This window comes from Sabethes cyaneus, chromosome 3 (genome assembly GCF_943734655.1).
Source record: "Sabethes cyaneus chromosome 3, idSabCyanKW18_F2, whole genome shotgun sequence".
NCBI classification, from domain to species: domain Eukaryota; kingdom Metazoa; phylum Arthropoda; class Insecta; order Diptera; family Culicidae; genus Sabethes; species Sabethes cyaneus.
In genome coordinates this window covers 43496893-43568981 of record NC_071355.1, presented here as the reverse complement: position 1 = coordinate 43568981, position 72089 = coordinate 43496893, and the positions used below count along the sequence as shown (strand labels likewise).

At 37.8% G+C, this 72089-nt stretch overlaps 2 protein-coding genes across 2 annotated transcripts; one reads left to right on the top strand and one right to left on the bottom strand.

The window, feature by feature from the left end:
* The first annotated feature begins 31492 nt into the window (after positions 1–31492).
* LOC128739515 (neuropeptide CCHamide-2 receptor-like) lies at positions 31493–60631 on the top strand. The gene is made up of 6 exons (XM_053835009.1): positions 31493–31520; positions 35887–36271; positions 59275–59494; positions 59604–59773; positions 59880–60194; positions 60397–60631. The coding sequence occupies exons 1-6, from the start codon at positions 31493–31495 to the stop codon at positions 60629–60631; spliced, it is 1353 nt and encodes a 450-aa protein (XP_053690984.1).
* A 9130-nt stretch (positions 60632–69761) lies between these two features.
* Positions 69762–70307, bottom strand: LOC128739514 (uncharacterized). The gene has a single exon (XM_053835008.1). The coding sequence runs from the start codon at positions 70305–70307 to the stop codon at positions 69762–69764; it is 546 nt and encodes a 181-aa protein (XP_053690983.1).
* Positions 70308–72089: the final 1782 nt, after the last annotated feature.

The following is a 72089-nucleotide window of genomic DNA, read 5'->3' as shown; positions in this document are numbered from 1 at the left end:
AGAGTAGAGTAGAGTAGAGTAGAGTAGAGTAGAGTGGAGTAGAGTAGAGTAGAGTAGAGTAGAGTAGAGTAGAGTAGAGTAGAGTAGAGTAGAGTAGAGTAGAGTAGAGTAGAGTAGAGTAGAGTAGAGTAGAGTAGAGTAGAGTAGAGTAGAGTAGAGTAGAGTAGAGTAGAGTAGAGTAGAGTAGAGTAGAGTAGAGTAGAGTAGAGTAGAGTAGAGTAGAGTAGAGTAGAGTAGAGTAGAGTAGAGTAGAGTAGAGTAGAGTAGAGTAGAGTAGAGTAGAGTAGAGTAGAGTAGAGTAGAGTAGAGTAGAGTAGAGTAGAGTAGAGTAGAGTAGAGTAGAGTAGAGTAGAGTAGAGTAGAGTAGAGTAGAGTAGAGTAGAGTAGAGTAGAGTAGAGTAGAGTAGAGTAGAGTAGAGTAGAGTAGAGTAGAGTAGAGTAGAGTAGAGTAGAGTAGAGTAGAGTAGAGTAGAGTAGAGTAGAGTAGAGTAGAGTAGAGTAGAGTAGAGTAGAGTAGAGTAGAGTAGAGTAGAGTAGAGTAGAGTAGAGTAGAGTAGAGTAGAGTAGAGTAGAGTAGAGTAGAGTAGAGTAGAGTAGAGTAGAGTAGAGTAGAGTAGAGTAGAGTAGAGTAGAGTAGAGTAGAGTAGAGTAGAGTAGAGTAGAGTAGAGTAGAGTAGAGTAGAGTAGAGTAGAGTAGAGTAGAGTAGAGTAGAGTAGAGTAGAGTAGAGTAGAGTAGAGTAGAGTAGAGTAGAGTAGAGTAGAGTAGAGTAGAGTAGAGTAGAGTAGAGTAGAGTAGAGTAGAGTAGAGTAGAGTAGAGTAGAGTAGAGTAGAGTAGAGTAGAGTAGAGTAGAGTAGAGTAGAGTAGAGTAGAGTAGAGTAGAGTAGAGTAGAGTAGAGTAGAGTAGAGTAGAGTAGAGTAGAGTAGAGTAGAGTAGAGTAGAGTAGAGTAGAGTAGAGTAGAGTAGAGTAGAGTAGAGTAGAGTAGAGTAGAGTAGAGTAGAGTAGAGTAGAGTAGAGTAGAGTAGAGTAGAGTAGAGTAGAGTAGAGTAGAGTAGAGTAGAGTAGAGTAGAGTAGAGTAGAGTAGAGTAGAGTAGAGTAGAGTAGAGTAGAGTAGAGTAGAGTAGAGTAGAGTAGAGTAGAGTAGAGTAGAGTAGAGTAGAGTAGAGTAGAGTAGAGTAGAGTAGAGTAGAGTAGAGTAGAGTAGAGTAGAGTAGAGTAGAGTAGAGTAGAGTAGAGTAGAGTAGAGTAGAGTAGAGTAGAGTAGAGTAGAGTAGAGTAGAGTAGAGTAGAGTAGAGTAGAGTAGAGTAGAGTAGAGTAGAGTAGAGTAGAGTAGAGTAGAGTAGAGTAGAGTAGAGTAGAGTAGAGTAGAGTAGAGTAGAGTAGAGTAGAGTAGAGTAGAGTAGAGTAGAGTAGAGTAGAGTAGAGTAGAGTAGAGTAGAGTAGAGTAGAGTAGAGTAGAGTAGAGTAGAGTAGAGTAGAGTAGAGTAGAGTAGAGTAGAGTAGAGTAGAGTAGAGTAGAGTAGAGTAGAGTAGAGTAGAGTAGAGTAGAGTAGAGTAGAGTAGAGTAGAGTAGAGTAGAGTAGAGTAGAGTAGAGTAGAGTAGAGTAGAGTAGAGTAGAGTAGAGTAGAGTAGAGTAGAGTAGAGTAGAGTAGAGTAGAGTAGAGTAGAGTAGAGTAGAGTAGAGTAGAGTAGAGTAGAGTAGAGTAGAGTAGAGTAGAGTAGAGTAGAGTAGAGTAGAGTAGAGTAGAGTAGAGTAGAGTAGAGTAGAGTAGAGTAGAGTAGAGTAGAGTAGAGTAGAGTAGAGTAGAGTAGAGTAGAGTAGAGTAGAGTAGAGTAGAGTAGAGTAGAGTAGAGTAGAGTAGAGTAGAGTAGAGTAGAGTAGAGTAGAGTAGAGTAGAGTAGAGTAGAGTAGTGTACAGTTTAGTATAATAAATTTGAAATGGGTCGTGAAAACACTGAGTATAATAGTAAGTAGTTAAGTAGTTAAGTATAGTACATTAAAACCCACAACTACCGTCTTTGTTGAATTGCTGAAAGTACCAAATTTGCTGGTTTCGCTTTTCTACCAGTCCAAAAATAAAGGAAAAAATTTGTCTGTGTTGCCATGGTTGAAAAGCCACGATAAGTTTTAAATATGAGAGCAAACTTAAAATGCGAACATACCGTACCATCGATCGAAACCCGTATAGAGTCGATTTTAAAGGATGTATTCAACACAGGACATCCTGTTATCAGTTCACCCCGCTGGTTTCTCAGCTTGCGGTACACGTTGGCTAGACATATTGGTTGCCAGGTATGGCAGCGCTGTACCGTCCTGTAATGAGACCCCTTTAAAGAGTATGAAAGAGTGTACAAAGTTAAGAGTTTTTCTGTCTACTGTAGCCGGTTATCCGTAAAATGATTTGCAAAACAAAGTGAATTTCGCTTTTTGGTGAAGTGTAAAATGTAAAGGTATATGTTAGGTATCTACCTTTCACTGCCACAACAATTTTTTTCTATATGATAAAATCGAGAAGACCGTTTTCACTTTTACTGTATTGTCCATTTGTCCATCTGTTTTCAACTATGGGAGAAAAAAAACCACAATCTGTTCCCGTTGGCTTTTTAATACCAGTAGTCACTCGAGTGTTGCTCAATCAAACATGGGTCCGACCACCTGAAATCAATTCCGTCACAAAAAAACCATGCCTATTTGCTGCCCAATTTTGCACGGTCATTTAGTCATTTGAAACGAACCCACCAACCAACCGAAACCGTGCCGTAGTTGGTCGATGTGCCGGGCAGCAAAACCAATAAATATCGAAATCGTTTGTCAATGTCTGCGAAACTGTCACCCGGATATGATACGAGACGACACGAGGACGAACACAGCGGAAAAGGCTTGCAAATGGTTATGTAACGGCATTTGCCGGATGCGCGTCACAATAAACACTTCTCGCCACTGTACAGCACAGCTCGGGTGAACTCGTGCGGACGAAACTCATCATCGACTTTTGTTGTTGCTGTCTCCGTTTTGGGCCATTGCGTTGAGTTGGGTTATGCCCGGTTGAGCTAATATTATGATGGCGAGGACGACGTCGACGACGATGATGATGATGATGAGGATGCCAATGGGTTATTATGTAAGCTGTTTAGTATTATGATAGGGCGTTAGCGCCTTCAAATTTGGACATCGAATCAGAAGGAAGAATAAATCAGATTCGATGTTTAATGGGAAACATGCCAAAAGTCACAAATTTACAGGATCATTCTACATTATTTATAAGAACCACATAGTTCCCACGTATTATGAACGTTCGAAGCTACTCTCATATCAAGGCGTTACGCACAGAGAACAGACGTTGTAATATGTAGCAATGGTATCGTAAAGTGCGTGAAAAGCTTTCACCCTCTATCTTGAGATAGAGTAGAATCAGCGTATATGAACCTTCTGTTTTCACAAATTCCGTATTAATAAAACATGAACGCCAAAAACCTATTACCCGCAGTGGTTGAAGAGGATGACATTTCTGTAACATAGTGAGTCATGATTATGATGATTAGGCATTACTATATGCGTGGGATGTTGACACTGTCGTAGCAAATTACCAGGATCGGTCACAACTTGTCACGAAATTCCGTGGGATTGAGCTTGAGCTCGAACGTATTTCTAATGAATCGGTGATTTTTGCACCATCCTTATTTAGAATTGTTTTGGTTGAGTTAGGTACGTCCATTGCATACATCATAAAATCAGTATTTATGTACTTCCATTTATCAAGTCGCCAATGACAGAAGCAAAGATAATAAAAATCAAAGGTATCATAAAAATCCTATCACCAAACTATAAACGTCATAAAAGTTTCATAATCACGTCATAGGTTTCATTTTTCATTGTAACCTAGATTAATGCGATTAAAGTTGTACCCTCCCCTTCCCATCATAGTAATCGAATCACCAGTAGTAGCGAACATTTAATCGTCACACATACACACAGAGGGAAAACAAACAGACCCTTTGAATGACATTTCCTCTGCAAACACGCAGAGCAAAGCAAGCTTGACGTGTGTCTTTTTTCTTTCTCTCCCTCGAGCAGTAATGGCTTGTAATTCCAATCAATTGCCTTTTACCGGGATTGCCGGAATACGCATTCTCCTTGGCCTGCTTGGTTTGCGAGTCAATCGGAACTGGCCGGTGTCGGATTTCACGGTCGATCAGATCGCTCATACGCTCGAGAAGCCAAACCCCCGGTAGGAAAATGACCGACTGACTGTTGACTAGTGTGAACGGAAATCCGTCCGGCAGTGTGTCCCTTCCGTCCGTCCAACTGCCAACTGCTGTTTGCACTCCGGAGGAGGGGGTTAGCTGCTGCTGTTTAATATCAAGTGGATAACTGCCAGGCATATCGAGACCGTTCGGTTGGGTCCAGTTTCCGGAGAAGTCATGAAATTTTAACGAGCGGCAATGTGTTGTTTTGATGGATGGTTTCGGGGGGAAGAGAGGCGTAGGGATAAATTGCTTATGACCGGGGCGCTTGGGTGCGTGCGTATTACCAGAGGAATTTTCATAATGACCTTGCCATTTGTTCGTGATCGGACTTACACGGTCTGGTCCATAAAGTCCCGGCCTGGTTTGCTTGTTTCTGGTCGACTTTTTGTTTTTCCACTCCAACAACAGTTGTCCTGAAACGAAAGTAGGTATGCTGTAGACGGTAGTACTTAGTATTCAAAACATGACCATGCGACTCCATTGGAGCGTGAAAAGTTCTTCATAATCAACGGATATTCGACAAGGGGGAACAATTTTCGGAATGTAAACACCACCCTCGGCAGCTTATCGTTGAGATCTGTCGCCGTCTGACGGCTTTGCAACGGGTACCGTCAATTGGGGTGATTGACAGCAGCTTCCAAGTTTCACGTGGTGTTTACTGAAGCAGACAGTCCTTTTCGGCGAAAATTAGTGCGTATTTGTAAAGTTGTATGAAAAGCTCAGGTAGTCAAAATAATCCACAGAATATACCCAAATAAGTCTAATAGTGCAGTAAAGGTTCTTAATTTAGACTTTGTTTTCCGCCATTTTACTTATTGACTGTTACAAATCACACAATTTCTTCAACTATTGTCATTCAACTGTTAAAGACAGAAAATAAACCCCAGTTGACGGTAACCGTCAACGTTGAATCCAGCGTTGGACAAGAGACCAAGCAACAATGTCATCTGGCTGGTTGGTTGGTCGGGTGTCAGTAGCTGTTAGGTTTGGTTCAAACCGGATAAGAAATAAATATAGATTTCTTTTTATAGACAGCAAACAGACTGGTAAACACGTGCTGGTGTAAAATAGCTATCAGCTTAGACCGGAGCAGTCTGTTGGAATTTCAATGATAATAAATTTATTTTTATACGTAACATATAGCCAGTTGATCCCAACAATTCTCTTGAACGAGGATTCAGGCCTCCTCGTAATATCTATTGTGCGAGGGATTAAATGTTCCTCAACAACGATAGTCGGTAACGTTTATTTGATAGCCCATTCTTGTTCAATAGTAAAATTAAATCTTTCCATAAAAATAAATATTAAAATGCTATTATTCTGAAAAATCTTTTTCCATTTGGCTGGAACCTCATCCATTTATTCACTGTGGTAAAACATATTATTTCAAAAGAAATGGTTGCACAATTACAGTTGACAGTGAGTATGATTTAGGTGCATATCATATTCCTTTGTTTTACATTCTGCCTTTACTCACGGTATCTAAACTAAACAGGTCTGCAATAAAAGATGTTGCAAATAGTTTTCAAATCAAAAAAATATGTGTGTTGGAATAAAAGGTCGGTCATTTTCAAATTAACTATTTTTATGACTTACTACTACGGGAGAGGGGTCATAATTCATCATAGAAAAAATTCATGCCTCCAAAAACACCCACATGCCATATTTTGTTCCATTTGCTTGATTAGTTTTCGAGTTATGAGGAAATTTGTATTTCATGTGTATGGAAGCCTCCCTCTTAAAAGGGAGAGGGGTTATTATTCCCCTCCTAAAGAGGGGAGGGGTCTCAATTCCCCATAGAAAAAAAATGCCTACAAAAACATCCACATGCTAAATTTAGTTCCATTTGCTTGATTAGTTCTCGAGTTATAAGGAAATTTGTATTTCATTTGTATGGGAGCCACCCCTCCTAAAGTGGGGAGAGGTCTCAATTCACCATAGAAAAAATTCTTGTCTCCAAAAAGACCCACATGTAAAATTTTGTTTCATTTGCTTGATCAATTCTCGAGTTATGCAGAAATTTGTGTTTCATTTATATGGGAGCCCCCCTCTTAGTGGGAGGAGGAGTCTCTAACCATTCTGAGAACCTTCCCTGGCCCCAAAAACCTCTATATGCAAAATTTCACGCCGATCGGTTCAGTAGTTTTCGATTCTATAAGGAACATTCGGTCAGACAGACAGAAATCCATTTTTAAAGGTATAGATTTGTATCGGAGCCCCCCCCCCCTCTTAACGGGGGATCTCTAACCATCATAAGAACCTTCCCTGGCTCCAAAAACCCCTATATGCAAATTTTCACTCCGATCGGTTCAATAGTTTTCGATTCTATAAGGAACATAGAGCAGACAGAAATCCATTTTTATAGGCATAGATTTGTATGGGAGCCCTCCTCTTAGTGGGGGGAGGGGTCTTTTGCCATCGAGAGAATCTTCCGTAGCCCCAAAAACCCCTACATGCAAATTTTCACGTCGATCGGTTCAGTAGTTTTCGATTCTAAAAGGAACATAGGGACAGACAGACAGTCAGACAGACAGACAGACAGACAGACAGACAGACAGACAGACAGACAGAAATTCTTTTTTATAGGTATAGACACAGACAAACAGACGAGACACTCGTGTTAATTCCATCATCCATTCAAAAACCACTCATTTTTCAAAAAAGCATGTTTCGCAACATGGCCACACCGCGGCGCTCGAGTGTTGCTTCGAGTTTCCAGTATAAAACCATACAAATGTAAAAAACCTGCAGTCTAAAACCCTGCAAATGTAAAAAAACCTTCAGTATAAAACCCTGCAAATGCAAGATACTCCGCAATATGCATAACAGAGGGCGCTAGTGTGCAAGCAAAAAGTGTAGGACGATGGTTTTTGAAGAATTTTCTTCTATGTGTCATGTCAGTTCGTCAGTGGTATAGATATTACAAAATAATGAAATGTTGAGTACTCAAAACTTGCACTTTAAAGGAAAAAACAAAAATAAACAAATTATTTCGATATGGTTTTGATGAAATCTCGAACTTTTCTTCAAATGCCACTCATATTTTGGACGCTCTGTTGGCTGACCTGAGCGGCCATTTTGTTCCACCATCTCTTCATCTCTGTCGCATCCGGAATCACCTTTCCACTCTTCCTCTACTTCTGTTCGACAATTGCCCAATATTCCTCAATTGGGCAGAATTAATGGCAGTTGGATGGATGATATCCTTTATGAAGAAATCCACCCCGTTGCACTATGGGCAAAAACGCGCTCGTAATCTCAAGAATTAGAAGCCGCTGGTTTGGAATCTTACAAGATACCTATTTCTATACTAGGTGGACCTGTCGTGGCTAACCACGATACCAAAACCTTTGAAAATGTAATATGGTTTACAATTAAAGAGCACTTGTTAAAATTATTAATGAAACAGCTTTAGAATTGGCAACCTTCTATTAATTGAGCTGTTCCGATTTATAGTGGCCATTGACCATTTTTATCAAAATTTAGATTTTTACATAAATCGTATCTTTTTGCATAGATGTACTATGCAAACAATAAAAATTACAAAAAGTTAGGTTTCTAACCTGCTTTTTCATGTTGAATTTTTGGTTTGGAACAGAATGACCATTCTGTTCCACATTATTGTGGTCTATACTCTATAATATATACTTGCGACTTATTAATAATCGATATTCGACTATTTTTGATTTTAAAACTTCTGCCTTTTAAACCCTTTCATCTGAGACCCATATTAGGGGCCATCCATAAAGTACGTCACACTTATAGGGGGGAGGGGGGGTTGAACTAATCGTGACGTTATGAAGTTATTTGACGTCACATGAAAAAATTTCTAATGGAAAATTTATTCGGGGAATTATAATTTAGCTTTCATTTTAAGATACCACTATTGAAGGCTTCTCGTAAAATAACGTACTGATGGATTTTAAAACAAATAGTTAAATTTTTTGAATTGCAGCTTTTCATTTTCAACATATATGTGTGAACAGCACTCATTTATTCTTCTAGTATGAACTCTTCATTAAGGCTTTACAGAATATGTTGTACAACACGTCCTCCTAAAAGATTTTTACCACCGCCGATAGCAGTCGCCCTGAGAAGCTACGAAAGACCAAGGTTTCCCCTCGATATTCGTGCTGAATTTAATCGATGAACATAAAATTATATCGAAGTCCAAGACTGGTTTTAAGGTTCTTCCATATAATCTATACTATCTCTCATTCAAAAATTCCATGAAAGATAGAGTTCGTGTCCCTTGCGGACTATATTTCGCATCCCAGGTAATGTTGAATGATGGCAGAAAATACACAAAATGACGAAATCCGTCAGAAAAGACGTCAGCAGGAAGTCTTGATTCTACCAACCGACTCAGATGAATTTGAATGGATGGATGAAAATGACGTGGATATGCCCGAAACATTAATTGACGACACAACAGCGACTACCTACTGAAGCGTACCCGATCGTAGCAATCGTATAGATCATCTTCAAAATCCGGAGATCGATGACGAATAAGCTCAAAAATCTTCCTTTTTATTTTTGTTATACTACATAACAAAGGTTTTTTATTTGTTGTAGTTCATTTTTGTTATTTCATGAATTGAATCAAATTGAATTGATAACTTGAAATAAAAAGTTTGGTGAGTCGGTATATTTAAATTTTTTGTTGTGAAGGGGGGGGGTCCATGACGTGACGTAGTTTTTTAGGGGGGTTCATGAAAGTGTGACAAAATGTGACAAAGGGGGGAGGGGGGGGGGTTTGATTTTGGACAAAATTTGCGTGACGTACTAAATGGATGTCGCCTTATGAGGATTTTGCAATATTTCCAGTCATGTGCGGTCATTTTCAGAAAACCGGTAGTCGCCATCTTTAATTCCAAAATGGCGTCAGAACACGATGGAATTTCGTGTTCCAGTCGTCTTACTCTTTCACCAACACCCATTTTATGGGGGTTTTGGTATTTACAAATCCCATGGAGACCACAATGTTGCGGAATGTTTTGGAGATTCCAGCTAAATTATACATATGAAATTATAGTAGTCTATGTACATTGGTATGAATAAATCGCATATTTCAACAAAGGTTGGGATTTTTATGTATTCTCTTGTTGAGTCCCTTTTTACTCTTACCATCAGAACAGTTGGTTTGGTGAAAATAATTGAATGGAATTTTTTGTAGAGTTTTTTAGACAATTGCGTGTCTTGTAAAATTTGCTAAACGGTCAATAGGCCACTATAATTCGGAACAACTCAATTAAAACACGTGTAAACTGCAAACGGGGCAAATAGGGCTTAGATAAAAGGGCAAAAACCTACCGATTGTGAGAACCATGCTGCGAGGGAGAACATTTCGAAAAAGTACTCAATTTCAGAACCAAAGCAAAATTTAGATTCGGTTTCGCCAAAATTATGATTGCAGAAAATATTAATCGCATTATACTGGGCAGACGCTTGCTGTCTAATCCGCTACCACTCGTTGGACCACAACTACAAAAACACCCTTCGTTTTAATAAATCAGACAAACTCTTGGATTAGTTATTTGCTTCAGATCGAGTCAACGCAACACAAAGTCATGGATATTGGAGATTTAAACGGCTTTTTTGCAAACCAGTCCATTAAAAAATTAAAATATTAAAATACTTTGCAGTACAGTGAATATCTAAAGCTACTTCTACAAAACTCTTAAAGTTAGAACTTAAATTTGCAGACTTCAATACTTATGTTACTTTATATTGCTATATTTCAGGGCGCGTTTGTATATCAGCTTTGCAACTAAATCATGGAACAACACGTTTCACATAAACCACATTTTGATGAATTCTAGTTTTTTTACAACCAAAGTTTGAATGCGTCCTTGATAAATCATCTGATTGTTTTAGAAAACACGCTACATCACTTCTGTGTGATTAAGATATCATCCCACACCTGACTCGGGAAGGGTTTTAGCTACCATTCTTGTAAGGAACTACGGAAGAAGCAAACTTAGTTATAAATATACTCAACGGGATATGCGCCTTCGCGGTTTATATTGAATATGCGCTACTTTGGCAACTTCTGATTATCAATTATAGCTTGATTAAATCGCAGGCTATCCTTATTATCACATATGCCAAATCACACCTTAAGAATGCTTCATCACTCTCAAATGGTTGACGTTTGCTTCAATTATTGTTTTAAAATCAAATTCTTTTATTCCCCCGTAGGACTTCTTGAAATCAGTATCGCATTATGTGGCATCCCATCAAATTGCCGATTTCGCCTACCCACCCATTGCTGAAATCGTTGTTACCTTCACGGCGTGTGTTAGAGTCCAGAATTTTTTTTAACAGCTTGCTTGGATCTAATGTTACAGTCAGACATAAGAAAACTATATATATTAATAAAAAAACGAATCAATCCACCTAGTGGCGTGACCTAGCCCTTCTACTGCCACAATTATCTTTTCGTTATTCCTCAAAATCCTTATTTACCGGCAAAATGGACTATACCTGCATTTCGCACAATATGGAATGGATGGGATTTGATTCTTCTGTTGTTTTGACAACATTTGGAAGCTTCGTTTCACGGGTGGCAAATAAGTTATTATACTGTTTAATTAGCTTTTTAAATGATTTTTGGGGAAAATAGGGCAAAATGGACCACTTCCCGAAGTTTGCGCAGGATGAAACTATCACCAATAGATTTCCTGCATTTTTTTACATAATAATAGGTATCTTGTAAGATTCCAAACCAGCGGCTTCTAATTCTTGGGATTACGAGCTCGTTTTTGCCCATTGTGCGTTGTCTCGAAACCACGGTAGTACTTTTCCGCTGTAGTGATAGCTTGTTAAATCAGGCCAAAACTTTACATGTCCATTGTGAGCTTTCATGCACGGAAGAGTATGTTTTTGCAGGCACTCCTGCTGGTACATTTTGGAATCGATAGTCTTCTTTGCCACGAAACCCTGTTTTTTATATCCGCAGATGCATTGTACAACTTTTGAGCACGTGTTTTGGCCACTAGATTCTGCTTCAGTGTCCTGTTTGGTTACTTACTGGCCCGAAAAGATCGAAATCTCTCTCGTAGACAAATCCTTCTGACGGTGTTTTGGCTGGCATTGAATTTTTTGGTGATTTATCATAATCCGACGGGCTTGGGTTTGCCCTAATCATTCTCAACACCTTCAAATGTAGCTTCCGATTCTTAGTTCTGCCATTTTAGAACCTAACCTCATCGAATTTTCGAAGTGGGTGTCCAAATCAAGTTTCGCTTCGCGGCTTCTATCAAAGATGACACTGAAAGAGAAAACTTAACTTCAGAGGGGTTAGTCCCGGCGTAGTGGTTAGCATTCACACCTCTCACGACGAGGACCCGGGTTCAAATCCCAACCCCGCAGAAGTCAAGAATGACCCAAAACTGGTTAAAGTGACTATAATCTAAACAAAAAAAACAAAAAACTTCAGTCCAAACTCGTGTTTTTAGTCTTTGACCTTGAAAGACGGTCATAACCGGATTTGAACCCACAAGACCCGCCAAAGCATGTGTCTCGCTGGTACCCGTGTACCTTCGCTCCTGCGGTTCATAGGTCCCGCTCTTTCCCCTTCACTTCAAAAAATTTTCATTACTTTCCCTACCCTCCATCAATTGTAGAACCACCGTTTCAAATAGTATTAACTTCAATCAAAACATTCCAGTTCCGACCGAAACAGTGCGTCCAGATATTAAATGACACGCCCAGCTAGCATTTTCATATGTATAAAAAAGGTGAAAATCAGCATTACGTGCAGATATACATGCTAAATAAATCGTATTTCATGCGCAAAATTGGCATATCCGTACTATTTTGGAGGCGATATACGTGATTACGAATAATTTTGAGCGTTACGACTATATAAGTATTTATATACGATAATATCCGATTAAACGCGAGTCGCTCCGTACTGCTCTACGATTTTGTGCTGAAAATCGTATGTATGTCAGTCATTATCATTATATACGACAGAAAATCAACTTGATCCCACTTTATCCAATTTTAGTTACGATTTCGAGTTTGTTAGGAGATATTTACGATAGTTTTCGTACATTGATATACGAGTTGGTGCTAGCTGGGCGAGTTTTATATCTCAAATTCCAATGCAGCTCGATCAATCTTAATACCACGCTACGCCCCTCACGGTCTACTGCAGTTCTGGCTCTCTGAACACGTCTTCTGATGCCACGACATCTAGCGGGAAGGTTGCTAATTGTCTCGTTCTTCATCGAAACTGGGTGCTGGGTGTTTCTCGGCATGGTAACATCACATGCCCTCACCAAGATATTCATCAACTCGTTCGTAGTCGGGATCGGTATTTTACTGCACACTCGGACTGCCTAGGTATAGAGATCTTTGTCGAAGGCCGTCGTCGCCCGCTTCCACTCGTTCTAGCTCTAGCTCTTTATATCATCACCTGATTTCGCCTACCAATGCTATACCCGATCGCTGATGATCACTATGGGTATTACCTGTGGATTTTGACAATCACGAAACCTTCATACAAGCTCGAGACTACTTCCTCAATGGGAAACTTATCCATTACGTGTAATTTTCTTATTGTCTTATTTATTAATTACATCAACAGACTTACTGGTCCCAATGATGGTTTAACTTCTTAAAACTTGTGGTCAAGTGTTTAAATAGTAATAAATTCACATAAATCTAAATAAAAACGGGTAAATAAATTATTTGGATCGGATGAAGAAGCAGTTGAATCGCTCACGTTGGGTTTGGCGCAATAGATGGAAATCGAATATGGATGCTACTTTGTCGAACGTCATCTGGAGACCGCTGAGGGCCCGTACTTATTTGCTGTAGTTTGTACAGTGGTGTGACATCCTCGGCATAGCAGTATTTCGAAGGCATATAGGCTGCACATTAAAGTCGTTTCACTCTAGAATTTGAGGGCAATCTGTGTATTTTTCCTCGCAGAGTATCGGCGACTAGCAGGGCTTAGATGTATCCCTCCGTGTGGAGAGAGTATCCAGGTTGATCGGCAGACGTCGATTTTCGTAGCTCGGCAAGTGATACGGATTTCGCCAGGGCAACCGACGAAGAGCAAAACGCAAAAAGCGGCGCTCGACGGATTCGATATGTTCAGAGCCGTTGTGGTAATTCGGGTTTCAGACCGCAAAACAGTACTCCAGAGTCGATCTGACCAGAGAGTAGTTTAATGCTTTTAAGTAGTAAAAGTCTGTGAAACTTTTGGCGATCCTAAAAATGAATCCCAGAGTCCGGGAGAATTTGTTAACGTTATACGATACATGCTGTCTGAATGTTGGCTTTGTATCGAATATTTCACCTAGATCTTTGATATAATCGATCTGCTCGCAGTGCTCGATAGCAGCGTGTAGTTGAAAATAACAGCATCTTTTTTACGCGAGAAGGATATTACAGAGCACTTTGAGGGATTTACAACCATTCTGTTTGAGGTACACCAATTAGCGAAGACATCCAGCTGTCGTTGGAGAGCGAGGTAGTCTTCAGTTGAGCGGATACGCGAGAATTTTTTTAAATCATCGGCCTATGAAAACCTTGGTCCTTCAAGTACGAGGCTCACGTCGTTGAAATAGAGCAGGAATATGGGCGTTCTGAGGTGGCACAGAATGTACTGGATCTACAATCACCGATGGCAACCATCAGCTGACCATCTGTTAGATAAGAACGGAACCATCGCAGGAGAGTTCCGCCTATCCCAACCCTTTCGAGTTTAGCGACTACGATTACGTGACTGAGCTTACTAAAGGCAGCTGACAGGTCAGTATAAGTGCCAAGTGTTCTTTAGTACGTGTTTCTAGATTTCTTCTAGTCTGGCCGATGCACAGTGGTCAAATTGTTAAAAAACGCGGACATCAGCAATTGGGTAAAAAATACATATTTATTTTGAAACGATGATTCTACAATTGATGAAGGGACGGTGAGGGAAAGTAATGAAGAAGGATTTTTTTCGGGAATGAAGGGGAAGGGTGGAAAGGAAGGGGGGGGGGGGTAATAGGTAGCTATGGTTAACAAGTTGTCGTTGTGACTCCTATCTTTTGTCCAATGCTGGAAGGTGCATGGGTCGAACCAAGCATTGGACAAAAGATAGGAGTCATAACGACAACTTGTTAACCATAGCTACCTATTACCCCCCCCCTTCCTTTCCACCCTTCCCCTTTATTCCCGAAAAAAATCCTTCTTCATTACTTTCCCTCACCGTCCCTTCATCAATTGTAGAATCATCGTTTCAAAATAAATATTTATATATGCCTGACCGCATTTCAAGGTCATGACTAAAGTCACGAGTTTGGTCAAAAATACATAATTTTTGCAATATTCAAATTATTTTTTGACAATTTCGGTTCCATTAGGTGAAAGCACTATATTTTATCTATAAAAAAAAATATTTCCATTAAGAGCACTCCGAAGGAGCCTCATAAAAAAATAATTGAAAAATGTGATATTTTTTAAAAGAATTATTATAGCTCGTTAAGGAAAAGAGATAGAGAGTTACTGTATTTAGCAAAGTTGCTTATTTTATTGTGTTCTACAGGCTTGGCATACACTTTTCGCTTCGATTTTGCTCTTTTGATTACTGCATCTCAGCCAAGCAAAATTTGAAAAAGTGATGTATGGGGCGTTTGTAGAATTTGTTATTATCTACAATATTTCTGAAGTAAGCATTACTGTGCGTTTTGTATTTATGGTAACAGCGCCGTAAATACTAAAGATAAAACTTCACTTTCTTCAGCAATATTATAGTTAATTACTAGCTCTACAAATGCCCCACAGACCACTTTTTCAAATTCTGCTTGGCTGAGGAGCAGTAATCAAAAGAGCAAAATCAAAGCGAAAAGTGTGTGCCAAGCCTCTTCTACAACTTTGCTGAGGACACCAGTTTGCTATAACGCAAAAATGAGTTATTTTTGAGGCATAGTGTCTTTGGAGAAGTTTAATAATAAAATACAGCGTATCTTTCTGCACTATCAGGGTTACCGTGAATCCACCTATTAGGGCGATACGAACTTTTGTTTTTTTAAATAATTTAAAAAAAAATATTTTCTTCAAAAAGTTGCAGAGCATACTAAAATAAGCAATTTTGCTGAATATAGTAACTATCTATCTCTTACCGGTTGCGAAATATAATGATGTGCCAAAAAGGAGCACTTAAATAACTAACTCAATAACTTTGTACACAATTTTTTATTGCTTTCAAATGTTCTACAAAGTTATTCAGTATGCTAAAATACATATTTTCTCTGAAGACTGTTTTTCACGAAGATGCATATGCGGTCGGTGTTAAGAAAGACCGAACCAAGTGACAAAATCCTGATTTCGAGAAAAACGCGTTCAAAATTTGCTGCTCTGTATGGTTTATAGCTATTAATTGTTCGAAATCATCTCATAACTCCGGCTGTTCGCAACATTACTGTAATCTGATTAGAGTAAAATATAGCTTAGAAAATTGTTGATCGTTTGCTGTCATTAACTTATTTTTGTAAATGTTGCGACTTGGTCCGGTCTGACTTAACACCGACCATGTAATGAGTTATAAATTTTTTTTAAAAAAATAACGCATTTTTCAATTGATTTTTCTGAGATTCCTTTAGAGTGCTCTTGATGGAATTTTTTTTTATAGATAAAATATAGTACTTTCACCTAATGGTTGTCTGGTTTGTGCGAAGCTGCCCGAAATTGAAAAAATAATTTTTGAATATTGCAAATTTTTATTTCATTTATTTTATAACTTATTAAATATGCGTCCTAGCCACAAACAGTCTTAAGAGAAAATGTGTATTTTAGCATACTGAATAACTTTGTAGAACACTCAAAAGTAGTAAAAAAATCGTGTGCAAAGTTATTGAGCATAATTGATTTTTAAGCGCTCCTTTTTAATATATCATTATATTTCGCAACCGGTAAGAGATAGATAGTTAATGTATTCAGCAAAGTTGCTTATTTTAGTATGTTCTGCAACTTTTAGAAGATAATAATTTTTTTTTGAAATTGTTTAAAAAAACAAAAGTTTGTATCACCCTAATAGGTAAATTCACGGTCACTATAATAGTGCAGAAAGATGTGCTATATTTTATTATTAAATTTCTCTGAAGATATCACCCTTGAAAAATTACGCCTTTTTTACCCAATTGCTAATGTCGGCGTTTTTTCAAAATTTGACCACTGCGCGATGTAGACCTTTTCGCAGTGTGGGTAACTGATTTCATAAGTCCCGGATTTTCTATGTTCTCCAATCGGGTCTTTAGTTGAACCCAACTTACTTTTGAGCTGGTTGTTTCGGCTGGTATAGACTAGGTCAATTCAAAATTTCAACATTTTTCGACGGAGAGGGCGTGTTACGTTTTCGTCGTATTCTACTGCCACTCTCTTAAGTTCTGGTGTTATTTGTGGTAATGTTGTGAGTGATTTTTTGTATGCGTCTCTTCTTTTCTTGGCAAAAATGTTCTAAATTGTCCTTTCTTTGTATTCGTTCAGTTTTGCAATTTCCAAAATGTATGTTAATTCTTTTTGTTTCCCTAGCTCACTTAACGGTAATATTTCCATCCTATGTATCATGTGATGACACATCACCTACCTACTTTTTACCTACTTTTACCTTTACGTTCCCGCCGAGACTTCAAAAATTAGTGTACTTGCGGTTACACTTTTGGCACTATCTTTACTATTTTTTGATCTATTTTTATACAACTTGTCTTCAAAGAACCACCTTGGATTGACCTTCAATAAAAAAATATATTAGCAAATTTTGGGTCCATTTTCCCGGAGATATTCCGGATTGCAGTGGGATTATTTGTTCACGTCATAAATAACAGATGAAATAAAACGAAATCTGCTGCTGCCATCTCATTTTGGGTCAGTAAGAATGAATACATTATACTGTAGAGAACTCGTTCATGCTCCACACTACGGAACTTCCGTTTAGAGTACTACCAGAACCTAAAATTGATCATTTATAAGTTGTAAAATAATAAAGAAGTGTGGCAAATGACTACAACTATATTCAACTACGGGTTTCTCCAAGACAAATTCTTGGATCAACATTTGAATGTTTTTAAGCCAACCTGGACGTTTCGGTATATCTGTTGTATAGAGGTTAGTCAAAACTTAACTTGCGAAATGTTGCGTGTATTTCCATAGCTACGTAACGACCGTTCCGCTGCTTCAGAAGCTGAAGTCTAAGATCCTCGAAGTGATGATCTCGCTCTAAACTAAACGGGGTCAACCCTAATCAGCTCTGTGGACTTCTTTACACAAAATAATTAGGTTTTCATGCTTTATTTTTTCAAAGCCTAGCTTGTCTAAGAAAGGAAGTTTTCCATCTTTTGCCATTTCATATGTGAAGTGTATGTTCCTGTGTGTGCCATTCATAGCTGCTAGAATGGTTTCCAGTTCTCCTTTTTTGATTATGCTGAAAACGTCGTCGACGTATCGCCACCATTTTTTTGGGAGTACCTGGATTTGTTCCAGCTTGCTTTCAATGTTTGCCATGAATGGTTCACACAGGAACGGTGATAATGGATTGCCCATCGGTGCACCTTTCAACTGTTTGTAGTAATTGTTTCTGAACATGACCGCTGACCATTGACAACGCAAATGTAATAAACAACTGCTCTGCGTAGAAGATAGATGTAACGGAGAGTTTAGAGATTTACAAGAGGTGCTCCTCCACTTTACTAAACAAAGACCCTGGAAACGGCTACTTTTGGCTTTTTAAATATGTGCCAAAACACAGAAATACAGAGACACACCCAGATGAAACAACTTTTGGTTTAAAAAACTTCGCTCTCTCTCCTTTCTCAGATCCCGGTTTCACATTATTCGCATAATCCCATTAGGCTTTTTCAGGTCTTCCTTAATTTAATTAATTTTTTAGATTTCAATGCTTCTCCATTGCAGTGCATTCACATGCAGCACTTTTTTTCTTGGACGCATTGTTATTTTCAACTTTACTAATTCGAATTCAATGGCTCATTCGGAAGGTAGTTTTAGAGATATATTTTTTAGGGCGGATAAATTTTGCATTTGGTCTTGCCTCTATTACGTCGCGAGAAATTTCTCTTCCACTTTTGCCGTTATCTTCAGTGGCCATGTCCTTTGGCAAATCGAATTGGCACGCAGCAAATAATGCAAATTAGAGATAAGATAATGCTTTTTTTTTCTTCGTTTCAAATACTAATGAGTATTCGGCTTCTTCCTACTCGCATCGACAAATGCTAGGGACTATAAGTTACGATGAGCGGTAACTAATTAAGACAAATTGCTTGCCACAGATCCGAGAAAGCAAAGATAAAAATCGTAGACTGATACTTAAAAAAAGCAACTTCTAAAGATGAAAGTACTCCGAAAAAATCGAAGGTATCAATTTGCAATTTTCTGGTGGATCGTAATAAGAACTTAATCCACCGCAATTGACAAGCGGTAAAAGTGTAAAGTTGCTATTACCAGGATTAATGTCAATGTCAAGTTTAGCAAAAATGCCGACGCACGCAGCCGGCGGCGTGCCTGGGATGGGACACACCAAGGAATTTTATTTCTATAATAAAATATTTTGAATACCTTGCGGTGTCATTGCTTTTCACGTAACGATAAAATACAGTTTTATTGAAAAATATCTTTCAATCAAATGCAATAAAATCACATGAACAAATTGACTGTATCAGAATAGCGGCAATACAGCTAAATTAAGCTGTTATTGGTCATTTCTGCGTAGAACTGCTCTCTGCTGTACAAATTCTGCTGGAAAAACTCGAAAGCACAACAACAGCCTCGCTAAAAGCCCTGATTATAGTTTTTTGTTATGCCCATATAGAGCGGAATTCTCGTTTCAATTGGAAGGCTAAAACGTTCCTTTTTTGTTTTGGTTTTCCTCCGCTTTTACCGGTTCGGTATCTCTTTGACCGCAACGCTTGATGCTTTATAAACCCCCAGTAGGTACCAGTAGCTAGAGAGTAGTAGCAAAAGCAACCCCGCAAAGAGCATTCGGTACATTTTTCATCATTAACGTTTCCTGGGAACGGACGCTCGCTGTTGTTCGTTACAATCGGATAACTTTGCGCCAGGCTGGATTTAGCCAGAAAGCCAGCCAGTCAGGTCAGGCCCGGGGAAAATATTGTGACAAATTTATGTTATTCTGCTCCACGCGAGATGATTTTTCTGCTGATTAAACCCGATCGGCCCGGCTTGATGTGGGGACTGGTGACTGGACTACCGACTGGAGTGAGTGGTTGGAACAATTTATGCAAATTAAGGATCCGGCTGGCAAAACTTGCTGCCTGAGTGGAAATCTGATGATCGTTATTTTATGCGTTAGAACAGGGCTTCAGTGTTACGTCTGTTAGACTGTGGTAACACGGTCATTCTGCTTACGGCGCTTTAACAATTTGTAGAATCAATCTGATTGAATTAATAATATCAGCAGTATTTTATTTTTACCTGAATTATCAAATAGATCCCATTTTTTTGTATATTTGGCAGAAATAAGTTGAATTTTTTCGTCATCTTCTTATGCACTCATGTCTTATTATAGAATACCGATAGCATATCTAGCGTCAGCATTACATTACAGGCATATTTTTGGAACGAAAAAACATCATTAGGCAACAAAACTATCATTCGCTACAGTTGATCGCATTGCAAGCATTTGTTACATGTTTAAGGACACGTATATATCTAGCTACATACCGTTACATTTCGTTTCCTGCAAAGTGTACAATTCGCAGAATTGTGCTATGCTATCGACAAATTCAGTGAGGTATGCTTTCTTCCTTTTTATGACAAATTCTTTTGATCAGCAGGCAGGAACATCTTATTCAAAGACGTCGACAAAAGAAGCTGTAAAAGTTTCGCAGAAAAATCTATCCTGGATATGCGATTCAATGGGTTGAAAGGTGGTTTGTTTTCGCAGTTTGACGTCGCAATTGAATGTGGTGGATTTAGGAAAAGATTCGTAGTTTGAAATAAAATTTAGAATGCAAAAACTATAAAATATACATGTTGTGACAGGAAATAAATCGATTGTTCGAGAAAACGTAAAGAATCGTTTGCAAAGTTCTTTTGCAGCTTCACAAAAAAAGAACAGAACAAAAAGTGTATTGGACGGAGATAAAAATAGTTCGAGCTAGAGCAAGTGTTCTTTAACTTTTCACAAGTTTTTTCGTAATCAAATATTAGGCAGCAAACTCAAGAGCGTCTTAAATCGAAATGAATTAAACTTAAATAATGATTTCTCCAGGCCAACATAGATTTTAATTAGTCAACTCGATATCGGCTACTCGTTTCTAATGTCATCATTCAAAACAATCGTCATCTCTATTCAAAATTCGCCTGAATGCGAATTCCTAAAACTGACATAAGTCTAGTTGTAATCGAGATAAATTCAGCTTCATCCATTTGACTCGGCGATGTCCTCGGCCTAGGTCTAGACACAGTCGCTTAGCGGGGTTTAAAGTAAATCTCCCTCAACTCCACTGGTGGTTCTACTGGTGGTGGAGTGGCGAAACCGGTCTACAATACCCTTATATTGGATTCACCAATTTATTCCTCCCGATGGTGATGTCGTGTCAAGGGTTTGACGTAAAGTTCGACGGCCTAAAATCCCGAAACCCGCCAGCAGTGGTGCAGTGCCGAAGGAGGGATTTTCGGATTTATCTATTTGCATATTTTGTGCTCGGTTGCCGGTCGGTGGTGCGGTTGTGGTTCGACTTTTTTTGTGACAATAAACGAAATACCGAAGCAAAGATACTAGACCCTAAACAATCAGGGGAGTGTGGTGTTGAATGCACCTTACACCGAGGAGCCAACAAATTTAGTTCATTTGTCGAAAGGTTTTGTAGATTTGGCATAGTAAATAGCATGACAAGTTAAGAGTTATATTTTTAGTATTAAGCAGACAATTTCGTAATCTTACGTTAAGCTCGAATTTGTGTTCCGAAACATAAACTCTTTGAACGCTTTCGTCAGTTTCTTTTTCTGATAAAATTAATGAGAAATCATATCTTTGCACTGATTCAAAAATTTTCAGCAAAGGGACATATTACCCTGTCGATACAATTTGTACAGCGCATAAGATTTTCCGCAGTGGGCAATACTGCCTACAGTTGATATAATCTAATCTGTGTGCGATCCCTCGTATGGATTTATCTGCATTGGTTTTATTTTACATATTGTTAGCTTTCTCTTATGTTTCACGAGTTTTCCAATAGCAAAAGTAATATTTAGTTAACTAAAGTTTGTTTTTAAGTGTCTTTGTAGAATACGAAAATTTAATGAAAGAAAAGTCGAAATTGTTTTCACAAATAAATTCCACTATTATTTATGTAGATATATAGAATTGTTGCAATTTTCGATATTCCTCACTATATTTGACGCTTAGATATGTTTTTCATAGGTTTTGGTTTTACTAACGACTAGAAAATAAATTGAAGGTGTTGAAGGAGTCAAGTTCTACATTCGTCTTATGTCGTCCATTTGGCATAATGCTGTTTGGCTTAATCAAACGGGACCATTTGCACACTTGGCATAACGACTATTTCGCATAAGTACTTCAAAATTATTTTATGAAATCTCATTAGTAATTCAGGGTGCGACGGCCACAGGCCGCAAGTGTTGCCGGCAGGCCGCCATTGGAAGAATCGGTCTAGGTTTATTCATTTTCCTAGGTCTAGCAACTTTAGTCAGTTTTCCCTAGTCTCCGTCTTGACCCATTCTCTGTGCAAAAATTGGATTCTTTTTCAATTCGATGGGGCCTCTTGCAAGCTAACTGCAGATAGTTGGTATAATATATTCCTAATGTCCATTACGCCTACCATACATAAGGTATGTCTTCCGCACATCATGCCTACGGTCCATTATACCTATCACCCATTATGCTAAACGCCCATTATGCTTAACTTCCGTATGCCTAATGGGGTACACCTTTCCTTGACAGAAGGAAATCAGCGCAGCGAGATTGACAAAAGGGAGATGGCTCTTAACAAAAGGGCCATAGTGTCATTCATTCCCTCTGTAAGATCAAGCTCTCAGCTAATATTATACAGGGTGAGTAGTAATAACTCTCAATAAAGTAAATGGTCCCGAGCACCCGGGTTCAAATCACAACCCCGCAGAGGTCACGAACAACCTAAGTTGTTAAAGTGACTGTAATAAAAAAATAAATGGTCACAAAAATAAGACGCTTGAGTAAATTTTAATTTTGAATGTATTTCGTGTAAAGTATATTCATAGCATTTGTCTCAAATTAGTCCACCTCAAATCTTTCTCCCTTTGCTTTAATTACCAGTCGCAATCGTTGTTGAAAAGCATAACAGCTGGTACGATATCCTGAGGCATTCAATCCATAATCTTCTCCAATAGTTGCTTGAAAGTACCCACAGTCAATCCTTTGGTGTTCCCTAGTTTGCCTAGCATGTGACCCCGGGCGTAGAAGTCGAGAGGATTCAAATCAGGGGTAGAGGTTGGTCACTCTTTCGAAGAAACAAAATCCGAACAATTTTCCTCACACTAAGCCTATGTAGCTTTCGCTTGGTGAGACGGTGCAGATTCTTGGATGGAAGCAGAATAGTGCATTCTTGTAGTGTTGATGTATGAGTGACTTTTAGAAAGTATTTTGAATTTTCATAAAAAAATATTGAAAATAATAAAAATTATTTTATTCACTGGAAAAAAAGCATTTCAAAAATTAAAACTCGATTTCCCAAAAAACGCCAGCTTACAAATTCATGAAATTTTTTCTAAAGATAGATAATTATGTGAGTTACAATTCTTCCATACATTGCAAAATTGTCATATTTAAGAGAAAAAAGTTTTTCTAACCAAAACTTTTAGCTGTTTACATCTTTATTTCAGTGTGTATATGAAAAAGTTTTTGTTAGGGATTTTTTTTCTCTTCAATTTGATCATTTTGCGATGCATAGAAGACTTGTAGGCCATATAATTATCTAACCTCAGAAAAAATTTTCATCAATTTCTGAAATGGCGTTTTATTAGAGATCGATTTTTAGTTTTTGAAGTGCTTTTTTTTCAGTGTAGACAATAATTTTTATTTTTTCAGTATGTATATTTATTTTTATCGGCTGTCAGTCTTGATAAATCAGAACAGATTTTGTACTTTCTCCGACGTTTCGACTATATTTTGTAGTCTTTATCAAGGATTTCTACGATACATTGGGTGTTAGATATGTTACAAATTTTGTTAATTTTCAATTTTATACGTACAATACTGTCTGTCCTTTGTCAATTGTCTTTGTTTAGTTAAAGTAACATGTCCTAAGTTATTTTTGTTGCACATCTGTTTTCCTGTCTGTTAAATTAAATTAAATTATCACGATTTGGTTTTTCTTTGCACTGTCGGTCTAACGTCCACTTATTGTACCTGGTTTATGTTTGAATATCTGGCTATAGTGCTATGGTAAAGGGGTGTTGGTGGGTTTAAGAGAAGCTAATAATCCTGAGTATGTATGGTTGAGGCCTTCTACGTCGGTACGCTTGTTGATGGAGTTGCGAGAATTTGAGATATGGCACATTTCTAGTATAGGTAGTGGATATTTTTTGTAACTGTGATCAATAATTTTAGTATTGGTCAGATCAAATCTATGGCCTTGGTCTACGCAATGGGCTATCAGCGCTGTTTTTTCTCTGAGAGAAACAATCTGGTGGTCGCTTGCAGAGAGTCCGTTGCTCAGTAGTTTGTCCAGCTGATTGACGGTCGTTTGATGTCCGGAGAGTCTCGTTTTCAGATGGTTAGCAGCAATGTTGGCATATGCTGAACCCAAGTTGAATCGAAGTCATTTTTCTTTGATTCACGTTCAACTCAAACTTGCCTCATCGCAGCGTTTAATGTTTTTTGCGGACCGCATACTCTGATCAAATGGTTCACACTTTGGTACGAAACATTGGTAACATCATGCGATGTACTTCGACGATGCACGCGATGTACCTGCGATGAATTGAGGCGACGTGTTCAGCATGGATTGCTGATTTTGTGGGTGCACAGAGCACAGCAAAGGTGAAAGAAACTGTGTCGATAATGTTCTTCTGACCGTTATGCTATTAGCAAATCTGATGTCAATGCGCTTTAATGAATATTTAAATTACGATTGGTGATTAAAATGTAATTTTAATTATTTAACACAATACGGCCATTAAATCATACAAAAATATTTATTTTCGTGTTAAATTTTGTTTCTTCACTTGTTTCTTTTTACTGCTTTGAAGCTTTTAAAAATTTTCCCGCTTGACTTTTGTTTAAAATTATGGTATTCGGTTTATTGAGCCAAAACTAAAACGTTTTTTATACATAATAAACAGAATTTAATGTTTAAATGCTCGTTGAACTTATATATGATTTAATATATCAGAATATATTCTATAATATATTCTGGACTTGGCATAACCTTGAGGAACGCTTAACTGCAGGGTTGATCTGAAAATTCTTTACACAAATGAAAGATGCATACTAGTATGCCAAAAGTATGAAGTATTTTCAAATCAATCCAATGTAGCATAACTTTCAAAGATTTGACTTATGAATCATGATTTAAATTTTTCTATTGATTCAGGACTTTTGATTAGCGTTAGCGTACAAGGATTTGGATTCCCCATCAAATGATTCTATTACAGAATTATAGCTCCAGTTGATATTTCTATCAAAGTTTGTTATAAATATGTTAGGAAAACTTGCGGTACATAAAATGTTTTACAAAGATTCTATCTCTTTCTGTTATTTATAACACGTTTTGTTACATTTTAGTTATAAAGCAGGGCAGAATGCTGGTTTTTGATCTTGACATCTTGATATAAACAAGATCAAATAAAACCATAATTTGATATATTTGTGATATGCCTAGAGCGGATTTTGTTACAATTTTAGTTATTTTAAACGAGCCTAAGTTTATAGCAAAATGCAAAGCAGATTTTGTTATAAAAAAAATGTTATTTAGAACTCATCCTGTTATAATTTTTTTATTTTCATTTGATTGGGTTGGCGTGTCCGAGATGCAAGTTTTAACCACTTAGGGCAGCTGCCCAAGGGGTTGGTGTTTTCTCCCCTTATTCTTTCAGCTAGTTTTATTTGCCGACGGTCTGATAGAGCAGTTGTCGACAATCTGAGACAACCTAAACCAGAAAAGAATCTCAATTACAATAATAGAGTATTTTGCCTATCATTGAACGATTCCACCCGAGCAGGAGCGAAGAGTAAAATAATATCAAAATGTGTTATTGGAAATCGAATAACTCATATCAAAATTTGGTCTTGTTTTGGCTGACATAGTTGGTAAAATACCAAAAAATAATATCAAAATTTTGCTCGTTTAAGGCCAAAAGTATAACTACTTGTGTTATTTGAATAACAAATCAATAACATGACTGTATCCAGAGTTTAGAATAACATATTTTAGTATTATTAAGGTATTGAATAACAAATGTAGTAGCACATGACTTATTAAAAAATTGTTTTATAAAATATTTATAATTTAAAATCCCTTTAATCAATAAAAAGTTTTTTATGAAATATATCGAATGTCATTTTAAGATCACAATAAGATATGATAACAAAATCAGTTATTAAACTCATCTTACAATGTTTCAAATATCTACTCAATAACAAAATGTGTTATCAATGTATCTCAATGTCTATTCAATAACAAAATATAGTATTATACCTTAGTTTGATATAGTTTTGATATTATTTTGCTCTTCGCTCCTGCTCGGGCAATGATTGAACAGCGTCCAATAAAACGCTAATTCTAGAATACATATACGCTCAAACCCTATCAAAGTGCACGAATTACTCACTTTGATCAGTTGTGGATAATTTCTTGTAAAAATGGCGTTACATAAGGCAAGATTTAATAACAAAAATTCAAGTTGAACATTGTCATATACAATATGGGCTATAACCCTGAATTTTGTTAGCATTTCAGATAAGAAACATGTCTCACTAAGGCTTATACAAATTTGGAAAAAAGTTTATGTCCTGGTCTCGAAATATTGCTCAAGGGGGGGCAAGAAAAAAATAATAACATCAAACCTTCGAAACCGAAACAAAGGAGTAGAAACCAGTGTTTATTTTTCCATATTAATGCATATTTAGTACAAAAATCTTGTACAGTACTTAAATTTTAGTTCAAACCGAACTAATCATTGAAATGTTTGGAGAGATAAACCATTACGACTGCCTAGCAATGAAAATGTTATTCCAATTTAATTCCAGTTTCGCACATTACCATAATCCATACTAAAACTCCAATTTCAAAGCAGATGAAGATGCACAGTACAAAAGCAATATAACTTAACATGACTTGATTTGATGTTAATGTCGGGGCCACCATTGATCCCTATGATAATCACAACATGACAATAGTCCGAAAAGTTTCGAACAATTCAGTAACATCCTTTCTGCATGCATTCAATGCATGATAAAATATTGTATTTGTAAGGTAAAATTGTAAGCTTTATGTCCCCAATATCCAAAATTAGGGTAAGTTCTTGGACACTACGGAATAAAACGACCAATTGGAGCCCCGAAAGTACTGAAAGCTGATATTCCGGAGTGCCTAATTTGTTGTATTTCTATTTTAATCTATCTACTACCGATGACAGCATAAAATAACCCTCCAGCAATTCGGAATACATCCGTCAAAAGCGGTACCAAATTTCACTAATATATTGTTTAGTTTATTGATGCCTCAATCAAATTCGGTTCTTTTAAAAAAAGTTAAAATAAAATGGAATAAGATTTAAAGTAAATGGAGCCAAAAGTCTAATTTCAAGCACATCCAATTTTCGGCTTTGGGAATCAAAAAGCTTAGTTGGTGAAGGAAAGTTGATCGAGGCTAAGCGGATAATTACTTTAACTTTGCACATATTGGGTAATTTAGAGATGTAAACTCGGTGAACTGTAAAAAATCTGCTTATCACTAAAGAATGCAACGTAAATTTTTTTGCCCCTTCAATTTTCGAAAATTTTAGAAGGGGGGGGGGCGACATAAACCTTTTTTCAAATTTGTATAAGCCTAATTAACGTTTAAAATAATTATATTTCTATATCATGCTGTTCATAGCTAATGATATTCATCTATGCACTATTTGTCAACATTTTCAAGCAAAATAAAAAAATATTTATAGTATTAAAATTTAACTGTTCAATCATTGGACAATAAAGCAACGAAGGTCCTAAGCTTGTACAAGAACTGACATAGCATGAAAAAACCGCTTTACTTCTCATTATGCATGTGTATTTCACAGTTTTTATGTTTATGGCACTGTTTACAAATGGTTTTCATTTGTACGCAAAAATCTTCCGTTGAAAATTTATGTAATAGCACTAATTTTTTATTTTATATACATGTTTTTGTTTTTTTTTGTTTTAATACAACAATTCCATGAAAAATAGTGCTATTGCGAATTAAAGCTACTCCAGATTTGTTTAAACTATGTGTACTTGAACCTTATCTGAAAAATTTTATTATCGTGTTTTTGATTTGGCCTGCTCCTGAGTTAGGGACCCTAATTTAGGGTAATCACAAAAATCATCATTTTAGTCTAAAGACTAAAGAAAAAATTAAGAAGTTTGAATCACCGAATCATTCCGGTGTTAATGGTACTGACAGCAAACGTTAGATACTTCTATGAATATTGTAGAATAATATTGGGTTGAAACAATTTTTTTATAAAACGTTGAAAATATTTTGTTTTCTAAATTCTCGCCAACGAGTTAGTTTTTCATATTTTTTGAGAGCTAAATAATTTTTTATCATTACTTTTGAAAAATTCTAAATATTATAATTTGATTTCTTTTATAAATAAAGTTTCGATGATGAGACGAAGATGAATGGAGTATTTTTTTCAACTGCAAGGAAACGGATTTTCGTAGTTTTTCAGATTGTTATCTTGCTAACAAATTTGTTTCGAGTAACCAGGAGAGAAACAAACATAGTTTCCCTTGTAAAAAAAACAGATCTTACCATTAGGCCGCAGGAAATATAAGTATGCTTCGAGGGAACCGAAATAAAACGAAATCTGCTGCTGCCATCTCATTTTGGGTCAGTAAAAATGAATAAATTGTACTGTAGAGCACTCGTTCATACTCCACACTACGGAACTTCCGTATAAAGTACTACCGGAACCTAAAACTGGTCATTTATAAATGGAAAAATAATAAAGAAGTGTGGCTAATGACGTATTCAACTACGGGATTTTCTAAGACAAATTCTTGAATCAACATTTGGATGTTTTTTGAGCCAATCTGGACATTCCGGTATATCTGTTGTATCAAGGTTAATAAAAACTTAAATTGCAAAATCTGCGTGTATTTCCATAGCTATGTAACGATCGTTCCGCTGCTTCAGAAACTGAAGTTGATGAGCCTTGAAGCGATGATCCTGTTCTAAACTAAACGGGGTCAACCCCATTCAATTCTATGGACTTCTTTACACAAAATAATTTGATTTTTATGTTTTGTTTTCTCAAAGCCTGGCTTGATTTAGTCCAAAAAGGGTAAAAGATGTTAAAAATAGGGGAAAATGAGCGAAATGGGGCACTCGCCGATGACAAACGGGAAAGCGGTGGGTAATACTCGATTCTCCGGAAAATTTTACATTAGATTACCTACATTTAGCAGCCTGTAGGCCATATCGCGTTTTTTCGGCTCGTTTTTGCCCATAGTGCAATGGTATAAGATTAGGCCGTGTGTATAGGTTGCTAAATTTGGCATATATTTATTGTAATGTGTAGAATACATTGGTTTTGTTATCTCGAGAGATAAAAAAATTTATGTTGATCCAAAAGCCAAAAAGATTGTAACTAAAACCCTTCTAAGGATCAACCAGCATATGCTAATGCTAGCAACAAATGAACAAGCCGGCACTGGTTATTCCAAATTCGCCTGAAATTCGTTTCAGTTTCAATTTGTATTACCCAGGAATTTTGAATTATGTAGGACTATAGATTACCGAATTATAGATATACCGAAACAATACTGCTATGAAATATTACAATAAAATTTATTTAATAATGATTTTGAGCACAATACGTAGTATACACCCAAATTAGGGTAATATATGTATGTGAATGTACGTTTTACCAACAATCAGTTACATTTGAGTGTTGAAAAGTAGTTTTCAACGTCACTCATAATTAGCGAACTTTTAATTTCAACTCGTTGAAGTTTTATGTTTGAAGTTTATTCCAAAAAAACTTCGAGCGTTAAAAAAAAGTTATCTTCTGTCGACTAACATACTTGAATAATATGCAATCATTAGATCATTAGAAAAGAAGATACGTACATGGTTGTTTCCCATTATTGAACAAAACTGAATCGTTTCCATCCGTTAAAAATTGAGCGAACTATAGCTACAGTAGTCATACCTAATCTGTAGAAACAAATATTCCTAGTAAATCATTTCTCATGTGTACAGTAGGCAGGCAGGTTTTGCATTGCCTGCTATTTCGATTTTCTCAGTGCGCATACAATCCGACCATCAAACATCGCCTAATTCATCGCAAACATATACTCAAGTACGAACCGAAGCACAGGATCCGCGCACAAAACTTACAAATGAGTTCGGGCACAGCCTGTTAGGTTTTGGCACAACCTCAGAATGATAGTTCAAGCAATGTTGTAAACTTGCTTGGATGCGTGTGCAGAGTCACACTTCCAACATTGGTTAGCAGTCATACCAATGTAAACCGACTCGCAATCGTGGCATTTTATACTGTAGATGACGTTGTGTTGTTGTGACGGTGGTATGATGTCTTTCACTGGAGGGATGAAGGTGTTTATATTGTTGGTGGTAGTGTATGCTAGTTTGATATTGCCAAATCCTCTCCTGAGAATTTTGGCAATGCGGGGTGACAGTTCGGCGATGTGTGGGATGGATCTGTAGATCTGTTCGTCTGGTAGATTCTTAGCTGGGCTCGTGTTGGACGGTTGTATGGACATTGGCGGCGTGTGTGTCGTTAGAATACGCGTTGGCGGTTTATTTTGTTGATAATCCTGTGATGGCATGTTCTGTACTGGTGGTGGGCTCGGCGGGGCTGGCATGTTCTGTACTGGTGGTGGGATCTGCGGGGCTGGCGGGCGGTGGTGATCGGGTGTTTGGTTTGCAGTTGGTGATTGATTAACGACGGTTGGGGTGTTTTGATTCACATATCGGTTCCAGCATCTGTTGATGAGTCTGGCTGGATAGTCATTGCGCTGTAGATGTGTTCTAATGATGGTGTATTTCTGCGTGGTGGTATAGTCCGTGGACAGCTTATCAACACGCGTGATAAAGTTGATAGCGGTGTTCATTTTCTGGCTTAACGGGTGGAACGAGTGGTAGTTCATAAGTCTACCTGAGGCTATACTTTTGGTGTACCATTGTGTGCGGATGGTTTGGATGTTTTTGCGGATTAGTAGCATATCTAAGTATGGTAATTGCATGTCCTTTTCTTCTTCGCAGGTAAACTGTAGCATTGGGTGGTAATTGTTGAAGGATTTGAGTATTTGTGACACTTTATCTTGTTGAACGGCTAGGAATAAATCATCTACATATTTTTTGATTATAGTTATGGGCGTGTAGATTGTCCTGACTATGTTGTCTATTAGAGTATCCATTACGATTTCGGCTAGAATGGGTGAGAGCGGATTCCCCATAGCAGTTCCGCTGACTTGCTGATAGTATTTATTATCGAATTGAAAGTAACTGCATTCCATACAAAATGTGACCATCTCTAGAAAGATATCTAAACAGATGTTGGTGTTTGTCCTGATCTGTTGCCAGTTGTCTATTATTGCTTTCGTCACTAAGTCTTGTGGAATGTTGGTAAATAGTGAGATCACATCGAGAGAAATCATGATGTGATTTTGTGGCAGTGTGGCTGAGTTAATGAATTGGCAGAACGTAAACGAGTCTTTAACGTTGTACGGACTTTTTGTGGATTTCTGTAGTATTTGGCTTACATACTTTGAGAGGTTGTAGGATGGAGCGGTGACGTTCGGTACGACGGGGCGGAGTGGCAGGTCTGGTTTATGGGCTTTGGGTTGACCGTATATTCGGAGGCATGTGGCTGTATTGGTTTTTATGAAGTAGTACGTTCGATGGTCGATCAGCTGTAAGTCTAGTAGGCGTTGTGCAATTTTGTTGTTCCTAGTTTGGTATCTGCTTGTTGGGTCTCTGGTTATCTGTTTGTATGTATTTGGATCTTGCAGTAGTTTGGTCATCTTGGCACGGTAGTCTTCGATATCCATTATGACAGTTCGGTTCCCCTTGTCGGCAGGTATGATACGGATGTTTGGGTTTTCCTTTAGAAAGTTTTTTGTGTCTTTTACAGCAGCTTTGCAAAAGGACGTGAGGCGACTAAATAAAGACAATTGACAAAGGACAGGCAGTATTGTACGTATAAAATTGAAAATTAACAAAATTTGTAACATATCTAACACCCAATGTATCGTAGAAATCCTTGATAAAGACTACAAAATATAGTCGAAACGTCGGAGAAAGTACAAAATCTGTTCTGATTTATCAAGACTGACAGCCGATAAAAATAAATATAAAATTTCACAGTCGACAAAACATACCCAATTTTTCAGTATGTTTTTTATGAAAATTCAGAAAATTTTCTTCTCACACATCATTTTTTGTAGGTGCCATAATTTTGCAAATACAGTTGGATTTTGGCAACAAAAGTATTCGTTTTTGGCAACACAAAATATTTTACTTTCAAAAATATGCTTAAATATCTATCAGTTTCTGCATACATGCTTTAAATGACGAAGAAATGATGCCCTCAGTATGTTTGTGAAAAAAAGTTATGTGGTTTCGAAAAATAATGGGCCCTATTCTCACAGTCACTTCACCTCACCTCACTTCTTTCACTTTCCTGTCACCTCACCTAAAGTCACCTCACCTAAAGTCACCTCACCTAAAGTCACCTCGCCTTAGGCGTGGTACACAAATTACGTAACGCAAAATTTCCGGTTTTTTGACCCCCTCCCTCCCCTATGTAACTTTAAGTAACGCTTGGCATAACCCCCCCATTAAATTACGTAACGTTAACCAAACCTTCCCCCCCCGTACCACAACATTCAATAAAAATGACTTGAATCGCATATTTCTTTTAATTTTTAAGAAATTCAACCGAATTAGCTAGATTAGCAAATTAGCAAGCTTCATATTAAAAACAACAATCAGGCATCGGCCCATGTTAAGCTGAAATTGTAAAAAAAAGCAAAGCCATGGGCAGCTTGTCTTGCACTCAGTGAACTTATTTTGCTTTTTTAACTGTAACACCTCAGCCAAGCAAAATTCGAAAATATCATATATGGGGCATTTATAGAGTAAAATACTATTGATCTATCTTTAGTATTTACGGCGCACTCCTAGTTCACACTGGGATCGCACCTTCGTGCACCAGCCAGTGTGAAATGGGAGTGTGCCGCAAATACTAAAGGTAGAGCAATATTTAGTTCAGCAATCTTATGGATAATAATTTACTCTATAAATGCCCCATACATAATATTTTCGAATTTTGCTTGGCTGAGGTGTTACAGTTAAAAAAGCAAAATAAGTTCACTGAGTGCAGGACAAGCCTGGCCATGGGTATAAACGTCCTGTTGAGAACTTGACCCTTCTTTATCGACAGACTTGGCAGCCGGCTATTAGAGTACAGGACAATTACGGGGTTAGTGCAACGATCCTACTGACTCTATAGCAGCACTTCCCAGCCGAGATTCGAACATACGACGGCTTGTTAGGCCAGTATCGTACCCCGAAGCAAACTGGGCAGCCTGAAATGGTCTTCAACAGTAATAACTGAAAATTTAGTAGGATTATCTTCATCAGCCACAAACCGTAATTTTATATCATAATTTTTATTAGTATAAACCGATTCACTGTTTTCCACCTCCAACACGTCCTTTCCTCATTTGGAAACTGCCTTTTTGGTATTCATAAATTTGTTACGTAACTATTCTCATGACTCCCCCTCCCCCCTATGTAACAACAAGAAACGCTAACTCGACCCCCTCCCTCCCCTTTAAGCGTTACGTAATTTGTGCACGAAGCCTTACAGGCCCCATTTGATTTGTACAGTCACCCAGGTGAGCGGAGTCACCCAGGTGACAGTGAGGATTATGTGAGGTGACTGTGAGAATAGGGCCCAATATTTTTATTGCCGTGGGACTACGTTTTACCGCAGGGTTTCAATAACTTCTTTGCACCGGACGGATAGCTCTTAGCGGACTTTTTAAACATAAAATGGCTGCAATAGTTGATTGATGATATTTAGTCCATTTCTAAAGCATTTACATTAAATTTTTTCATATCGAAAACGGGTCTCGATTTTTTCACGGTTTCGATTTTAGCAACATAGGCGACACGCATTTGTTGCCAAATTCGAAATCCTACTGTACTGAAATATCTCTTTGTCTTGGTAAGCACTTAAAAAAGTTTTTGTTAGGAAAACTTTTTACCCTTCAGTTTGACCATCTTGTGATGTATCGAAGATTTGCAGGCCACATAATTATCTATCTTCAAAAAGAAATTCATCAATTTCTGAAATGGCGTTTTATGGGAAATTGATTTTTAATTTTTAAAAGGCTTTTTTTCAGTGTAGAAATTAAGTTTTAAATTTTTCAGTATTTTTTTTTATGAAAATTCAGAACATTTTCTAAAAGTCACCCATATATCATTTTCTTGTAGGTCCTACAGCTTTCGAGTTAAATTTTGTATTAAAAAAACTACAAGGTATACAGCCCTAAGGATTGTACGAAAGGGTGACGTAGGACTATATCAGATCATTATATAAAAGACTAATGTAAACTGCATTTCTGGCATATGTATGTTTATAAGAATCTGTTAGTGCCATTGTTTAATTGTTTTTTAAAAGAGAAGAGCGAAGTATTCAATTCTTTATTGAATGCAATGGTCGCTTTGAAAATACGTGAACGGGGGTTCATAAGTACAAGGCCTGCAACCAATGAGACATAGAGATTTCTTTTAAAAATCACTTGTGTGCATAATAAAGGTTGAAATGATAATGAATGACCAGTCCACAGATCATTGTATTGAATATGATTATGCGTAGTTTGACATCCCAGCTAGCACCAACTCGTATATCAATGTACTAAAACTATCGTAAATATCTCCTATCAAACTCGAAATCGTAACTAAAGCTGGATAAAGTGGGATCAAGTTGATTTTTTATCGTATATAATGATAATGACTGACATACATACGATTTTCAGCACAAAATCGTAGAGTAGTACGGAGCGACTCGCGCTTAATCGAATATTATCGTATATAAATACTTATATAGTCGTAACGCTAAAAATTATTCGTAACCACGTATATCACCTCCAAAATAGTACGGATATGCCAATATTGCGCATGAAATACGATTTATTTAGCATGTATATCTGTACGTAATGCTGATTTTTACCTTTTTTATACATATGAAAATGCTAGCTGGGATGTTTCAATAATCTTACTTCAACTCGCTTGTGGCCTTTAAAAGGGCCAGTGGTTACATATAACACTAAAGCCAAAGCACGTTCATCGCAAATATGTCGTGCCATTCGAATGTCTTTCTCTTTTGACATGAATGGCAACAGGCACGTAAGTTAGCTGCGTCGATTCATTGGCTCCGAGAAGATTTTACTAGTTTACTTTCAGAGCTTACCGCTTTCTGTTTTATTTGTCTGAGAGTCCTTATCCTCAACCATCATAAAATAAATTCATGCCTACAATAACCCCCCCCCCCCATGCCAAATTTGGTTCAATTTGTTTGATTAGTTCCCGAGTTTTGAGGAAATTTGTCTTTCATTTGTATAGTCCCTCCCTCTTACGCCCTCCTTAAAATTGGTCTCTAACCACCCCCCCTCCCATAAAATTGCTGGTCATTTTATCTATCCAACGACATATAAATTGTTCAGTTTCGTACAGTAGTTTAGTAGTTATTACCATTTGAAATCTTTCATTCAAACGTTACACTTCTATTTTCGTTTTCACAAAGTGCTACCCAGTCCCAGTATAGTAAACAAAGACGTAGTCCTACGTCAAAAAGAGAAAAACAATTGCGCCCTTTCTAAAAGTTAGTCTAGACCAATTTTGGAAAAACTAAGTACGCAAAGTTGCTTATTTACATGAACTCTTTACACACACAAAGTTCATTGAATTCTGAGAGGGTCGTGCCAACCTTTGGTCGAGTTGGCGTGAATCCGTCAGATACGAAATATGGCCAACTGACAAGTTGTGATATGCTGCAAAAGTTTTATAGGAGTTTTTAATACCTACCTAGCAGTCTTTCGCTGGATGGTCACTTTCTCATCGATCTTTTTTCTCTCGTGGTAAATTTCAGCTACTTGGTATCTACTAAGTAGTTCACCAACAGTTACGAACAATTACGGTGAACAAAATGTAATTAAGCATAAATTATTTCACAACCCCGTGAAAATTAGCGCTGCAAAACTTTCGTCTAGGTAACAAACTTTACATTTTGTGAGTCAATTTATACCACTTGAATGCATCGCAGTATTGAAGCAAAAATAATTGAACAAGTTAAGCTTCGCCGTACGCTCGATTGGAACCACAGTTTTCCACTTGAAAGACCTCTCTAAGAGATTATTTCTTTTTTTGAATTTCAGGTCTCCGCGGGAGCACACGTGCTACCGCAGCGCACCGTACCGGCATGGAGCTGCTCTATTTGCTGAATGTAACCAATTCACCGTCCCTATCGGACTTTCGGCTTCGCTTGCGGAACAGCCTCCAGCCGTCGCCGGGGTCGGATGGGGTCGAAGATCTATCCGGTTCGAATCGAATACAGAAATCGATCCGCACGCTGGAACCGAGCGAGGCTCCACTGCCCGGGCTCGACGTCACCATCGACGAGTACGAACCGTACGAGCAACGGCTCGAGACGTACGTCGTCCCGGTGGTGCTCGCCATCATCTTCATCGTCGGCATTATTGGCAACGGGACGCTGGTGATAATCTTTCTGCGGCACCGAGCCATGCGGAACATTCCAAATACGTAAGTTGCGTTGTGTTGCCGTTGTGAGAGCAGGGGAATATGTAAACATTATTTCGAAGAATTCATTATTCGTTCGCAGCAATGATGATGGTTCGACAAATATTCTATTTTGCGTTGACTCTAACTGTGACCTTCCTAGAAATGGGGACCGCATTGTGTAGGCTGACGGGATTCGAAAACGGCGGAAACAAGACTGCCTTCTGGCCACATTACTTTTGTCCCAGTAAACATGGATGTAATACTTGGGAATGAAATTTCGTGGATTAAATTATGGATTGAATGGGAAAAGCATCAATAAAAATATGAATGATGATAATCCTAGATGCTACATAGTTTTAGCTAGATGTCACGTGTCAGCATCATTGGCGTAAAAAGAATTTTTTTTCCAAAAACTGAGCTGCATTGACTTGGCAGTTGCAACAGATAAGATAAAAATATAACATCCTTGAGTTTGTGGTGTATTTATTCACCACGTTTAACTTTAGCTGTACGTGCTACGAACAAACTAAGCTGGGATAGTTCAATCAAAAACTTTAACTTTCTCTCTCTCCTTCATCCTGATTCATTCACTACTTTTTGCGATAAACTACAAAGCAAAGTACACCACCAGAACGTCGTCAATTACGTCCGATATGAAATTTTCTTCCCACATTCATCGTCTCGTCTCTTTCTGTGGGTTACTTACAGAGCGGGTCAAAAGTTTGAAACCAATTACTTGCAAATTGTGTCTTCGTAGATTGGCAGATGAGAATTTCTTATCTTTGTGTAGGAAAAAAATCATTAACTCACTCATGAAAGATTCCATATTTGCTAGATATTCGGAATCCCTTGTCCGTTAAAAATTTACTGAATGAGATTTGGCGGGATTCTTCAAACACATTCGTGCTGGTACAAGTTATCCAATCAAATAACTGAAAGTCCATTTATAACTCAACTCAAATGGAAATATTGATCGGAAAATGTAGCTTACGATAGGATATAGCATCAGTGGAAACCCCACCGGTCATGTATCCTGCATGGAGTCGCACTGGTTTAAGAGACAAACTATAAACTATCCCACAGAAAAAATAGAAATATTGTAATGTGAGATCATCTAAAATTGCTAACTTCAAACAGTCAAAAGTTGATTGAGCACGGACACGGACACTTGCTAGGTCGCATGCGGTGCTGATATTCGCAATCAACCGGTGCGGGCAGTTTGTCTAAAGGTGAGGTGGTGTGAATGTTCAACGTACTCAAGAGAAAAGCTATCCCCGGGATGATGGAAAAGATGTCGTAAAACATGCTGTATCATGAAAGTTGATGGTACCGTCTAGCAGGAGCTATAAACGAGACTAGTATTCAGTAACCACCTACGGGAAAAATAAGTTTGTTTTAGGTCTTCGAGTGAGTCTAATCGATATAATAATCTATCGCATACAATAGGAATCCTTCGGGGAATTGCTAATAGGATTAGATATCAATGCAAAACCAGGTAACCGAAATAAGGCTTGTTTTGTTTCCAGATACTGTATCTAACAACTTGCACACGTCTTACCTCGCTGGTAGTTCCCAGTTTATGCTTCAATGTTGAGAGGGTAAACTCAGTTTTGCCACTTCAATGTAAAATCGGCTTCTGACAAGGCTAATAGTAAAATCTTGTGTGAAGCTCATGTTCTACATTCTGTTTTTCGGTACTTTACCTTTAGTTTTTATACGACAGACTTCGCAACTAGCTGTAAGAGTACAGGACAATTGCGGGGTTAGTGCTACGATCCTATTGATTCTTACATCCTCTCCCAGTCGTGATTCGAATATACGACCCATGGTCCATGTCGTACCCCGAGACCAATTAGGAGACTCAACAGTGAAACCTTAAGAATTGACAAAATATTTTTACCACTAGCGTGCCGAGACCTTGGTAGAAAGTGAGGCACCAAACTTTTGCAATAAACAGTAAATTCTGCTTTCTAATCCGCCATTATATCCGGTATTTTTACCCATGATATTAAAATTAAATCGTGATGACGAAGTTTTATTTTAATTTGAAACTAATATTTTATCGATTTTGCGTGAATTCTAGGTCGGAGTTCTACCTCAATTTTCTGAAGACAATCACTTTTTACTTAATATTTTTGTTGCCATGTCAATGTGGTCATGTGGTAGTCACACAATATTGGTTTTAAAACACGGTGAAACGTTATGACTTCATACTGGGCAACAGGGTTGATTTGCTCTTCTTACTTCTTTTTTGCTCTTTTGACTACAGCGCCTCAGCAAAACAGAATTCGAAAAAGTGATTTACAGAACAAGTGTAAAGTTCCCTATTATCTACAATATTATTGAAGAAAGTATAATTTAATCTTTTGTATTTATAGCGTTACAGAGCTGCAGTGCCATGGGTACCAAAAAGAGTGCTCTTTTGGCTACCAGTGGGATATCAGCCCCATAGCCATAAATATAAAAGATAAAACTATACTTTCTTCAACAATATTGTAGATGATAATCAACTCTACAATTGGCCTATGCATCATTGTTTCGCATTTTGTTTGACTGGGACGCTATAGTCAAAAGAGCAAAAATAAAGTAAAAAGAGCAAATCAAGCCTGCTTGGCAATGCTGATCACAAGCCAGTTCCTACAACACCAATCAATGAAATCATTTAACAAAGCTTGCAGACGACGACAATTTTCCATGTTTCGAACTTCTAAAAATAGATCATCGGCATATATGTTCGCTAATTTGCAGCCAAATGGTAGTAATAGAATGACTTTGTTGAAGAACAGCGTGAATAATAAGGGGTCCATGTTGCTACCTTGCGGCACTCCTGAATTCTTGATAAACTGCGAAGATATACACGTTCCGAGCTATCGCGTAGATATGAAATTAACCACTCAATCGACAAGAAGCTCCAAGTCGCGAAAGAATCGCGGCTAACATACCAACGGACGAACAACTTGAGAGTAATAGCGCATAAATCGGTTTGGCCATCTCTGAGAAACAGGTCATTATTACCTAGTCAAAACGGGGTTTTTTAGTCTAACTTTTAAGCTGCTTGTTTGTTTCCAATAAAACTTGGTAAAAAGTTTAGTGATAGTATTAGCGTCTGTTTCGCACTAAATTCGTTAAAACTGGTTTGGAAGGTTCCGAAAAAAACGGTGTCAGATAGTCGCAATAATTCAACAGTGATAAACTAGGCTATGATGGCTTTAAAGCAAAAGTTCTAACGGACGAATCGGTTCAGCCATATTTAGGAAACAGGCGACTAAAAATACGCTACACACAAATACAAACAAACACAGATATTGTTCAGTTCGTCGAACCCTATCGATTGGTATATGTATCAGATAAGCAGACTTCTAAGAGTCTAAAAGATGAATAAAGGGGACAAACAAAACAAGCTTAAAATAAGCATAGAAGTCTGATAGAAGTCTCACAAAAAGTTAAAAGATATTCAAATGAATTCTGCAAGGACTTCTAAAACAGGTGTAAAAGAACTCTAAACCTAGCCATAAGGAATAAATTGTGTGCAATACGAAGGTAAAAGTAAAACAAAAAAAAGTTTTTTTTGTTAGATTATCCTTCTGCGGCTGAGGTGCCCTAATCTTAACGATTATGCTGACGTGGTAGTCTGCTGGACACCTAACTTTAGCTTAATAATTGCAATTATTGAATGATGTAAATTCTAATTTTTATTATTTTAGAATTGAGTATATATCTTTAACAACCTGTTGGATGTAATTAGACTGCAGATATGAGTCGGGAAGACAATGAAAACTTTAGTATAAAAATACAATACATAACGCAACTGTTGCATTTTTCTGATTTCTGGTGTCTGTCAGACTACCACCTCAGCCGCAGAAGGTTATAGTCACTTTAACAGCTTATGTCATTCGTGACTTCTGCGCGGTTGGGATTTGAACCCGGGTCCTCGGCGTGAGAGGCGTAAATGCTGACCACTACGCCGGGACTGACCCCGCAAAAAAGTTCTAATTAAGTCCTAAAATGTCTAAAAGAAGTTTAAAAGTAATATGAATAAGTGAAATCTACAAGCATTTTATCTACAAGAAATCTAAAAGAGGCTTAAAATAAGTCTAAGAGAGCTCTAAATAAAAGACCAAAAAAAGACTACAAGAAGTTTAAGAGAAGACTAAAAGAAATCTAAAGGAAATCCAAAAGAAGTTTGGCAGGAATCAAAAAGTAAGCTCTGACACAAGTTTAAGATAAGTCTGGAAGTCTGAAAGAAGTATAAATAATATCAGTATGAAGTATTACCGAACTTTAAAAGAAGCCTGAATAAATTCTTAAAAGGTTGAAAGTACTCTAAAACTTGCTGTAAGGAAGCCAGGAAAGAACATAAAGAAAGGTAAAATGAGTTCTAAATGAAATCTAATAGAAGTCTGGAAGATGTCTGAAAATAGTCTTACAGAAGTCTAACAGGAACCTTAAAGAAAACTAAAAGAATTCTAAATGAAGTCCATAATACGTGTAAAAGTACTTTGAAAGTAGGGATGGGAACTATCATTAAAAATCGTTACTGATTGCTATCTGTAGTTTCAGCACGTTACTGATAACTATCAGTAAATATCAGTAATTTTACCCATCACAGCATTGTAGCAAAAAAATAGGAAATTGTAAAAACGGCATTATTCATTGTAATTTTACATTGTAATTTATCAGGTGGACTTCATGGGGCACGCGCAACTACCGACCAGATTTTTACCATCCGACAGATCTTGCAGAAATCTTGAGGGTACATCGTGTCCTTGCATCACATCTTTATTGATTTCAAAGCGATACAGTCTATCGAGACCAGCTATGGCACATAATGCACGAAACCGGTTTTCCGGATAAACTGTCGCGACTAATCAGAGCTACATTAGAACGAGTGATGTGGACCCACTCGAGTTCCTTCGAGTCGCGGCGAGGGTTGGGACAATGTGACAGATTATCCAGTATGCTGTTCAACATCACTCTTGAGGCGGTGCTCCGACGATCGGGTACCGAAACGAGAGGCATGATTTGCATCAAGGGTAGAAGTATATGAATCACGACATACTTTCACTGCTTGAGAATCCCAGAGACTCCCATCTACATCTGACGAAAGTCGGTAGACTACGGTGGGCCAGGCACGTCGTAAGGATGCCGGACGGCAGAGCAACGACAACAGTTCTTTTCAACAACCCCACTGGCACCGGAAACACGAAGACTCAACATGCAAGATGGCTTGACCAAGTCGAAAGTGATTTATGACTTTTGAGACGACTGGGAAATTTGTGACGAATGACCGATCGAGTTGCATTCGCGTTGACGAACGTAAGGTGCTGCCACCTCCAAAAGTTTACTGTAGGGGTGAAGCGGAATAGGAATTTCTTAAAGAGCGCAAGAGATCGAAACATTTTGGCAGATTTTCACCCACACGTACATATGGGCATTTCTATGAGTGTGCAAGAGATCGTTTAATGCCGTCAACGCGAATAGAGACGACTGCTTGAAACAGCACGAGCTACCCCGGCTCTAGGCTGCTGACGACAACGACATGTCACTCTCGTATATCGTACGCAACTACCGACCATTAACTTTAATCCAAATGATTTTTCTAACGGGACGACGTAACTGTATCAGTAAGCATCAATAGCTGCGAAACCTTACTAATACTTAGTGACATTATTGCTTACTGATAACTATCAGTAATTAATGATAGTTTTCCCATCCCTAGAAAGAACTACACCAGAAGACTTAAAGAGGTTTTAGAGATATCTACAAAATGCCAAACTCTAAAAGAGGCCTAAAGGGAGTCTAAAAGTAATCTTAAAGAAGTTTAAAAGAAGTCTAAATGAGGTCTCAAGTAATCTGAAAATAATCTAAAAGAAATCTGAAATCTATAAAATATAAAATAGACCCGCATAAATCTAAAGAAAGCTTAAAGAGTTCTAAATGAAGTCTAAAAAAAGTCTAACAGAAGTCCGAAAGAAAGAGTGCTAAAAATTGTCTTGAAAAAATCTGGTAGGAATCTAAAAAACCCGATTTAATCCACCTATTGGTGAAAGGCACCTTTGTTAACCATCTCATTTGTCATTTAAGTTAGTATTCGACACGCATTATTTTAGTTCAATTCAGAAACTGACTCCCGATCCGGAACATTCCCGGACGTGTTCAGATGTGTCCGATGATATCTTGAACATTTTATACGACTACCAATGGTCTAGTTTTGCAATTTCGAGTACTGGAGGTGTCGCATGACGGGATTGTTATGATTCAAGGTGCTTCTATGTTCAAGTTCCATATATTCCGGGACTTTGGGAACAAACATTACATTACTGTTTGAAATATTGAAAGAATGAACAATTTAAAGATGATTCCCAGGCTTACCTCAAAAGTGGTGAAAAATCTCATGGGACTGTTATACGTTTATGGGTAGTAGCAAAGCAAAGCCTAGGTGCTATATTCCGTTATCGAAACTTGACTTTTGTTTTTACGACAGACTTCGCAGCCAGCCAGTACTCTAACAACAGGACAATTGCAGGCCCAGTTGCTACGATCCTATTGACTCCAACTGCGTCTCCCAGCCGAGATTCGAACATACGACGACTGGCTTATTAGGCCAGCATCATACCTCGAAGCCAACTGGGAGGCTTTAATGGGTAGTAATGGTAGTTATCATCAACACATATGCATGTGTATGTAATATACTAATAAATTTGTAAAATATTTGAAATCAATCAAAAAATCGTGTGCAAAGCTTTTGGACAGGATGAATATTTAAGGGGTACCCTAACTGGAAAGTCGAAAAACTTGTTTGTTATGCATGTTCAGGAGCCTTTTACCTTCAGAAATGTAGAGCCCAAAGTATTTTTCGGTACGTGGTCTCGTTGCGAATTTGCAATAAAATTCGCTTGAAGGGAAGTTCAGTGCTGTACAATAGTTTAAACGCGCTCTCCTCGAAACCATATGTTTTCATCGACGGTGCGTGTTTCTCAGTATCTAGAGGATCGTTATGGCTGATTTTTTTTGACGTGTAAAAAAATCTAAATTGTGACGTAGCCGCTTTTCGATAACTCAATTTTTCAATTTTCGCTGCATTTTTAAAAAATCGTTACGCGTCGCAACAAATAAGAGGTAGATAGTTATTATGTAAAGTAAAGTTGCTTATTTTACTGTGTTCTACAACTTTTGTCGAGACACTGTACTTTTTTGGACGCATTTAAAAAAACAAAAATTTGTAACACCCTTGGTTGATGTACGGTCACTCTAATAGTGTAGAAAGTTGCGCCATACTTTTTAAATAATTCCAAATCTCTTCCAAAGACACACCACCCGGAAAATGAAGCATTTTTGCGCTAGAGCACTTGACCGCGCTTTTTTTTCTATTTGGTTCATACCAGTAAAATTTGCTTAAATAATTTCATCAATGTTTTCCAAATAACTTTTGACTGGTAAGGCCAATTCAAATAAGATTTAGCAGATATGTTCACAGCGTTAAGGCCTCTCGTTTGATACTAAGATAATTGAAATCTGATTAATTATCTGGTTAAAGTCGTTATGAATAATTGTAAATTTTATTATGTTGTACACGACTGCTCATAACTTTCAAATTAAACATCCAATCAAAAAACAAATTAATAGTGATCTATGAGGCTATATTACCTACGAAATGAGACTAGCAGCGTATAAATCGGTTTGGCCATCTCTGAGAAACGTTCGACTAATTGACACCTTGAAAAAGCACATTTTTAAGCATAACTTTTGAACCGCTTGATTGTTTTCGATAAAACTCTCCCAAAAAATTTACAGTAGCAAGAGCCTTCATTTGATACTACAATTGTTGAAATTGGTTGAGCGGTTCCGGAGAAAATCATGTAACGTAATTTTTACATTGTTGCTTATAACTTTTAAACAAAATGGCGGACCGCAAAACAATTCAATAGTGATCTACAAGGTGATAACACCTTTCAAATGAGCGTAATAGCAAACGAATCGATTCAGCCATCTCCGAGAAACAGACGACTAAAGTCAAGCGTCACATAGACACACACACACACACACACACACACACACACACACACACACACACACACACACACACACACACACACACACACACACACACACACACACACACACACACACACACACACACACACACACACACACACACACACACACACACACACACACACACACACACACACACACACACACACACACACACACACACACACACACACACACACACACACATTGCTCAATTTGTCGAACGTTATCGATTGGTATATGTGACTCGGCCCTCGGATCTACTTCGTGTTTTTCGACCAATTTTTAAACCTTTGTTATAGTATAACAAAGGTAAAAAAATAAAGTCTAAAAGAAATTGAAAAGAAAATCTAAAAGAAATCCAGAACAAGTCTAAAAGAAGTGTAAAAGAACTGCAAAAGAAGTACAAAGAAGTCTGAAAGAATTCCAAAAGAACTCTGAAACTAGTCATAAAGAAGTCTGGGAGAAATCCAAGCGAAGCCCAAAATAAATGATGTTATAAATGATGTCTAAAAGAAGTTTTAAAGAGCTGCAAAAGAAGCCTAAAAGTGTAACGTTCGTGTTGCACACAACGCACAGCAGCTTAAGCGCCACTCCGGTTTAGGAGGCTGCTGACGCTTTTGAAAGTCCGGCTATGAGACTCTGTAAAACGGGCGGGTTAAAAGTGGCTAAATCACACCGTTCATCTGACTTTTCCTAACAGGGGTTAAACCAAGAATTATTCATACAGACTGATCGATTGATATTTCCAAAATCTCCAAAAGAAATGAACTAAAAAGATCGAGACGACACGCGATGCTAAATCAGAGAAGATCTTACCATTCATTAATCCGAAAAACAAACAAAAGTTCGATATCTTTTAGGTGGTTTCCTAACTAACAGGCTGTTTATTGAACGCATCAGCCTACTGGTCCCGGGACAGGGTAAAGCTACTCAACTTAAGGCTAACAATGGCAAACAGTCTTATTTGCTAGCACTTGCGGTTTTTTGATTTGGTTCTTCCACACAGTTCGACAGCACAGGCCGAACGGTCCTGATAACACAGGCAGCAGCGATCAATCAGCTGATCCAGGCAGTCAAGCTGATCCAGATGTAAACGAAGAGCGTATAGCGTTTGCCACCTTAGGGTGAGTGGCAGGCGCCGGTCCGTAGCACGTTCTGAGTGCGCTGAGTGGAGCAGTCAATCCTATGACTGATGACAGCGTGTTCGATGGGTTCGCTTAGCAGATTGGTCTTCTGCCCAAGCCGGAATAAACACCCCACGTTGAATGGGGAATCCTGTTCAACGTGTACATTCGTTATGCGTATGCCTGATAAGTTATTTTTGTTACCGTAGCACGCAGCTTACCTGCTAGTTGTAAGTTTTACGGGCACGAGTCACTTTTTTTGGTAACTCCTATCCTAGCAGTCGGTCTAAAACTTTAAAAGTTAGTTATAAGGCCTAATCTCGCTACTCTAGCTTCTTCTCACCTTAAGCACGGGTGGATTTTGCTAGCTAAGTCCTTGACTTTGTCAACCACCTTGAAATGCACCTTTGAAAATCGCGAACTTTGATACGGAAGAAAAGTTAAGTTTGAAGATCTCCACTCAATTAGCAATGGAGTTGGTCGGATCCCTTATTTATAGCATTTTCGGCATAATAGCAATCGAAATGCTATTATATTTCGCGACAAAGATTAATTCTATCAACCTGTACGATTTATTTCTTGTACATCATTCGCGATTGTTTGAAGAACAATCTCGAGCGCACACCAGTGATTTAAATCACTCAGCCATTGGGCAAAGCGAGATGACCAATTTGAGTGACGCCAATCGTGAGTATGTATCGGCGCGAGCGACAGTAACTCTTCTAGTAACCGACAGGTGGCTATGTTCGTAAGTTGCGGTGAGCTTTTTACTACTAGTGTGCAATTATTGTGCGGTTACGTGCAATCTTCACAGGGATGAATTCATGGCTTACAAAAGTAGTTTTAAAATAGTCTACAGGAAGTCTAAAAGAAGTTTGAAAGAACTGCAGAAGAAGTCCAAAAGAAGTTTTTAAATTTGTCTAAAACAAGTTTAATAGATCCAAGTCTGAAAGAATTCTAAAAGAAGTCTTACAGAACTTTGAAACTGGCCATAGGGATGTCTGGAAGGAATCCAAACGAAACCAAAAAGAGTTCTAAATGAAGTTAAAAAAGATCAAAAATAAGTTTAAAAGAATTCCAAAAGAAATCTTAGTTAATTCACAATAAAGTCTAAGAGCAGTCTAGAATAAGTATCAAAAAGACTAAACTAAAGACTAAAGTAAGTCCAAAACATTCCTAAAAGAAATCTAAAATATGCCGAATAGTCGAAAACAGTTCTAAACGAAGTCTGACAAAACGACCTAAGAGAAGTCTAACAGAAGTCTAAACAAGTTAAAAATAAGTCTAGAATTCTGAAAGAAGCATAAAAGAAAAAAAGTCTTTAGGAACTCTGAAAGATCTCTCTGAAAGATTTCTAAAAGAACTCTAAAATTAGCAATAAGGAAGTCTGGAAGCCAACTAAACGAAGAGTACTAAAAGAAGTCTAACAGAAGTCTGGAACATGTCTAAAAGAAGGATGAAAATGTTTTAAAATAAGTACAAAATAAATCCACAAGAAGTTAAAAAAATCTAAAATAAGCCTAACAGAAGACTAAAAGAAGTCTGAAATAGACCTAAAAGTAGTCAAAAAGATATATGCCTCTTAGCCTAAAAGTGGCCTAAAAGTAGTCTGAAAGAAGTCAGGCTGGAATATAAACGAAGGCTAAAGTCTTACAGAAATGTAAAAGAACTAAAACAAAGAAAGAAGTTCAAAAGAAGATTAAAGTTTAGGTATAGACTTCCGAATATAAAAAACTAAAAGGAGCCAATAAGATGGCCAACACAGGGTTCGAAAACAGACACTGAGGAAGCCTGCAAGTCGTAGGCGAAATACGTATCTGTCATTGAATAAAATACACATAGTAGAATTAAATTGGATAAGTTTTCTTATTTTTTATTTTTGCATTATTTTTTTTATAATATCAATTGTCTGTGAGCTCTACAGCCTGAAAAACTCGAAAAATGAGTGTACGAGTTGAGTTAACGCTCCTAGCACGAAACAGAAATGGAAATACGAACAATGTAATTTCAGAAAATGGGTTAAAAAAATTTTCTTTCGTTTTTGTCTTTTTTTCGTAGATTTTTGCATGGAAAATAATAACGTATATATTAAATGCAAGAATAGACTTGGTTTTTACGTTCAACCTTAAATAAAAATATCTAAAATCTATTTTTACCTTTGTTATACTATATAACAAAGGTTTAGGAATTGGTCGAAAAACACAAAGTTGATCTAAGGCCCGGAGGGCCGAGTCACATATACCAATCGATAGGGTTCGACGAATTGAGCAATGTCTGTGTGTGTGTGTGTGTGTGTGTGTGTGTGTGTGTGTGTGTGTGTGTGTGTGTGTGTGTGTGTGTGTGTGTGTGTGTGTGTGTGTGTGTGTGTGTGTGTGTGTGTGTGTGTGTGTGTGTGTGTGTGTGTGTGTGTGTGTGTGTGTGTGTGTGTGTGTGTGTGTGTGTGTGTGTGTGTGTGTGTGTGTGTGTGTGTGTGTGTGTGTGTGTGTGTGTGTGTGTGTGTGTGTGTGTGTGTGTGTGTGTGTGTGTGTGTGTGTGTGTGTGTGTGTGTGTGTGTGTGTGTGTGTGTGTGTGTATGTGTGTGTGTGCGCTGCTTATTTTCTATCGCCTATTTCTCGGAGATGGCTGAACCGATTTGTCTGATATTACTTTTGTTTGAAAGGTATTATAATGGAGAATATTGCTACGCTATTTGTTTCGTGGTCCGACTTTTCGTTTAAAAGTTATAAGCAAAAATGTGAAAACTACGTGACACGATTTTCTCCGGAACCACACAATCAATTTCAACAATCTTAGTACCAAATGAACGCTCTTACTATTGCTAAATATTGTGCCAAGTTTTATTGAAAACAAACAAGTGGTTTAAAAGTTAGCCTTAAAAACCCAGTTTTGACAAGGTTCAAATGATCGCCTGTTTCTCAGAGATGGCCAAACCGATTTATGCGCTATTAGTTTCATTTGGCAGGTAATATAGCCGAATAGATCACTATTGAATGGTTTTCTGATTGGACGTTTAATTTGAAAGTTATGAGCAATCGTTTACACCACACCAAAATTAACAATTATTTATAATGATTTTAACCAAGATAATTTACCTAATTTCAATTATTTTTATATCAAACGAGAGGTTTTGACACTACGAATATATATACAAAATTTCATAAGAATTGGTTTTACCGGTCAAAAGATATTAACACTCGCGCCAACTTTTGTAACACGGTTACTCGCGCGCACAATAGCCCAAACCAAAGAAAACGTGCGTACTAGACTTTTGACTAGGAAAACTTGATTTAAAGTTTATCAAACCTTTGGGAGAGTTTCTTGAAATTGAATGCTCTATCGTCTGATAGAATTTGAATTTTGATTAATCCCCCTAAAAGTGAAATAAAAAAAATTATTTTTCTTCAGTTTCAATATAACACATTGATATGTTCTGCAAAGTTTTAGAGCATATTATTACAAGAAATTTTGCTGAAGACAGTAACCTTTTATCTCTTCAGCGAAGTTAGAGAAATCTTATTTATATGCATTGTAAAATGCATTTGTAAAATCAGTTTGTCTATTTTAGCTCTTTTTGTAATTGTTGTATGATTTTTTTGTGTATTACAAAGCTGTGCAAACAGTAAAAATACACAACTTTGCTGAACATAGTATCCCTCTATGTTTGCTTGTTTAGGAACTGTAGAACTTCGATCATAAAAGATACCCTGATTTTGACCCCGAATTACCCCGAATTACAGATGGATACATTTTATACATTTTACATTTGCTGATAGTTTTGTTGCATACAGGCACCATTTTTCCATATGAAGAAACGAGAGAAACTTCCAGTTGGGGCCAATTGCGGTACACCTTAATGCTGCTAGCTTCGTTTCTGTAATGTCGGTTTATGCTGATCTATTTTCCCAACATTTTAACTATTAATGCATTGAATAATTATGACATTTTGCTCATAACAAGTTTATTGAAAAATATACGTTAGATAAACAACGATTTGTAACTTTATAACACTATGGCGTTCAAAAACCTACACATGTTGTTCAAAATACAACAGCGTGAGTAACCGAAGATTAATAAAAATTGATGAAATTTATTCAAGAAAACTTTATTATTGTGAATCAGATAGAATGGCATGACAGGAAATTATGCATAGTTCAAAAACCCATAAACTAGACCTTTACTACGCAATGTATATGTTAAAGAATAATATTTCCTCTTACAACTTGCTTTTGCTTGCACTTACTCAAATTAGTAACAACTTACTCAGCAATTTCATAAGAAAAGGTACTATCAAAATTTATAAGTGCCGTAAAACGGGATAACATTGATCACCGGGGTAACATTGATCAAATGGACTATTCGCATAAATAAGTGAAATAAACCACTACTGCCAACTTTCCTGAACTGATCAATGTTTTCCCGTTTTACGGTACTTCTACTTCGTTCAAAGTTTGTAAACTTATTCAGTTTCCAAAAATTTTATGTAAACAAACGCATCACGCAATCTTAACCAATAGATGATTTATTTTCCGAGGACTTGTCGATTTCTATCTAATAGCAAGTAAGACCAAAGGTTCCTTTCACCACTAGGTGGATTAAATCAGGTTTTTTTACGCGATTAAAAAAATTCTCTTTTTTCGCCCCCCCCCCCCCCCCCCCCTTTCAGCGGAGGACAAAAACTTTATTAACTGTTTGTAATGGAAATCTAAAATATGCTTAAAAGAAGTCTAAAACAATTCTAAATGAAGTCTAAAAGAATGCTAAGAGATGTCTATAAAAGTTCTAAAAGAAGTCATAGAGAAGCCTAAATGTAGTCTGAAAGAAATCTGAAAGAGGTCTCAAAATAGTCGTGAGGAAGACAGGCAGAAATCTAAGGGAAGGCTAAAGGAGTTCTAAATCATGTCTAAAAGAAGTTCCGTGAAAGTCTAAATGATATCTAAAAGAGATTTAAGGTGAAACGGTACTGAATCCAACATGGTCGGACATCCTATATCCTATATCCTCACAAGGACGCAATTTTTTCGGCCATGTTGGAATTCAGTACCGTATCACCTTAAAGAAGTCTGAAAGATATCTCAAAGAAGTGTAAAGGAAATCTTAAAGTCTAAAAGAAGTCTAAGAGAAAATTGGAAGAACTGCAAAAGAAACCTAAAAGAAGATTAAAAAAGTATCAAGAAGTACAAAAGAAGTTAAAAAAATTCTTGAAACAGAAACTGGTCATGAGGAAGTCTGCAAGAAAACCAAATGAAGATTAGAAGACTTCTAAATAAAGTCTAAACAAAGGTTAAAAAGTACAAAAATAGGTCTAAAATAAATCTAAATTAGTTCTAAATAAACTCTAAAAGTAATCTAGCACAAGTGCTAAAAAATACTACAAGTTTGAAAACGTCCGTAAATAAGTTGAAAGGAGTCTTAGAAATGGTCTAAAAAAATCTAGAAATCTTAAAAGTCTAAAAGAGTCTAAAAGGTGTTTTAAAATATTCTGAAGTCCAAAATAATTTTAAAAGAATTCTAATAGATGTCTAAATGAACAGTACTAAATGAAGTTTTCAAAAAGTCTAACAGATGTCTAAGAGAAGTTTAATTTTTAAAGAAGGCTAAAAAAGTGTAAAAAAAAGTCTAAACCAAGGCTAAAGCAAATCTAAAATAAGTCTTGCATTTTGACAGAAGTCTGAAAGAAGCATCCAGCAGATATCCAAAAAGAGTCTTAAGGAACTCTAGCAGATGTCTGAAAGAAGAAGGAAGGAAGCGATAAGGAAGTCGGTAAACAATATAAACGAAAACAAAAAGGATCCTAAACGAAGTATAACTGAAGTCATAAAGAAGACTAAAGGGGTAAAAATGTTTTAAAATAAGTTTAAAAAGAGTCTAATACTTTAAAGTCCAAGACAAGTCTAAAATAAGTCTTAAAGGTGACTAAAAGACGTCTGAAGGAGACCTAAAAGAAATCAAAAAGAAGTCTAAAAGTAGTTTTGAAGAAGTCAGGCAGGAATCTAAAGGAAAGTTAAAGCCTTATAGAAGTGTAGAAGAAATCTGAAAGAACTTGAAAAAGACGAAGACGAAAAGATTAAAGGAAGTCTAAATGAAGTTCAATAGAAATCATTAAGAAGTCAAAAAGTAGTCAAAAAGACGGTTAAAAAAATCTAAAATAAGTCTAAAACACAACAGTTCAAAATGAAATCTAAAAGAATGCTAAGGGATGCCTGAAAGAGGTCTTCTTTTGCGAGGTTTTAACCGCCAAACGGTCAATTACCCCAATGAAAGAGGTATAGAAAAAGTCAAACAGAAGTCTAAAACAGTCTTAGCAAAGTCTGAAAAAGTCTGAAAGAAAAAAAATAGTCATAAAGAAGCCAGGCAGAAATCTAAAGGAAGGTGAAAGGGGTTCCAAATAAAGTTTAAAAGAGATTTCATGGTTTAGTCGAAAGGAAATCTTAAAAAAAATTTAAAAGATTTAAGAGATTTAAAAGAAATTTTAAAAAAGTGTAAAAGAAATCTTGAAGTCTTAAAGAAGTTTGAAAGAAGTTAATAAAATCCAAAATAAGTCCAAAATAAGTCTAAAAGTAGTCTAGACCTGTAGATTTCATTTAGTCTAAAAGATGTATAAAAAAGTCTAACAGAAGTAGGATAAGAACTCTAAAAAGTTTAAAAGAAATTTCAGTCTAATAGTCTAATAGAAATCTAGTAGAAGTCTTACAAAAATCTAAAAGAAGTGTTAAATAAACCTGAAAGTGTTTCAAATAAAGTTTAAACAAAGTCTGAAAAGACTCTAAAAGAAGTTCAAAACAAGTCTAAAGGAAACCTGGAAATAGTCTAAAAGAATTATTATTTTTGTGTTATTTCTTTGTCGTTATTGTTATTGTTTGTTTTATTCTGAGCTATTTTTCGTCTGATTGGTTTCATCAACGTTTGTGTTTTGCTTCTTTTTTGTGTAGTTTTAATGTTTCTTAACTTTAACTAATTTCGTCGTTTGCTGTTTGAATTATTTTTGTGCGATTTTTTGTATTTTTTTAATTTTTTGTTTCATTTTGTGCCATCTTAGTACCATTTCATATTTTTTTTCACATAATTTTCGTGTAATTTGTGTGTATTTTTAAATATTTTTTTTGTTATTTTCGAGTACTTTTTCATCAGTTTTGTGTCAAACTGTAAGATATTCATTTTTAATTCCATTTTCGTTTTTGACACAAAATTACGATATTCCTTTTTAATTTTGTCAGATATAGTTTTTATATCATTTCTCATATTCGTTTCATCGTTTCTGTGCGTGTCAGTTTCAGTGTTTTTAAAGTGGTCCTTTTGCACCTTTGCGTCTTTTCGTTTCATTATTGCATTATTATCTGTAACATTTTGTATCATTTGTATTCCATTTTTGAATCATCTTTCTCCTATTTATGTACCTTTCTGGCCATTTTTTGTATCAGTTTTGTTTTCACTTTACAGTGTGACAATCTGTTTCGTTGCTTTCGGGTCATTTTTTGTGTCCGTTTTGTTTTACTATTATGCATTTTTTTAATTGTTTCTTGCATCAATTCGTCCCATTTTTGTATTAGGCCGTTAACCACATAACTCATTTGTAATTTAAAACTGAAAAGCCAACTAGCGTATTTTGTACCATTTTTGTATTATTACTGGTATCATCTTTGCGTCATTCCTGTGTCTGTTTTTGTGGCTTATTATTGTTCCTTTTTGTGCCATAAACTCAATTGTTTTTGTATTTTTTAGTTTTATTATTGTGTTATTTTTGTATTATTTATTTTATCAGTTTATGTCTTGATGTCAATCCTAGTGTAGTGGTGAGCATTCACGCCTCTCACTCCGAGGACCCGGGTTTAAATCCCAACCCCGCAGAAGTGAATAATACACGATCACAGAAGGTGGGACACGTGCCTCAGTAGGCGCCATCTAGGTACGCCAGCGGCCTTCGATCCGTGAATTTTCATGTCAGAGTTGTTGTTTGAATACATTTTAAAGTTAAAAAAACTATACTTCATCAACGTCAACGTTGGTATAGATAACAACTGAAAAGTTAAAGTGTAATAAAACGGCAGTTTATTTTATGGTTTTATTAATAAACTGCAAGTTTTAATTCGCTTGAAGGAGAAGTTTAGACAGCACATTCAACTACAGACATATTTATTGTTTACACATGGTGCTTAGTGACTTGTCAATATCATCCATAATGGGTTCATCGTACTGCTGAATCCCGAAACCATATTTCAAACTAGATCGATTCTAATGCAAAACACTGGATATTGGTTCAACGGTGGTGGAAACAATCCTCCACCACAGGACAACACGCGCATCGTAATTGAATTTCCTCCCCGAGCTGTCGTTGAAGTGGCTGTGTTTTTTTGTTCCTTCGTGTCGTTCGATACGTAGGAATATGGACTGGATGGATGTCTGCCGCAGGGAAACATTCGGTTTCGGTATTTTTATTTGAAACACAAACACGAACGAAATATGCTGCAAACAATGTCTCACTTGACGACGAAAAACAGCATTTTCTCCATTGTGTTATCATTCTGTTTGCACTCAGGGAACTGCTATAAAGATAAACAAGCGCTCCGGCTCACTTTGACTATCAACAGCGTCTTACTCGATTGGCGGAGGTACGATTGATTCTCGGCGCAAAGTAGAACAAGGATTCATTGTCGTCGAGGAGGCGATGTCTGCCGCCAAAACCGATTCAGTTGAACCGTCTGTGGAGTAAAGTTTGGGTGAATCGACAAGACAAACAGAGGCTCCAATTTTCTCGGGAGAAAATTCAATGGAGGTATGTATATTAGGACTAGATGAAAATAGCCTAATACCTCCGGTATTAGTTCCAATAACAGTAGCATTTTTGTTATGTGTTCAGCCACAGAAAAACGTAAAAACATGAGTCCAAAGTTTCTGAAAATAGACTTATACTTATTGTTAAAGTAACTTTCATTTTCCCTAGCTCAAATCAAATTGGTGTCTTCCAACGTTCAACAATTAGTTGAACGAAAAAAGCTCTGCAAGCAAAAATTCCTATTTGTATGTAGATTAATACCCACGATTGAGAACAATTTCTTATTCTCAGATGTAGAATTGACACCGTGCTTGGTGCGAATCGCCCTAGGTGGAACGAGACGACTGCTATAGACTGCCGAGCGAAAATAATATCCTACTCCGGTTTTCCGCTTGGGAAACGTGTTTCCGACGGCGATGTATCTTCATTTCAATTAGGTGCCTAGTTGACGCTAGAAGTTTGATTTCGTTGTGACAAAGTTCCGTCGCACGCAAGCGAGTGATTAGACGGTTTTTCCCTCTGGCTCAGACAGTGCTGAGCGTGGTATAAGAAAGTTTTAATTGGAAGTGATATCTTCGGTCTAGGAATTGTAGAGAACTTTAACGGTTATTAAATGAATTGGAATCATAACATATTAGTTGTTCTACAGCAATTTTTGCTAGCTTTACTTGATTTATTTGGATTGAGAGATCCGTATTCGTATATCCGTATCCAAATTATTAGTTCTCTCAAAACGCTAAATGAAAAATCCAAGTAATTTAACATGTTAAAATAGGCATATATTTTATAACATTTTCGAAGAGATCGGTTGGATCAGCTTGGCAGAGCATTTCACCGCAATTTTCCGCACATCATGTAACCCTTCCAGGATGCTTGACATGATCAAAACAAAACAATCCTTTCTTGCAGCGGTATCCGAATTCAATCGGACAATTGGCTGGAAACCAATTGGCTAAACTACTAATATTGTTTATAAAGTTCATTTCTTTGGGTATGCACCATCGACTATGAAAAAATATTAAAGCAAAAAAAAAATAAATTCACCTAACAGTAACAGACAATAACTGTCGATCTGAAATGTTAGTTTTCGATTCCAAGAAACATAGATGAGTTGCAATCGCCGGTTTCGATTTTCAGGCTACAAGTGGTACCTCGGATTTTTTAAACGGCATCCGGAAATATCGGTACGCAAACCTGAGAAAGTAACGTCAGCAGCAGCTTCAGGAAATGGTTTCGATCCGTTATAGAACTACTTGAAGAGGAAGAAAACGCAGGAATATTGACAGACAGTCGTCGAGTCTTCAATAGAGAGGAAATCGGTTTCTGTCTTGATCCAGATACGAAAGCTGTTATTATTCCTAAGAGCGTTAAAAACGCTTACTTGGTTGACATTGGTTCGAAAAAAAAAAACCGTTTTAAATACGTACCGTGCCTCAGGTGCAGCAGTGCCTTCATGCGTCATCTTGCCATATCAACGTATTGCTAATGATATTGCCCGAAGCTTTCATTCCGAATGGGGCTTGGGCAAATCAGAATCTGGATGAATGACAAAGGATACTTTTTTCGCATATATCAGGAACATTTTTCATCGATACTTGATAAAGAACAAGATTCCTCTTCCTATTATCTATTTTTTTGATGGACTCCGGAGCCTTGTTATTGTCTTGTTATTAATTAAAGTTTTATGAAAGCGTTTAAAATTTCTCGAGTTCGATTAGTTTTTAGTTACGCAAAAATTTCTATTTTTTTGTATGAGAGTTCTTATATCCCTACCACAGGAGTGAGGGGTCTCAAACCATCATTAAAAAAATTCGTGCCTCCAAAAATACCCACAAGCCGAATATGGTTCCATTTGATTAATTAATTCTCGAGTTATGAGGAAATTTGTATTTTATTTGTATAGGAGCCCCCCCTCCTAAATTAGGGAGAGGTTTCAATTCAGCATAGAAAAATTTCAAAATGTCAAATACACATGTCAAATTTGGTTCCATTTGCTTGATTAGTTCTCGAGTTATGAGGAAATTTGTATTTCATTTGTATGGAAGCCCCCCTTCTTAAAAGGGCAAGGGGTCCTAACACATCATAGAAAAAATTCATGCCTCCGAAAACACCCACATGCCAAATATGGTTCCATTTGATTCATTAGTTCTCGAGTTATGTGCAAATTTGCATTTCATTTGTATGGGAGCCCCCCTCCTAAAAAGGGCAAGGGGTCCTAACACATCATAGAAAAAATTCATGCCTCCAAAAACACCCACATGCCAAATATGGTTCCATTTGATTCATTAGTTCTCGAGTTATGAGCAAATTTGCATTTCATTTGTATCGGAGCCCTCCCTCCTAAAGTGGGGAGGGGTCTCAATTCACCATAGAAAAAATTCTTGTCTCCAAAAACACCCACATGTAAAATTTTATTCCTTTTGCTTAATTAGTTCTTGAGTTATGCAGAAATTTGTGTTTCATTTGTATGGGAGCCCCCCCTCTAAGTGGGGGGAGGGGTCTCTAACCATCATAAGAACCTTCCATGGCCCCAAAAACCTCTATATACAAATTTTCCCGCCGATCGGTTCAGTAGTTTTCGATTCTATAAGGAACATTCAGGCAGACAGACAGAAATCCATTTTTATAGGCATAGATTTGTATGGGAGCCCCCCCTTAGTAGGGTGAGGGATCTTTTGCCATCGAGAGAACCTTCCCTGGCCCCAAAAACCGTTACATGCAAATTTTCGCGCCGATCGGTTCAGTAGTTTTTGATTCTAAAAGGAACATAGGGACAGACAGACAGAAATCCATTTTTATAGCTATAGATAAAGAGTAGGTCAATTTACTCTACATTCAATCTATTGATATCAAAAGAAAGATATTTTATGGGGATTCCGATTATGTGGTCCTTGCTCACGGCACGTGTCTACTTCTAGCAATTTTGATCAAATGAAAGGGATTTTACTCTGCTTTTCTAGGAGTATAGAAATGTATCAATCAATAACTCTGGAAGCTGATAGGATAAAACCGATTTTTTTCGCCAAATGAAAGCTATTTTCATGTGATTTTACATGTCATTTTACGCTAATTTTCTCAGTTTACATCGCAAAATTTGGGTGGCATGAGCTTTGTTTGACTAAAACTTCAAGAAACAAACCGGTGTTGTAAAAAAATCTACAAATCATTCGAATGCATATAAAAATAACTTTCTTTTGGTGAAAAAAGACTACATTTATCCCAGCGGAGTCCGGACTAATGGGTTTATAGGGTAAGGAACGAGTTAAGCGGTGTCACCTATTTTAATCAGTTGAACATAAATGAGCCGAAAATGCACTTTTTTATTCATATTTTCAAAATCTTTTGATAGGATCATCTTCACAAATCACTTAACCATACATTTGATTCACACAAACACAATTTATTGGGTTTCCGACAAGAAATATGACGAATTAAAAATTGTTGTCCGAAAACGTACATTTTTCAGCTGCTGAAGGCAATCGCCACCTCGCTACTAACGAATCCATCACATTTTTCAGCACTGATTACAACCACTCTAAAAGTCAAGCACTCAATTGTCACATACCATATTATTCACTCTCTTTTTTTTCTATTATCTAAGGCTTTGTCACTAGCCGAAAGTTTTATTATTTTCTAACAAAACTGAAAACAAATTCTGAATTGACGGAACCTGTTCACCAGTAGCAGCAGCTGCAGCACAACTGATGAACTATCGTGTTGCCAAGACACTGTTTCGGTTCTGGAAATAAGAATTTTACGTTTGAAATTAACTGAAACCTCCTATGGTGAAAACGTGGTTCAATACTTTCAACAGAAATGTATGTTCATAATTAATTTTTCTTTATTAAAAACAACACAAAAGACAGCTTTTTCAATAATTGTCGAAGATTTTCTCAGTGATTTAATGAAGCAACGATGTGTTTCAATGTTATTTGCTTCGACAACACTGTTCTGAGTCGGACCGTGTGTACTACTATGTTTACCTCTTTTGTTCTCCCACCATCCTTATGAACAGCGAGTGAGACGTCAAACTCGCAGTTTCCCATAAGAACACTAGCGAATAAAAGAGACGACGAATACCGTTTGCCCAACGGTGCGGTGAGTGTATGCCCCGATAAACAATTTAGACTGATGGCATTTTACGCATCTATGCCGATACGCTATGCCGATTACGCATCAGATGCCGATTAGTAGGTCGCGGACAGGAACGCGAACTTACTGAATAGGGGGAAAAGTTCGAGGGATTTTTTAAGGGGACGTAAAAAAATTCAGATTTCAGGATTGCTTGAAATAGCACCTTGCGGGTGAAAATAGGTTCGGTCTGTTCAAAATTAGTTCCGCCGCTCCAACTTTTAAAGCGAAAAATCAAAAGTTTAGCTCAACAATAGTGTCTTCCAATGGTAACAGCTTGAAGAACTAAAGATAGCAAGAAGATTGGTATGCTGATATCCCCCTCTTAGTCAACCCATCGCTTGTAATAAGGTAAAACAATCAGTGACCCGCTTAGACTGCTTAAAACTAGTTCTTTACCCTAGCATCAGATGTTTCGCGTAAGATTTTTTGTAACACATCAAAATGCAGTATGCATCATTCATGTGTAGCAGGAAAAGAAACGGACCGACATGCTTGCCATGTGGTACCTCGGACTTAACTGGAAACGAACGTAACTAAGAGCATAGGCTCAAATTCAAACTTTTCAAGTTTTCAAACATCCTGGTCAATAATTTTACAAGAGTTGTCAAATTGCCTGAATTTTAAATCCTAAGGAAACAGAATACCATTTTGCAAAACGGGAAATTTCTAATGGTATAACAAAATTATCTAAATGAGCCGTTGTTAGTACCATAAAACTGTTTTCACCATTAGTTGAAATAAATGGAATATTCATTGAGTTTCACTACACATAATAGCGTTATCTGACAATGTATTTAATTTTCTGACTGACCTGATTTTGATTTCCATGGTTTCCCGGTACGGACGCTAGTTTCATTTCAATGGACTGCTAATTAAACTCATTTCACTGATTCTCTTTGCCGCATGTGAAAATCTGTGACTGTGATTACAAGTGAACGCTTTCTCTTCCATTCGTTTAGGTACATCTTCTCGCTGGCATTGGCAGATCTGCTGGTGATTTTGGTGTGTGTGCCCTCGGCCTCGCTCATTTACATCCTGGAATCGTGGCCCTGGGGTGTCAGCGTGTGTCGAATTACCGAGTGCTTCCGGGAAATCAGCATCGGTGTTTCGGTGTTCACTTTGACGGCCCTGGCAGCCGACCGGTACTGTGCGATAGTCAATCCACTGCGAAAGCTGCAGGTACAGTTATACGGCTCTATCATATGTCTGGGTATTAAATTAACTGGAAATTCGAAACTGATTTCGATGTTCGATTTTAATGTCTCTTTTAATTTTGATTTAAAACCAGACACGCCCGATAACGGTGATAGTGGCCGTTCTCATATGGTTGCTGGCAATCGCTTTCGCAATCCCTTCGGCAGTCATTTCCGATGTGGTGGCCGTGGAAATTCCAAACAAAACCATCGAATACTGCTCACCATTCGGTCAACGGAGCAACTATTCTGTAGCCTACTCAAAGTGAGTTGCTGTTATGCAAATTTCGATTTAAATTCAGTTGTAGAGCTCATTATGACGCAAGTGACTTGTAACATGTTTGCCACTCAACCGCACTGTCGTTCAACAGGTACAAAACCGTCATCAACTCGGCCGTTTACTACTTCCTGCCGCTGTCGATAATTGGCATCCTGTACATCCTGATGGCGTACCGGTTGCACACCAGCGCCCGAGACATGCCCGGCGAAAATGCTGGCCCGCAGAGTCGCTCACAAGCCCGTGCCCGTCGGCATGTGGCCCGGATGGTGATTACCTTTGTGGTGGTGTTCATCATCTGCTTCCTGCCGCACCACGTGTTCCAGCTGTGGTTTCATCTGAACCCAAAATCCGAGTACGAGTACGATGACTTCTGGAACATTCTGCGAATAACGGGGTTCTGCTTGAGGTTAGTTTGCACCGTTTTGTTGTTTTTCCATTTTTTCCAATAAAAAACGTTGAAGCGACTGCTATGAGGAAAGTCGTTCCAAGCAAGACACAATTAACGCAACCTGACAACGGATTCTTTTTCTTTGCCGGATGTTTGTGTTCGTTAGCAACGAAGAGAAAAACATGATGATAAAAATATATTCTTACCATTCTCTTTGCAGTTTTCTTAACTCCTGCATCAACCCGGTGGCCCTGTATTGCGTTTCCGGCGTCTTCCGGCAGCACTTTCATCGGTACCTGTGCTGCCGACAGATGACGGTTCAGCGACGCATTGGCATGTCCTCGGCGGGGAACGCCTGCGAGACCAGCTTCGTGTCGACGATACGACGCTCCCAGCACAATCACAGCATCCGCAAGTCGCTGTCGGTTCACTCGGTGCAGAGCACGAAAAGGTGAGACAGCGTCCGGCTGACGGTGTACTGTCAGGGTGGAGGTCACAAGAATGGTACCGGGCTGAAGCCGAGCCGGAAATAGCCGCTGAGGAAGAAAGCCAATCGGAATGCCGACAGCACCGTCGTCGTCGTCGGCCGGACACTCGGAACGGTGGAAGAGAACAGCTTTAACGTAGAGCTGTAACTGAAGCGCTGCTGGCTCCGGTAAGTTCCAGTTTCTGGCTCAAGTGAAAGATAAGCGATCGAAACTGACGGGATAGTCAAGTTTTGGTGATTATAAAGGATAGATTATTAAAATAAAATGATACGAAGAATTTGGTCCTGAACGAAAAATTTAAGAACAAGCTTAGATAAATTTTCGCTGATTTTTTGAATGCCTAAATAATCGCGAATTTTGTAGTAAACAATTTGTTGCAAGAGAAGAAAAACGACGTAAGAGAAAAAATTAACGAATTATTGTAAAGTATCAAATCGAACCAAACAATCAAAAAAATATTCGTCCCCTGATGTCATTATTGTACAGGAAGCCTAAATAGCGCAAAGTTCCAACACAAAATTACCTGCTCAGTCATATTTTGCACCTTTTCGATTGCCATTGAATAATAAAAGACGCGCAGCGAAAATCCTTGAACGGCTGTAAAAAACGTAAGCACAGTTTTACTGACTAAATGTGTGTACCTAGCTCGAAATTGAATGACCGAAACGATATTTATGAATTTATTTAAATAAAAAAAGAAAATAAATAAATCAATCTTAGGATGTTCTGTGAACGAGATGTCAAACAAACAAGAATAATTAGTTTTGTTCGCGGTAGAATGGAAAGAAATTTAAGTCCGCCGAAAAGGTTTGCACTTAACATTAATCAAACCACTTTTGATTTATAATAACATAAAATGTTGGTGAAAAAGTAGGTATGTGCAAGCTAAACAAAAAGGAAAGTATTAAAACTTCTGCATCGCACCTTGCTGTCGCTGCAGTATAGTCCTGCACCTGTTTTTGCGCAAATTTATTGTGTCAGTAGCATGGCACCTGCTGATAACGACAGCGCCAGCGCTCGTGCGACTCGTGTTGCCTCCCGGTTCTGGGATACAGGTCCCATACCGGCAGGTATGTACATGGATGCAAAAGCACCGGGCTGATGAGTGTTAATGATGTTGAGTTAAGGCTGTGCTGTGGCTTTTGATGGAAATGTGTTTTCCATAATATACTTTTTTTGTCGAAAGCTTGCGATGGTGAAAAAATTTTCGTTTACAGAAAAACTTTACTCGTGTGAGAATGAGAAACTTTCTAATGAATGTCAATTGTTGTACAGGGTTGACGAACTTAGAAAAGGTGTTAGAGACTAACTTGTAAACGACCGCCAACACAGTCTTGTCGCAATTTGTTCAGTTGACAATTTTGTATCATCAATCATTGTTGTGTAGAAAATTTTTCTGTGAGGTGAAAGGCTGTTTCAATAAATGCCTGACGTTATTTTCTTAAGCAAAGATATTCATGGGTACCTACATAAAGGTTCTCGTTTACAAAGTTTTTACACAATATTAGGTTCATGCTACTGTGAAAATGGATGTCATCTTTTTTCGCGAGCATTTTTTCCGATTAATAAACTAACATTAATAACATAAAACTAGAAGTTTTTTGAATAAAGGTTGATTGTGATACGATACATTTTCCATAAATCAAAAGTTTTGTGTGAAAAGGTGAATTTAGTGCTACTAAGTACAAGAGCATTCGGAATAACGTGCGTTTATGTGCGAAGGATTTCCGGTTTTAATATGGCACTGGTGGCATTAAGTAAAAAAGACATTGAGCGCAAGCTGCAGACGCCCGGCATTCAAGACCGGTACTGGATGAGAAGCAGAATGCAGAACGGACCAGAGGGAAACTGGGGCGGATCGACTGATCGAAAAAGACAGAGAGGTCGAATTTGAAGGTCCTGCGTAAGCAGTGGTCATCCAAACATGGTTGTAGCAACGAGGCCTAACTGGTAGGCAGTGAAGCTGCTGTAACAGGGAATAATCGGAAGCCAGCAACAGAGTGATTCATGTGTCCAACAGGATGGTGGATAAGTTCATTCCGGAAGTGGTCCATCCGGTGGTTGCCAGATGTCAAAGCAGAAATAAGCTCATTTTGAGTTGTGCTGTTTATTGTTTCAATCACGTAAAGGTGATCGCTAATAGATCCAGGAATTTGCTATCATGTTTCGTAGCTTATCGACACGGAGGAGGACAAACAGGGAATGCCGGTGAGATCGTTCTATAATTTTATCATTTATTTTATTTTTGATTTTCAAACATAAATCTACGTCACAGCATGGTTTTTTTCCTGGAAGATCTGTTTCAACTAACCTGCTGGAATTCACCTCTCTATGCTTGCGCGCAATGGACCAGCGTTTTCAAGTTGATGCAGTCTACACTAACTTGAAGGCTGCATTTGATCACGTGGACCATGAAATTCTGCTGGCTAAGCTTGATACCCAGTTTAAGTGTCTGCTGGTTTAAGAGCCTGGCTCCATTCTTATCTACGAGACCGCAGGATGGCAATAAAACTTGGTGCGTCTCTATCTTGTTGATTCCAAAACAATTCAGGAGTACCTCAGGGTAGCACGTTAGGACCACTACTGTTTTCTTTATTTATAAACGACATATCCCGTCTATTACCGTTCGGCAGTAGATTGCTTTATGCGGATGATGCCAAAATCTACATTATCGTTCGCAACTCCGACGATTGTCTGAGACTTCAAGAACTGATTGACCGGTTTTCTGAATGGTGCACTTGCAACTGCATGACTATAAGCATCCCAAAATGTATTGTCATCAGTTTCTCCTGGAAAAAAACATACATTAGTATACGACTACCGCATCAATGATCAAGTCTTGCACCGTGGTGACAGGGTTACTGATCACGGAGTTATTTTGGATGTGCAAATAACGTTTAGACAACATTATGAGATGATCATCAGCAAAGCAACTCGACAACTGGGAATGGTACTAAGGATTGGCAAAGAATTTCAAGACCCTGGAACATTGCGCGCTTTATGCTGCTCGCTGCTTCGTTCCATTTTAGAAACAAGCTGCGCCGTATGGGACGCCCACTATGACTACTGGTCTCAACGAATTGAAAGAATTCAGAAACACTTCGTCAGGAAAATTTGCCATATGCTGCCTTGGAGGAATCCCGAAAGCCTGCCATCTTACGAAAACCTATATAGTCTAATTGGCATTACCTCACTTGAACAACGGTGGAAAGATATTATCGCTAGTATGGCACACAAGATACTAGTGGGGATATACGATAGCTCTCCTGTACTTTCCCCACTCCAACTGTATTGCCCTTTGCGCCCTCAACGACATCAACAGCTTTTACGTATAGGAACACACCGTACCAACTATGGCCTGCATGAGCCAATTCGACATTTGGCAGTAGAATACAATCGTAGTAGACTACTTTTTGACTTTTAATACTTGACCAATTGTAGTTGTATGTGTATATATGGAATTTAGTGTGATATGTAATGTAATATGTTATTTGCTGTTGTCCTAAAATGTATTTATGGTTAAGAAAAGATGCTGGGGTTTTATGCCTCTTTGAGGATGCATGATTTGGGCATTCTCAAGGCGGCTTTTCTCAGCCAGCATTTCATTTAGACCAATCAGTCGGTTGAAATTATTCAATAAATATCAAATATCAAATATCAAATGGTGTTTGGCATAACGACGTTTTATTAATTTATTTATTTATTTGTAAAAAAAATCATCGCACTCTTAATGGTCTTCATGATATAAAATAAAATACAATACACATACACTCAAAAAAAGTCGATACGTCGAATCCACGTGAAAAATCATATAAACTTCTGTATAGCAACTTACGTGAACACTAGTTAATGGGAAAGTTGATAAAATTTACCGGGATCGCACGTAAACTGGTTAGTATGAATGCAAGTTACCAATAATTCACGTGAATGTTATATGAAAAGTGTTATGGATGAGAGATGATTACATATATTTTCACGTAAACTTGACTTGAGTGTACGATGGATATATCCTAAGTAGAGTGACTATATACAGAGAGGCGACAATGTCAAAATTGGAATAATAATTATCTGTCAGTGTCATTCCAATCGAGCAGACGACCAACGCGTATGCAGGAAAGAGAAAGAAAAATCTTGGAAAAACCGCATTGCATACATTTGGGATGATTTGTCGCCACTCTGTATATAGTCACTCTAATCCTAAGTACAATTACCTACACTCAAAATAATTTTCACGTCGAAATTACGGGAACAGTTATGTGATTATTTTCCATCTAACTTTTCCCGTATTATTTACGTGAATTTAACGTAGTTTGCATTAGTATGCGTGCATTTACGTGGAAATCAGATAGATGTTATTGTATTTTCCAATAATGTTCAACTGAAAGTCACGTAACTCCCTGTAGAGAAATTTACGTGATTTTTCACGTGGAAAGAACGTGTGGATTATTTTGCGTGTACAAATGTATCATTCACGAGTGAGTCGTCGTTGAAAGATATTACCCGTCAAGTTGAAGTCGAACCAATCGAAATGAAGAGGAAAAGATGAAAGAATGAAGGATGCAGGACATTGAAGATGGCCTGCCTGTAGATCCATTTCTGAACGATCGGCAAGCCAACTGCTTTGCAACACACTCAATGCAGGCTTTTAATCGTCTTTCTGCTTCCTTGGAAAAAGTGCCTCCGCTGTTAGAAACACTGACTGTATTCCATCTTGCATCCAGAAAAAGTATTCTACTGTTCTGGCTAGCTCTCGCACCATTGTTTAATGCTTCAATTCAGCAGTGCAAGTTCCCTACCCAGCGGAAAGATTCAGTTATGTTCCCTGTACACAAGAAGGATGATAACAGCAGTGCCGTAGCGTGGGGTTGGCTAGACTGGCCCCCACCAAGGGCGCAATCTCTAGGGGGCACCAAAAAAGGCTTGCAATTTAGTAAAGCATTAGCAATAACATATGCATTAAAAAACTAGACTGATTTCAGCGATTTTTCATACCACGATATGAGTTGATTTGGATGCAACAGCCATAGCGAAAACAGTCAAACAACTACGCTCGATACTTTGTTCGTACTGCTAGCTTTATCCCGTAGCGAAGACGTTGGACATGGTGAATCATTTCGTATCTGCCGAATAGAGCCAATCTGGCATTCACAACATCCATTCCCGCGAGAAAGGCGAAAGCGTTGAATGGAAACCTGGTTTAGCGCCTTGAGCCGGGAGATCGGAGCAATTGGCTAGACTGTGAAAAAGTACTTGGCCAAAATGGATATTTTTTTGCCAAAGCATCAGTTGAGGCTGGCTATACGAACTTGGAGATACGAAGATACAGTACGAAGTATCTACCGGAAGTTGCCGCCAGGTATCACGTATCACGCAAAGGATGTGGTCCTTTGGACGAACTTGGTCTTGACTGATAATAACAAAGAGAGCACTAGAGAACATGAAACGGCTTCAGATAAACGGTGTATCGACGATCACCAACTCTCTCAACGTCCTCCAACTGCGACCAATTGAAAATTTTTGGGCGAATCTCAAACGGAGCATTCACTCCAATAATTTTGCGACCAAAACGGAGGAAGAGCTGATCGCCAAGGCCACGAAAGAGTTGAATAATATGCCGATGTTTACATCGGCCTTAGGCCACCTGGCGGGATGTCGATGCATTTTTATAGAAGGTCCAACAAAACATAGTATTTAAGGAAAATTTGTTTCATTGAATTATCATTTGTTTTTTTTCATCGTCATCCGAAATTTGTCCATTTTCCCAACACATTCGTTTAAATGTAGCGCAGTATTGGAAAAGAAGCGAATACGAAAAATCAGAGGGGTTGTGTACAAGACACGACCGCATATATAGGTGACGCAGGACTACGTAAGTCACTTTGTGCTACTATCATGTATCCATGCTTGTAATCAATCGATTCTACATGTATACATGCTATATGCAATATATACACGCTACATGCGTTGTATGTAACATTTATCAAAATAGTAATATTGCATACGTTCAATCCTCAAAAGATTTCAGAGTTATTTCTATGTGCATTTGGAAACAATTTAACAAAATCAAGAACACAAACTATTGCTTTCCTGCTACCTTACAGAAATTAAAGATTGTTTTCATTACCCATGGTTCCCCACGTTGAAGGGATTTTACCAATTCAATCCTATTTTATCAACAGCACATCTTTTCACTACACTTCTAATGAAACGGCAAGCATGCGTATTCATACAGAACCATATTAGAACCGAACACTACAGCTGTAGTACATTTTTCCAACACAGATATCAATTTCGCCTAGGTTTAATCGCGTTCGAAAGAAATCTGTTGGCACGAGGGGGCTTTATCACTCTTGCTTACTTCCCATGCACAGATATCAAATTGGTATAGGTTTAGATCATCGTAAAGAATCTTCCAACCAATCACAAAGCGAGAATTCTGGTAAAACATAGATTCATTATTTTCAATTTCTCTTTTCTTCATTTGGGCCAATTCTTAGAAGATTTTCCAATCGATTGGTGTAAGAATATTGAAAATCGTTTGGGAAACCACTAAGCTATTAGCGTTCAAAACCTGACCACTTTTCGAGAAAGAGTCTAAATTTGACATTTGCAGATGAGAAATATACTGCCACTATTAAGATTGAAATAATGTTTTCTTAATAGAAATACGAAGCATTTTATACATCTGCAGCCTGCAGGTAAGTTCAAGATTTCTTGCCCTACTAGCACAGTTGATAGAAAACAGTTGTCACAACCGAAATACGACTAATTTCAGTAATAAATAAGTTGCTGCAACTAAAAGTGCCAAAAGTGTGCTACTTGGGTGGTGACAGTGAATGTCTCATGCAACACAGTTACTTGAGATAGAGAATCATAAACTAGAAATACTGGAGAAAAGAACATCTACCTTGTACTCGGGATAAGGATGAATCATTATTTGCAAGTTACTGCCACATATTCGGAAACTAGATCCTGCACAGCAATCGTACTGCCAAATGGAAATTCAAAAAGGTACTATGCAACACATTTATGCGATGGAACACATTAACCCCCCGGAAGATTAGAGGGATTTCTCATAGAAATCGATGTTGTCCATCTTACCCCACCGGGTTCTCTTACCCCGTGTACTCCTATAGATCTGCTTCTAGGGTTAGGTAAGGTAAGTAACATATTTTGGACCCAATCAGTAGCTATACATAATTTGAATACTTACAGCAAACGGAAGACGTGCAACTATTAACTTGTTTTTATCATATCGTTGTTCAATCAAAACGAAATAAAGAATTCAAAGTAAAATAAACCTGGGCTGTCACCTTTAAAAATAATTTGCTTTTATCGGCTCCTCAAGCTATAGAGGTACAAACATATTATCTGTTACAATGAAATCAATCTAGAAATATTTGTTTTTCAACCAAATTAGCACAAATTGACGCTTAATAAACTATGTAAGATAGCTACCTCGCGCTTTTATCTTGACCTTGTAATAGAGCCCGCAGCCCGGGATATAATTAATTTTAATTTATTTAATGTTTCGTCGTCCCGGTTAGTAAACGAGTTAGATTAAACTTCTCGTCCGGTGCACTATAGGCAAAAACTAAACGAAAACGGACACAATTAAGATACTGCTTGCGGGCTGATTAAATAAAAATGATCTTATGTAAAATTTTCCGGAGAATCGCGTGGTGCCCACCCCTTTCCTGTTTGTCATCGGAAAGTGCCCCATTTTGCTCATTTTACCCTACTTCTACCATTTTTTAGACTTATTGGACTATACTAAGCAAGACTTTGAGAAAACAAAACATAAAACCTAATAATTTTTTGTAAACAATTTTTTGGTTGAGTTCCCGTTTGGTAATCGGAATCCGGTTGTAAAGGTTGTAAGCTGCGATTACAGCTTAGTTCGATCCATGGCTCCTTTAGCTTGGACAAACGGAGCGACACCTTTGTTTCATTATTTTCTTCTACCGTGCTCCCGTCCTACTGTGCACTTCAATTTCAATTAATTGTTGATACTGGGTTATTTCTAATTTTTGCTGCCTACAGCCAATCAGAATTCGCGACGCTAAAATACGGAATTCACATCACTTTCATCACCTTTTCCTACGAGATATCTGCTCTGAACACATTGAAGCATTGTATATCCATAGAATCGTTCAAAGTGAGATTATTGTTTGGCACTTTCCCAAACTAGCTTACTTTCAGGACATCATGTAAGTCTAGGTTTAAGCGATAAACGTAATCTCCGTTCTATTCGAACGGGAAAGCTTGGGCCCTTTTAATCGTCCATTAATGAAATTTCCTTTTAGTATTTCACATATGCTAGATACAGTAGGTATTGTTCCGATTATATCAGCCCAAAAGTTAAGGTGGGGCTGATATAATCGGAACAATACTGTATCTAGCTTATGTGAAATACTAAAATGAAATACTATAATCGGAACTTTTTTTTGCTCAAAGTTTGCCAAGTTTATTAATGAATTATGCATTTATTTTATGCGCTAAATGGGGCAGGTGGGACCCACCACCATGATTTTGAAAAATTCTTAGATTTATTTTTTTTTTCGAGTCATTCTTTGTAATTAAACCTTCGAAGTGATGTCACTGAAGAGTTTCCCTAACTATACAATTTTTAGGTCCCACTCACCCCGAGGTACCTTATATGAAAATTAAATAAAAATTTCTGTTACATTTTCTACAAGAAAATAATTGACTACGTACTGGAAAAGAAGGAACTTACCTGCCTGGGACTGAGTTTTTTTTTCTGTTGATTAACTACAAGAAAAAGAAAAATCAATTCAATTCTTCAACTGAGATAAAATTTGGACTCAAAGACCAAACGGAAAATTCTTCAATAAATAACAGTAAGAACAAAACTTTTATCGATGGTATCCTAAACTTTATTTTTGGTACTCAATACACAAACTTTGGTCACTTACGAGGCTAATGGTTCAGACTAGACTTTTTCCTCGCCGGAGCACCCGGCAAGTACCTCTCACTCTGTAAAGTTCCGCTCGCACACTCGCACACAAACACGCATTTAACACACTACTGTTTGACTAGAATGCAGCTCTGTCGCGAGGACTATAAGAGATCAGCATCAGCAGGACACATTCGATTCACATCTACCGATGAGACGATTTCGAAGGTTTACCATCAACGGACTATCCATGGCAACTCCTTCCCGTTCGAGAAATGCCATCGTCTCGCGAGCGCAGACAGCAAACCCGAACGCTTCCGCCTGTTGACCCACCACGACGGTTGCCGATTCTGCCTGGGCAAAGTCCTGATCGAAACTGAGCTCGTCATCCCCTTCCGAGGAGTCCGCATCCTCCGCGTACGGATCATTTTCCAGGAAGTCTATCTCGTCCTGCAGTTCCTGAATTCGACGCAGAGCCTCCAGCAGGAAGTGAGACTCGTTCCGGTTCGCATTGTCGGGAGAAACCGATGGCGGCGGATTTGCTGCTGCACCATTATTTGGATTGTTCACTAGAGGTTCCACGATTCTTTGGTCCGGTTCGGATCGATTTGGTCGCTTTCGGGACGATTCTTCGGAATCGTCCCCACTATTTGACTCCAGCTCTCGACGCCTGCGCTTTGCGTTCGGAGTTCCGCTGGGGGAGCTCTTTGGGACAGTTTTTGGCATGGTTACACTAATGCTTTTGTTCTTTGGAACCGTAGCTAAAGCTAGAAAATTTCACATGACTCGTTCAACACTCGTTTCGTAAGTTTTAAGTTCGAACTCGGGAAATGCACGTGCTATCTTGCGAACGGCACTACCTGAAATGATTCGAACCGATCGAAGGTTCGGACCTGCTGCCGCGTGCGTGCCGTGTGCGGCGAGACTAGTCCTGTTTCGGCCCCTTTCCACCACTGCCGGTATAAACGGGAAATTGGGTACGAATACAGAATGGATCGTACGACAAGGTGCAACGATGCACGTTGCCCTGATAAAGCATTAAGTAGCAACGGGCGAACTGCTAGGGAGGAAAGCGGGCATATGTTTTTCCGAGTCCCTTCATTGTGCCGCGGCACAATAAGGGATGTCGGCAATCAGGGATGCCAGCCGATTAAAGTTTTTTTCTAACTCGATATTTTTGCATGATCGGTTTAATCTCTGTTTGAAAGTTCAAACACACTTTCAGTCACATTCATAGTTAATCAGGTGAACCATTGTTTTCTCAACTGAACTTTTACTCTAGATAAATCTTAAACAGTGTTTTAACATCCTTACAATGCAGTCTAATTTGTCAACACTGCATCGGATCAGAAATACACCCGCTAGCACATATCTTCCAGCTGCACACGAACCAACGGACAAAGAGGAAGGGAACAAAAACAACTGCTGCTGCTGCTCAGTCGTCGCATTGAATAGCATAATAATATGTATGTATGTATATATGTATGTAGCGTACATGTAAGGCCCGTCCACCGGGATTGGGCTGGGCAGCAGCAGCAGCAGCAAAAGGAAATAGAACAACAAGAAAGAAAGCAAATAAACGCTGAACCATAAAAAAAGGAACCGCGTGTGCGATGATGGCTGGAAGTAAGCTCCGTAACCGCAGCAAGCGCAGCATTACATTTCCGAATAGGAATAAAAACGTAAGCAGCAGGCTGGCGCATAAAGTTGCGCACCCGGCATCAAGCAGGAGTGTTCAAGCCGGCGCGTGAATGTTCTCGGTCACGTTGCGCTGCTCGACTATGTATTTCGGTGCTGATATTAAAAAGTAACAGCTGAGCAGAGCTGTCATCCTCTTTGTGCTCCGATTTTACTTATTTTTACTTATTGCCATGATAGATCGTACCACCCCTAAATTTGAAAGCTAAATTTGAAAAAGTTATTTATGGAGTACTTGTAGAACCCGGAACATGACACCGGAACCACTCAACCGATTTCAACAATTTTAGTATGACAGGTCTTGCAACCGCAAAGTATTTGGAAGAGTTTTGTTGGGGGTAAAATCAAATTGTATTTGAAAATCAGAAATATAACACTTGAAATTGGCTTTAAAACAGGACCTCAAATTGGAATTGAAATTGGGATTGAAATTGCATCTGAAATTAGACTTGGATTATAAATTGACGTAAGGCTACTACAAATATTTTATAAAGTTTTCGTCCTTCCGGTTTTGGGCAACTGAAGGGAGGGCGAAAAACAAACAAAGAGATTTTTTTAATCGAGCAAAAAATGCGTTTAAAGCATTTTTACTCGAAGATTAAACGTGAAAACCAAATCTATTCCTGCTTTTCATATACATGTTATTATTTTTCATGTAAAAACCTACGAGAAGAACGACAAAAACGAAAGAATTTTTCTTTTGCCGATTTTCGGAAATACCATTCATCGAATTTCCATTTCTGTTTCGTGCTAAAAGCGTTAACTCCGCTGGTATACTCATTTTTCAAGTTCTTTAGGCTATAGAGCCTG

Bases quoted from the DNA above. Each gene is read 5' to 3' on its own strand.
- LOC128739515 (XM_053835009.1), top strand. From the start codon at position 31,493: ATGACAGTTCGGTTCCCCTTGTCGGCAG. The intron at 36,272-59,274 runs GTAAGTTGCGTT...CCATTCGTTTAG, and splicing joins ATGCGGAACATTCCAAATAC to GTACATCTTCTCGCTGGCAT. The intron at 60,195-60,396 runs GTTAGTTTGCAC...TTCTCTTTGCAG, and splicing joins ATAACGGGGTTCTGCTTGAG to TTTTCTTAACTCCTGCATCA.
- LOC128739514 (XM_053835008.1), bottom strand. From the start codon at position 70,307: ATGCCAAAAACTGTCCCAAAGAGCTCCCCCAGCGGAACTCCGAACGCA.